The following is a 68,909-nucleotide window of genomic DNA, read 5'->3' as shown; positions in this document are numbered from 1 at the left end:
GAGAAACTCTCGCGGTTAGTGAAAAAACCGATCCGACAAAACGCGTATTCGGTCTAGCGAATCAGTGTTTTTTAGATCCGAGTTTACCCGGCCAGAACAGAATCTGAAAACACCCGAAAACGAGGTATTCGGTATTTGTTTTGCTCGAAGCCGGGCCAAACCGTATACTCAATCCGTAGATTAAGCCAAACCAAAATTAAGTAACAAATCCAATCCACGGATCAACACTTTGGACTATCAATTTCACCACCAAATCCGACCAAATTAACAAGTATACACGGTCCTAACACAAAATCGATGCACAAAATCGACATGAGCTGCTGCGGGCAGCAAGCGAGCAGCAGCGGTCGGCGAGTAAACAGCCGCGGGCGGCTGGCGTCGCGGGCAGACGAGAGCAGCAGCCAGCAGGGGCGGCGGGTGGCACGAGCAGCGGGCTGGCGGCGGCGTCCTGAGGAGGTTGCGTCAGCGGCGGCGTCCTGAGGAAGAAGGCTCTTCCAGACGAGCGCGGGTGAAACCAACCGTTTACAGGAGATCGGGTCGCCTGTTTTCGGTAAACTTGGGACGCTGAAGATATTGGGTTTTCTGCTCCGCAAATTCGGATCCCCGAAAAGACGGCCCTTAAAGTAGCGGTTATTTTTCAGATCGAGTCTCTTTTGGGTTTCTGACAGAGATACCCTTACGGCTCCCAAGAAGCTGAGCGGTAGCCGGGCGGTGCTACCGGAATACCGGACTGCTGATGTCGATTTTCTGTACGGTGCTGTACTACTTTAAAGATGTAAAGATAGAAACAAGAGTATAATAGCTACACAATACTTATTCAATCATTCTGCATTCAGGTATGATTGATTATATTGAATAGTCCCACAGTTGCGCCATCACATAAATAAGGAGGTCAAGATTACAACTGTGTATGCTTGCCTATAATACGAAATTTATGTGTGTTCAGGTACTAATCTTCCAGGTCCTATCACATGCACATTTCTTTTTCGTCAACATCAGCCGGTGCGTCTGCGGTAGCGGATGAATGCTCAGATATCTGTTTTTCCATCATCTCGAGGAAACCGGACATGACTTCCAGACTTTTGTCATCTGCACAAAACAACAATCACGGTTTTACTTTGGCAGTTTGGCGTTCATATCAAAGTCTATGAGACCTTCTAAAGTTCTTTCCTTCAGAAATATGTTTAGCAAGGACGAATATCAGACCCTAAATAACAGAGCAATACTGAAATTTTCTTAGAGCATGTACAATGCAAGGTGCTTAGATAGAGTGCTTACTGCTGTGATGTCATTAGGTACCGGTGTAAAATTTGTTTTCCCCAATGCTATTAAGTCTAGCAGGTGCTTAGGACAAGCTCACTCCTCTCTACACTCGAGCACTAGGGAGGCATCAAAGCAAATATTGGCACCTGTTTCCCTCCACCAAGCACCGGTTTTTTTTTTCTCTAAGCACCTGCTCTGTACACGCTTATCCAGCAAGTTTACGTCGACTCACTCAGGTTGCCTCCAATGACGAATAGCTCATGTTTACTGTTTACCTACTAGTTCCTTCTTAATTAACCAATCTATATATATTAAAGATTTGAGTTGGTGCTGAGTTCACTCCTCCTTTCCATTCATACTGACATGTGGGAGCATAAGTCTTGCAAAAGATGAGAACAAACAAATTTGGGAGGAGATTGGATTCAAAACCTTAGGTTCCATGATGTCTCGTAGCATAGGTGAGTAAACTGTTTAACTTATTATAATCTTACCTATTATGAGCCAATCCTGTCGTCCTGCTGTCTTTCTTCCCCATTTAACTATCATCTCGTTGTTGTATCGGATGCTCAATGTTTTTTTTGGCATACAGCCGACGATCAAACCCAAAATAAATGCACTCGGTTGACAAATTATGCCCTTGCTCTTTATTTTGGGTTTCGTAGTAACTCATGAGCATGATACCAGTGTGATATCAAATTTTGTACAAGTGGATCCAATTACGGCCTAAACTTAGACAGTTCTGTAGAGTTGGCAAATGGAAACATGAACTTACCGACAAGCCGTGGAACCGTGTGTCCCTTTGGGTGACGTATGATTAATGGATCCACAAATGACTCTATGAGCTGTTCACCATGAGGTTTAAGGAAGTCATTGTCACCTGCACATCAAATACACAGGCGTTTCATGTTCCTTTCCTGCTAGCTAACCACTCGGCTAACCTACAAGGGCTTTGTCCATCAAGCTAAGTAGCTAAAGTAAATGATGCTATGTCAAAATAAACCCAGAAATGATGTCATCAAATAATATTTCAAACTTTATCTCGCGCAATAAGATTGTTAAATTATTTCTGAAATGATCTCACAATATATTGTTCATTCGTAAATTATGAGCTATTAATCTGCTGCTATTTACCACCATGATCAAGCTTGTGGAAGTTTTTCATCATTAGATTACTTGTCCATCTGTATATTTGCATCTATTCAGCTGCTAATTATTATCATTAGAATGCATAGACCCCGGAAAAAAAATTAGAATGCATAGAGCTTTCTAATAATCTATTAATGAACGTATGACAGGAAGAAGCACACAGTTGGTGTGAGTACTTTGAGCACGTTGCCTAAAATGCAAAAACACTAGAACAAAACTACACATGAAGTAGACATGTTGGGTCGAAAATAAAAAAAGACGAGACAACCATACACAAAGCACCGCCTTAAAAGCAACTGAGAAGACACGGTAGCTACAACCAACCAACATTGCAATCGTAGTTGACTAATCTGTGAAGAAGAGGTTGAAGTACCGAGGAAGTGAAGCGAGGGGATTTTGATCTTGTTGTCATACGCCTTCTCGACTATTGCCGGTGAGCGGAACTTGGCGCCACCTATGATTATGAGGTACTTAATCTTAGGAACTCTAGTCAGAGCCAATCCCTGCCAACAAAACATAAGAGCAATGAGCTAATCTGTATCACCATATCTAAGAACTACTTCCCGGACTGTGGGATTGGGGCTGATCTGGTTAACTTAGTAGAATCAATCGGCTTACTTGCTCTTGGAGACCCGGAAGCGCACCAGATAAAATCGAACCCTGATATTAAGATGATAAATTGCAGTCGTTAATGGAAAATTTGGTCACCCTACATGCATGAAGGAGAATTGATCCCAGTCCTATTAGTCTATTACCTGGGAGAAACCCATCAATCCATCAAAGGGCCCTTCTTTGATCATCAGTTCCTCAATGTAAGCCAGACATTTATCGAAATTCCTGTACTCCGTGAAGTCCTGTCGACAGAGAAAAAAAAATACATGAAAGTCAGATCCGCACGGCATGGCCAACAACCTACGGGTGAGGCAAAACGACGAAAAGCGCTCCAGATTCCGCCCAAATTGACGCAGGACAAAAAAAAAACGGATCATGCGATGGGAGCAATGAGATGACGTGAGGGAGAGGGGGAGCGGACCTTGTCGAATTGGAACCACTCGTAGTAGGGCGGGTCGAAGATGCCCTCGACTTCGGACTTGCCCTCGGCGGGGAAAGGCGCGTCGGCGAAGACAAGGTCGAGGCGCGCCGTGACCTCGGCGGGCCACTTCCCCACCACCTGCTTCCGCATGATCTCGCCGCTGGTCCGGAACCCGTGCAGGCAGAGGAACCGCGGCCGCCTGGCCCCTACCCCACCGCCGCCGCCGCCGCCGCCGCCGAGGCTGCCCATTACGCCGGAACGAAGCGAGAGAGGGAGGGCGACGCAGCCAAATGGAAACCCCCGCTTGGCGTTCTTCTGCGCGCACGCGTCAGCTGGAGGCCGGTTCGCTGGTGTTTTGCCCGGTGGGGCCGTGCCCGAGATCGTGTTTTTATTGTGGTCGTTGGAAGCGCGGACCGCGTGGACGCTCAACGGGACGACGCCGTGGGGGGTCCGTGCCGGTGCGGGGGTTGGCGGAGCGAGTGGTGAGCGCGTGCCGCACGTCGCGAGGAAGCTCGGGGGACCCGGACTGGATGCGTCCGTGCAGCCGTGTACGTGTACGGTGACGCACTGAGCTTTCCCCGGTGCGAAGGAACCTTGCGGGGCATTATTCTCGCAAACAAAAACACTTGCGGGGCTTTGTCCTCGCAGATACGTGAACAGGAACGGAGGATTTTGGTTCGGAAAAAAAAAAACAGGAACGGAGTACAGTATTTGACTTTTCTGCGGTCAGCGCCCAAATGGGCTCCCCCGTCCACATCAGCTGGGCCGGCTTAGCTACGGTGAACCGAACCGAGAAGCTCCATTGCCCGTTCGCACGCTTCTGCTTCGAGGAGTCCTATAGAGATAAATATGGCTCGATCTATACTTAATTTAAGTCGATTGAATATTGTTTTTCTTCTAGCTTAGGGATTTGCTAAGTAGAAGTCGCATGTTTAATTAAGTCGATCTTGTGCAGCTAAATTAGCACTGATTGGTTCTAGCGCAAAAAAAAGCACTGATTGGTCGAGACGTTATGTACTTATGTGGTGGGTGTTTCTGTTATGTTTGGTAGTTAGCGGTTGGAACTTGTGGTGTACTGGTGGTGGTTGTCGCAGAAACCTATTCAGTCCCTGCATATGACCGTCACCATTACTCCATTGCCCCTCCGACCAATCTCGATGTAGGTTCCTCTCCACTAATTATGCTGCTAAGTGCTAACTCTTACAGGATCCGAAAGTGATTGTTCAGTTGCTTCCGATGGGAGTCATCCAATTTTTTGAATACGAGGTGTTTATTTTTTGAGGGGTTTGAATACGAGGCGGATTTGGGCCCCAGCCAGCCCAGCCACGGCCTAGGCCATGAGAATTTTTCAAGTCTATATCATACCATGTCTGGGCCTTGGCGTAGTGCACAGCCCACTTCCGACCTAGCTAGGCTCTTTTGCATGCCGGCCCAGCCTGGCCACAACCCCGAGCCTTCTTGCATCCTCCCAGACTCCCGGTCCGCTGTTCATTTCTAACAATTCCTGCATGGATTGAGAGAGATTAGAAAAAAAAAACTGAACTTAAATTTAACCATTCTTTATCATGCTTACTTCGAATGGCATAACCGATCTAGCCCTCAGACGGATCGGGACAGAAACGGGAACGAGGGGAAAGTCGAGAGAGTCAGAGAAGAGGGGAGAGCGCATCGCCGATGGCCACCACAAATCTGCTCAGCCGCAACTTGATGCCACAGTGCCGTCCGCTGGCTGATATGAATTCACAGAACAAAAGACAAATTTTGTGCTCAAAATCAAACCAAACTACTTCTACCTATCATCCAGTCACGACTTTGATCCAATTTTCGTGAAGAGAGCAATGGAGGTTAGGTTAGGGTTGAGAATCGGTCAGGTTAGGCTTTTACTCACAGTACAGAGGTTGCACGGCGCCAGGCTCCCGCCAGACTGGGGCCATCTTGGCGGTGTGGCCCGCTTCGTCCGCGACCCCGCCAATGTGGGTTTCCTCGCCGTCACCATCCGGTCGCCTTTGCGTCGCGAAGAGAGGAGAAGAGAAGAAGAAAGAGGTGGGCTCGTAGGGGAGAAGACAGAAGGAGGCAGGGGGTTATTTGCAAAAACCGTCCGCATTGGCATCTGACGAGTGAGGCACGCACGTGCTGAAGCCAGTATAGGACCTGGGATGAAGCACTTAAAAAAACTAAAACGTGCAGTTTTAAAGATTTATGACTAACTTGGGACATTTGTGAAAAAATTAGGATCTCCGATGCATTTTACTCATAATATATCATACATTTTCGGTTATGTGTTTTCAATTTTCGTTGCTACTTAATGTCACTCATGTTAACTGAAAACATTACTACAGAAAGGCTTATCAGTAACGGTCGAAAAACAAACATCAGTAATGGTTAGGGCCGCCGTTACTAACTTCCTGTTACTGATGATGGGTATCATCAGTAACGGTCGTTCTGACCGTTACTGATGTACCTATCATCAGTAACGGCGCTGCGACCATTACTGATGTACCATCATCAGTGGTGGGCGGCCCGACCCGAACGTTACTGATGAAGACCATCATCAGTGACGATCACGTTTCCGCGCCCGTCACTGATGATATGTACATCAGTAACGGTCACTTTGCCACATCAGTGTCGGGCGAGCGACCGACACTGATACATTTTCAGTAATTAAAAAAATAATTAAAACCACAGAAAATACACAGAAAAATATATATTTGAATACACAGCACAGCACATCACAGAAAAATACACAATCACATCATTTAAAGAATAAAAATGTATATAAAGCCGCATCATTTAAAGAATATAAAGAATACAAATATATCTCACTTCACGACATTGATTACAAAGTGTCAAAATTTCATAGCAAAACCAAGTTTGAAGCTATTGTTGTGGGTGAACCCTAGTCACCAATTGTTCCACGCGTTCGTAGAAGTCCCCACTAGGCTTGATAACCTCATTGTTGATGAGATGGGCGAACTCCCTTTGAATGTTATACACGACCCATTTAGGTCGGTGTCCCATTGTCATTCGTGGCCGCCAGTACTTTTCCATCGCCACGACTGACCCCTTCCACTCAGGCTTGAACATGCTGGCATTATCCATAAGGATGTGACAGCAGTAGTAGCCACAAAACACACTGCCGGGCGGCTGTTGCTGGCAAGGAAACCTATGGTTGTGGTGAGGCTCGTCTTTATAGCCTTTACCAGCTAGTTTTCCCTTGGTCGCAACTTTTCAGCGTGTTAATGAGTGATTTGATGGGTTTCCAGTACCGACCTCGAACACCATTCTTCAGAAGTAGTGAATCTAAGTAGTACACCGCGGACCAAGACAAACAAATGAGTAGTGTCACCCAATGGTCTCTGTTTTCAAAAGAAACAAACTTTAGTATCTAAGGGTCTATAAGAAAGACTGAATTAGAAAAAACAAACGGTTCCATATATAAAATTCAACTCACTCCAAATTAAGGAAGAAGAGGATAAAGTCGTGGTCCGCATATTTCTCCAAAAATGCCACCAAGTATTTAGACGCCAGGGTTCTTCAGGGATCCTTTTCTGGCTGAAGACCGATGTCACCGTAGTTGAACACCGCGGGGTCTAGATTTTTTGACCTCCATTCGCCGCATTTCCCTTATTTGGTAGGCAGACCACAGCCTTAAGAGGTTGATATCAACCTTTTGGCGGTTGAAGAGGTGGAACAATTCGTTGAACTCCACACCAAAGGTGATAGGACGTTCCTGAATGTTCCTAGTTTCTTGGTCAAAGAAGCCATAGTCTCGTGGGATTCGAACATTGATTTGTTGGGCATGCTGTTGAGAACCAGCTGATGCTTGCATATAGAACTGATGAAGCTCTTGCATCTCTCTGGACACGGCACGCAGGGAATCTTCGGTGAGCATCGGTCTTCCAGGATAGTAAATAAGCACCCGGTCAAACTCCCTAGCCACGAAATAGGATCCGTCTTCTAATCCCTGGCCTTGACGGGGGTTCTTCATGAGAATGTCAGGCCTATTGTCTTCTCAGACTCTAGTTATGTCAGGCACATAGTGCATCTCATCTTGATTGACATTGGAGGAGTCCTTGATGGTCATGCCGCCGCGCCCCCTCTTTTTATGCCTCCTCTTATTGTCCCATGCCTTTTGCTCCTCTGCCTTGTACTTGTCATCGATCTTGCGGCCACCCATGAACTCAGCGGCACCCAAGAGAGAGAAGGTAGGAGGGACGCTTCTAGCCTGTGCCGACCCTGTGGTCTAGCTATCTTTGAGCTATGGAGGCATCGACATTGCCCGCTCTTCATCTCCGTCGGCATCGACAGGAGGAAGTATCCTAGGGGAAAGACCGAGCGGCGATTGAGAAGTACCTTTGTGGGCGGAGGGAGATGGAGTAATAGAGGGCCAGCGTTGGTTGTAGAGAGATACCAAGCTCCTAGACCACATAATGCGGTAGTTTGGACAACCGCCTAGGATATCCACGCCTTTCTTCGGAGGCAGGGGGATAGCATAATCACGATGCTCCTCGACGACGGAGTCCACCATCACAGTCACTTGTGTGTCGTTCATAAGAATGCCGTGCACCAGTGGCGGTGATTGTCTGGGCATCAGGCGGCCAATGGCGCCTACAGGCTTCCTAGGCTTGTCTACGTGGATACGACACTTCACCGGTGCCTGCACGTAACAAGAAGAAGGCATATGTGTGTAAGATCTTTATTCATGAAGGTTAGGAGTGAAAAAGAGTTTGAAAAGTATGCTTACAAGGATGTTGTCGCTCGGACCCGGATCGTTATCCCGGATGCCCTCGCTTGGGTCCGGTTGGCTAGCGGGAGGGTTGTCCATGCTAGGAGCCGGGTTGTAACCTGGGGTGTATGTGTCATCGTCTTCCATACGTGTGTCGGAGGCGGCGCTGCTCTTCAATGGGGTGCTCTTTCGCAGGGGAAGAGGAGGAAGGAGGTTCCTCAAACCTTCCACTCCTCCCCTGAGTATGGCGTCAAGGGTGGGGTGGTCTTTGGCCAATGCCGACACCAAATGATAGACGGCTTGCACTGCATATTCTCTTGACACCTCTTGACACACCATAGATGCCTGCTCTCGCGCCTCCGTCTTAGCTTGTTCTATTATTTCAGCAAAAGCGGGAAGCTTTTTCTGGACCCTGCTTCGCTTCACAGCAGGCGGGAAATAATCATCCTAGCAGGCCCCTTCGCCTTCCCCTAGAACACAGCCCGTGTGCTCCACCTTTTGCAAGCCGGCGGTCACAGCCGACTCCCACCTCTTGCTCTGCACAGAGTCGGTGTATGTTTCTGACCTCTTGCTCTCCTCCCATTTGTGGGCATTTTCCTGTTATCATATAAGACAAGACGTGAGTCTATATGGATCGTGAGTGTCATAATTAACGCCGAAAACAAATTAATGCACGTGAACCCTTACCGTAAAAATTTTAACGGGCGGCTGCATTGGCTCAATGCCCGCCCACTCCTCTGGTGTCATGTGCTGACGTGCATATTCTCTAGCACATTTATCCTTCGGCATGTTATGCACTGGAGGAATTCTGCCTGCCGCCTCGAGAATTTGGTTCTGCTTGCGCCAGACCTTCTTCTTCCCCTCTTTCCATGCACTCCCTAGCCTGTGGTTTAAGGACTTCCTCGCGCGCAACGCCCTCATACGTTCACTCTTCCCAATGAAGGCAGGGTCAGACGATTACTTCTTGAATATATCCCATTCGGCCTCATCAATTATCGACGGCCATTTCTTCTTGATGATCTCATAGGGTTTGTCCATCCACTTTCTAGCGGTACATTTTCAATTAGCAAGACCATTCCGCACTGCTATGTTGATGGACGCTAGGAATCACTCGTGCCACTCGTCAGTGACTTGGAACCTCCTTGCAACGTCCACGATGCAGGTGTTTCTAATGACTTTGGAGATGTCACTCCACTCGTCGGTGATCTTGCAATATTTACGTGCAACGGCTCCACAGGTGATTGCGAAGGCCTTCTGTGCCCTATCAGGCGACTCCGGGTGGCCTCTGTCAGAGTGCCGGGTGACCACGTAGCAAAACTCCTTCAAGTTGTGGCTCCCCCTCAGCGTCTTCTTCCTTGGCTTCTTAGCCATAGAAGCAGGTTGCTGTGGGTTACTCTCTTTCACCCGTCGCTCGTTGTCTTGCTCTTCTGAACGAGAGCTACCTTCGCCAGAGCTCGGATCGCCGCCAGAGCTGGCAGTTTGTGCTCCCCATGAAGACTCTTCATCGACACGATGTACCTCCTCAGGAGCTACGTCCTCAAGAACTGATTTCTGGCAACTCTTGCCCATTTCGTACCTATGCCATCAAAATCATCAAATATATATTGGCCAAAAAAATTCGGCATCACCTATCCTAAAAAACTAGCAAATTTTTGCAACTAGGAGCTCGAAACCTGCATAAAACCCCACCCGCATGTACACCCTCGGCACGATGGCCAACCCCTTCTCCAATGACCCAACACGATGGTCGGGCCCACAATTCACATAAATGAAGCACTTTCCAAAGCAAAAATTCATATACAGCATGTATATAGCATATAAACAACATTTCTTTCTACTTGGAACAAACTGGTCAGCAAGCTTAAGCCAAAAATTGGAGAACACTTTGTCTACATATTGTCTACAAACTGGTCAACAAGCTTAAGCCAAAAATTCATATACAGCATGTATATAGCATATAAACATTTGTTTCTACATATTCGAAGTAGTAGTCCAGATAGGCTGGTGATTCTAGCTCAAATTCCTTCACCGTTGTATTGGAAAAGTAATTGAATTTCAGATTGTTCTTCATCAGCCCAAAGTTGTTATAGCCAAACATTTGAAGTTTTTCAACATGTAGATGGAGTTTTGTCTCATTGTTCGCTTGAACAAATATAATTTGATAGCAACACCTAAAATCAAAACCTAATTAAACAAATATAAAAAGCATGCATATCAAATTCCAGCTAATTTGATATAAACAGCATGTATATCAAATATAAACACCTAAAATCCTAACCCTAACCCTAACAGCGGAGGCAGAGGGGAGCAAGCGCACCTGGGGTCGGAGGAAGACGGCGCGGGGTTGGGTCGTCGCGGAGGAAGACACTGGCGCGGGGTCGCGTCGTCGCGGAGGAAGACGCCAGCACAGGGTCGGACAGCGCAGAGGAAGACGGCGCGGGCTCGGGGACGTCGTGGCTCGGCAGCGGCGGGCTCGGGGCAGCGAGGAAGACGCAAGCGCGGGGTCGGGCCGCGCGGAGGACGACGGCGTGGGCTCGGGGACGTCGCGGCTCGGCGGTGTCGGGCTCGGGGCAGCGGAGGAGGTCGACGGCGCGGAGGAGAAGGACGGCAGCGGAGATCCGGCAGGGCTTCGCCCGAGGGAGGAGAGAGCCCACTACTGGTCGGCTGTGAAAGCGACGCGCAGGCGAGAGGAATAACGGGCTAGGGTTTCAGCCGTTCCTTTTATATGCCCAAGCACATCAGTGGCGGTCGCCTTCCCACGCGACCGTTACTGATGTGCATCTATAAATCAGTAACGGTCCAGTAAGTTCGCGACCATTACTGATGATGTATAGTTACTGATGTATAGATGCACATCAGTAACGGGCAATTAACCAGCCGATCGTTACTGATGTGCATCTATACCTGTTGGGCTTTGTATCAATTTAAATTACAGGAACGTTTCAAAAATTTAAAACCTGTCCTTTTGAAGGTTTTAGGACATGGACTTGTCACATTCAATAGATGAAACAAAAAAGTGAAAGTTTGATGAATAAATTCATGCATTTTGTCTAGTATTTGTGCTAAATTTAATTTAAAAAATTCATCACATAATACCTATAATTTTGGATTGACTTTTTAGGAGTGACAAAGCCATGTACTAACATGCACACACAAAAGTACATCGATCACACATAATTTCACTTAGTACAAAGTTTGCATTCAAATTCAGTACGAGTACATTACAATGTGACTACTAGTGCTTCTCCTTCCTTCAGTAAGTCATAACTTGACTCCTCGTAGTAGTGCTTCTGAGGTAGGGTTTTGTGGTATTTTCTCGCTCTCGCTCCCATCACTTCTTCTTTTCCCTCTCCTTTTCCTTGTTAATATCGTGCGTTCCGCTTCATCGTCATCTGCGGTGGTCGTCGGATCATGGAAACCTTCGTAGTCTTCTTGTGAAGTAACCCTGTCCACTCCAACAATGCTTCTTTTCCCTCTTCTTACTACGACGTGGCCTTTATTTGCCGGGTCGTCTATGTAGAATACCTACATGCATTGTTTAGCAAAGACCCATGGTTCCTCTTTTGCCGGGATTTTTCTCACGTCAACTTGTTCAGAAGGGATATCAGGAGGTAGCACCATCGTCGTGAACCTGTGACTTTCTTCTTTGTCACCTTTGCTCCATCTTACACGGAACATTGGGATCTTTGTAATTGTGTACTCCAATTCCCAGATCTCCTTGATAACGCTGAAGAACGCTTTGGTTTTGCTGTTGTCGTCGGTCGCGGTCTCAGAAGTCAAGACTACACCACTATTTTGATACGTGCTTTTACGGTCCTAAGACGCAGTGTAGAAGTTATAGCCGTTGATTGCATATGATTGCCAAGTAGAGACGTGGTAAGCAGGTTCCCGTGACAAACATGCAACCGTCTATTCAGATTCATTGGTCGTCTCCCTACCTTACCAATAATTCTTCAGCCACGCTGCGAATGTTTTATTGTGCTCCAAGTGGATCCAGAATTCTCCTCTTTTAGGGTTTTCATTTCGCAGTTGTTCCATGTTCATTTTCTGATAAGGCCGGCAGCAGTCGACAGTTTGCAACACAACCAAATGTGCTTTTTCAAAGTCAGCTTCCCTTTCTCTTCCATAGACATTAAGGAATGTATGTCCAAGGCCACCTTCGCCTTCGAGCTTGCCCTTGTGCCGTGATTCGGGAACACCTATTGATTTCTGATCGACCAACCAATCCATGCAGAACTCGATGCACTCTTCTGCCCTAAAGCCTTCGACGATGCTACCTTCCGGACGCGATCTGTTACGAACGTAGCGCTTCAGAACCCCGTTGTATCGTTCAGGGCCATACATGTTATGCAGGAACGAGGGCCCTAGGGACAAGATCTCATCGCATATGTGGATCATTAGATGGACCATGATATCGAAGAATGATGGAAGGAAGAACATCTCGAGTTCGCACAGAATCTGTATCATACTATCCTGCAGTATCTGGCATCATCTAACGGTGATTGACTTCTGCGAGATGCTGTCAAAGAAGTCAGAAGGCTTCATGATTGTCTCTCTTACGTGCAGCTCCATGATACCTCTTATTGCGACTGGAAGTAACTGAGTGAGTATGACATGGTTGTCGTGAGACTTCATGCCAGATAGCATGTGACTCTTCATGTCAACTAGATGCTTGATGCTCGACGAGTAGTTCGATGGGACTTTAATGCCCTGCAGGCACTGGCACATTCTATGCAACTCGCCTTTGTACAGGTTGTAACATGCAAGACGACACCGCGTGGTCACCGTCATGAAAACATTCTTGTCGGCTGCCGACACTTGATCTTTGCCCCACAACTCTTTTCTGATAGACATGAGTTCCAGGTCCTTCCGTGCACTGGGTCCACCTTTCGTCTTCTCTGGAATGTTCATCAGCAACCCCAGCACGCTGTCGCATACATTTTTTCTCCACGTGCATGACATCTATGCTGTGGCAGCATTCTAAATGTGCCCAGTACTCCAGGTCCCAGAATACGGACCTTCTTTTTCACACGACGCCTTCAGGTTCTTTATATTTCTTCGCAGTAATCTTTCCAGGGACAACTTCAAGATCGTTCACAATTTCAAGGATTTGCATACCAGACTTCTCCTTCGGCGCTGTCTCGTGCTCCGTCTTCCCATTGAACCTTTCCTTGTCATTCCTCCAAGGATCTTTAGCATCCAACCGCTTTCGGTGGCCCATGTAAACAATTTTGGATGAAGCGGGCAACTTCTCCGATGTCGTGTTTTCCCCGCACTTTGTATAGACCTTGTAGCCATGTGTCACCTGGCATGAAGTATTTCGATTCGTGGGGTAGTCATGCACGCAGGTCAGAAGCGCTGCTCTCATCGTGAAGTACTCCCTCCTGTTTGCGTCCCAAACCACTCTACCAGGGTTCCAAAGCTGCTTCAGCTCATCCTTCACTAGCTGCAAATACACATTTAGGTCAACTCCCGGCTGCTTTGAACCCTGTATGAGCATGCACATGTGGATGTACTTTCTCTTCATGATTAACCAAGGAGGAAGGTTGTAGACAAACAAGATCACTGGCCATGTGCTGTGCTTGTTGTTCATGTTTCCGGAAGGATTTATCCCGTCAGTGCTGAGACCGAGCCTCAGGTTTCTGAGTTCTTCCCCGAAATCTAGAAATGCCGTGTCGAAGTTCCTCCACTGAGTCCCGTCGGCAGGGCGTCTTAGGACCCCAGCTTCCTCCACATGGTAGTGCCCGTCAGGATCGAATGCTGCCTGCGCCGGATCGTGATGGACGAGATACCTCGCGTCCTTAACGTTCTGCATCCAACGCTCAACTCAGCCACCTGCCGAAAGATACCATACGGTCTTTGCCGGCCTGCCCTTCATCACTTCTTCCCCATCGTCTTCGCCAGCTCTGGCGTTTTTCTTCTTGTATCTTGATGCACCGCATATATGGCAGCTCTTATGGTTCTCATACTCTCCAATGTATACCATGCAGTCATTTGGACATGAATGATGTTTCACGCAATCTAATCCAAGCAGGCATGTAATCTTCTTCGCCTCGTATGTGCTCTTGGGAAACTTGTTTGGCTGTGCAAAAACCGAAGCAAGGTAACTCAACAAGTCCGTGAAGCCCTTGTCCGACCAGCTTGATGCTGCCTTCAGCCTCAAAAGTTCGAGCGTTACTTCAAGCATGTTGTTTTCTTCGCCAGCTCCATCATACAAGGGTGTGTTTGCGTCCTCTAACAATTTTTTGAACCTGCCTCATCTTCGGGGTCCTTCGGCTGGTCCCGTAGGTACGGGTCATCTAGCATTTCGGCAATCCTGCCACGTGGAGCTCTTTCACCTTTCACACTAGCCTCCTCATCGACCCTTGTTTCTTCCTCGGAATCATTCGCCAGATCATACCGCAGGACATCATCATATTCGCTACCGCTACCGACATCAACCGCATCCTCCATGTGACAAGTCTAGCGCGAATAACCTTCCACAAAGCCCGATGCCAGCACATGCATCTAAACATCTTCAGGCTTCATCACGCATGTGTTTCTACATTTGCGACATGGACAACACATCATCCCAAGTCCTTTTCATTCCATATCACCTTTCGCGACTCCAAAAAAGACCGTCCATTCGGTTATCCATCGAGCATTGATTCTTTCCGTGGCGTAGATCCAAGAACGGTCATTCGATCTACAACACAATACACAAGAAAACACAAAGCAAAATAGTTAACCTAATCATTGACTAGGGGATTAAGGTGTTAATTAACCGGGGCTAACTAAAAATTTGAAAATAGAGACATTTGGAGAGAAATTGGAGGCCGACGAGAAAGATCGGGAGGAGAGAGAGCTCGCAAGGGAGAGGGAAGCTCCGGGCGACGACGAGGAGGCCGCATTTTGGCCGGCGGCCGGAGCTCAAAAATTTGAAATTGGAGAACTTCGGAGAGAAATTGGAGGCCGGCGAGATAGATCGGGAGGGAGAGAGAGCTCGCAAGGGAGAGGGAAGCTTCGGGCTCGAAGATCGGAGCTCGCCGGCCATGGAGATGGTGGCCGCCGGCGCGCGCGGGGGGTGGGGGGGGAGAGGAGGAAGGGAGAGGGAGGAGGGGCTACCTGCAAGGCTCGCCGCCGGCCATGGCGGCCGATTTGGGCATGGCTTCGCCGTCGCCGGGGAAGAAAGGTCGCAGCTGGTCCGTTACGACGCGCAATGCCACCAGCTGCGGCTCTGTTCTGCGTATTTAAACCGCGACCCTCATCAGTGGCGGTCGGGACTTGGGCGACCGTTACTGATAATAGGGGGTACATCAGTAACGGTCGCTTTAACACGGCCCGTTACTGATGTACCACACATCAGTAACAGTCGGGCCGAGAGCGACCGTTACTGATATGTACCACCCATCAGCGGCGGTCGCGTTAGGGCGACCGTTACTGATGCGTGGTTCATCAGTAACGGTCGTCTCTTAACCGACCGCCCTGATGTCTCTCGCGAGAAATGATGGTACATCAGTGGCGGTCCGCCACTGATGTATGGCTGGGCGGGGACGGGCAGACTCCGTTCTGTTCATCAGTAACGGTCGCGGTCGCGACCGACACTGATGTTGTTCATCAGTAACGGTCGCACCAGACCCATTACTGATGTGCCGTGACATATAGACCGTTTTGTAGTAGTGAAATTTCCGCGAGAACGTGCGAGACATTATCTAGTTATATCCAGCGGTCGAGGAATCAACTTGTCTCTAATATCCGACAATTTAGATATAGCAAAACCGTTAAAAAATAATATAACGACGTCTTCGTGCATGCACCAATCTTTCAGATCTTGCTACTCAGTAAAATCTCATGCACCAATCTCAGATATTTTTGCGTCTCCATGGATAGGAAGCAAGTGGAAGCGCACGCCGATCCCCGGCCCGTTCCGATCAGACAGTTACTTCTCCAGCTCCCCACTTTGGCCATGCATGCATCCACGGCGCATGCAACATCTCTTACCGCTAGGAGGGTGTCCACCACCTACTAGTGGTGATCAGCAGAGCAGAAGAAGATCGAAGAAGAATATACGGAGACCAGCCGGCCGCCGGATATGAATCCACCCAGGTTGTATATCTCTTGCGTATAAATAGGAGCACATGCGGCATACCAGTTACTCCCACTTAGCTCAGCCGTGAACAAATAAGCCATGGCGTGGATTCCCAGCTCGCGCCGGCTCTACTGGGCGCTGCTAGTGGTCGCGGCCACTGCAGCCGTGGTTCACGCCGCTGCGGCGCGAGGTGGAGCGCGGCTAATTACCATGGCGTCTCGGCACGAGCGGTGGATGGCCAGGTTCGGGCGGTCCTACACGGACGCGGGGGAGAAGGCGCGGCGGCAGGAGGTGTTCGGGGCAAACGCACGGCACGTGGACGCCGTGAACCGGGCGGGCAACCGCACCTACACGCTCGGGCTCAACCAGTTCTCCGACCTCACCGACCACGAGTTCCTGCAGCAGCACCTCGGCTACGGCCGGCACCACGGCCAGCGCGGGCTTCTTCTTCCCGAGGAAGAGGTTATGCCCAAGGCTACCGCTCTGGGTTACGGCCAGGACATGCCGTACAGCGTGGACTGGAGGGCCAAGGGCGCCGTCACCGAGATCAAGAACCAGCGCTCCTGTGGTACTCCACATACGTAAATTAAATTCTGCACCTGTATGCATAGCATTATATGTCAAGCAGGTTGGTGAACGTTTACGCGTGCGTGCTTGCGGGGCGGCAGGGAGTTGCTGGGCGTTTGCGGCGGTGGCGGCGACGGAGGGCCTCGTCAAGATCGCGACGGGCAACCTGATCTCCATGTCGGAGCAGCAGGTGCTGGACTGCACGGGCGACAGGAGCAGCTGCGACAGCGGCTACATCAGCGACGCGCTCCGCTACGTGGTCACCAGCGGCGGGCTGCAGCGGGAGGCGGCCTACGCGTACACCGGGCAGAAGGGCGCGTGCGGCAGCAGACGCTTCGCCAGGCCCAACTCGGCCGCCTCCGTGGGCGGGGTCCATATGGCGACCCTGAACGGCGACGAGGGCGCGCTGCAGGGGCTCGCGGCGCGCCAGCCTGTGGCGGTGATCGTGGAGGCATCGGAGCCGGACTTCAGGCACTACAGCAGCGGCGTGTACGCTGGGAGCGCGTCTTGCGGGCGTGAGCTCAACCACGCATTGACGGTGGTGGGGTACGGGACGGAGAACGGTGCGGGTGAGTACTGGTTGGTGAAGAACCAGTGGGGGACCTGGTGGGGCGAGAACGGATACATGCGCGTGGCGCGCCGAAACGGCGCCGGCGCCAACTGCGGCATCGCCTCCGTCGCCTTCTACCCGACTATGTATTACAGCTGAACACTACTACGTCGCCTCCGTCGCTTTCTGCCATTGATTGAATAAGTCGAAAAAGAGTTGGACAGTTCGTCCGAAAACCATACATTAAAGAACGCACCCCGCCGGCCCAGAGGCTGCGCCGCCACACGGCCACACGGGTCAAAGACCAAGTCACCCTAGCGACCAAAGCCGACACCTAGAATAACTCAATGCTACACAGCGGAGGCGAAAACCCGGAACCACCGTTCTGACATCCACGCTGGCCCCAGGGCCAAGCACCTCCTAGCCGAAGACGAAAACGGACAGCGCCTACCAGACGAGAAAACCAGACACCGACGCGGGTGGTGAGGGGCTCCATGACGAAGCCTCCAAGGAGGGGAGCGACGACCTTGGATGCCGCCATCGCCGGCAACAACAAAGGCTGGAGCAAAGCTTTCACCCGGAGCTCACCAAACCCGAAGATATGCTAGCCCGATCATCGAAGCAGAAGCTGCCCAATAATTCGTCACCACCAACCACCGACGCCCACCACTGGTCCCTTCGGCCGGCAGAACATCCAAAGCGAGGCCCCAAGAGGTAAGCGACGCCGCAAACGCCGCCCTCGCCTGATCCCACGAGGGATCTGGGATTTCCCCCAGAGAAAAGCCGCCCGAACTGCCATTGCCAACCCGCACACAGAACACCAGCCACAATCACCCGACAGTCTGAGGCCACGAACGAAACTAGGCGCCGGTGTCTACATCCACCTCCCGCGGAGCACCCCATAATTAAGGTCGGCGAGAGAGAACCGCCTATCCGGGACCGCCGGGCCGTCATCCGGACACCACGTCAAGTCGTAGCAACGGGTGGCTCCAAAGCTCAGACGACAAACGACACGAAGATTGCGACGTCCGTCGTCAAAGCCACAGGAATCGGGCAGCCAGACCCCGCCTCCATCGCACCAGCATGCTTAAGCTCCCCCGGCTATATATAAGATCACTTTTTCCAAGCAAGTTACTTAAGCTCCCCCGGCTATATATAAGATCACTTTTTCCAAGCAAGTTACGGTGAAGTGGGCTAGGAACAATGGGTTGGATGGCATTCAATTCAGAAGAGCGTTGCTTGGAGAGACAGCTCGGCAGTGGAGAGATCTATATGGCAGTTAACAACTTTCAGGTCACTGATGACATTGATATGGTTCGCTGGACGATTGGAAATACTGGGCAGTTCTTGGTGAAATCTTTATATTTACATTTGAGATCCTAGGCAGTAAATTATAAATTGAAAATCCCTCTAAACATTAAGATCTTTTCTTGGCTGGTGAAAAGGAATACTATACTGAGGGCATCTCCAACAAGGGATACATAGAACGTACTTATATTATCTCTCTTACTTTTTGGTATCGGTAAAAATTGACAAATTTAGAGAAGGTTGTTTGAACGCCTTTATATAAGTATGTCAAAAACAAAACCCATAAATGTATTTTAATAATTATTGCACATTTGCTCAAAACAAGTTGCACAAAAGATAGTAAGTGCCAGCTTGAGTGTTTTGAAACGTGCAAACCTAAGTTGCAATTCTAGGTACAAAAGAACAAAAGTACACTTGTACTCAAAATTACAGTTGACTGCTAATTGGAGATAGTAAGTGCTAGCTTGAGTAGTTACTAAAACTATGTTGCAGTTGTAAAAGTTAGCATGCAAAATTACACTTGTATTATTCTGAAAACACAAAATTGTAACTGCAAGAAAAGAAGCACAAAAAAAATAACAAAAACATACAGAACAAAATTGCACTTGTAATTATTGAAAAAGCAAAAAATTCACTTGTAATTATTAAATTGATAGATGGACTCGCTGTTTAGCTGGCTCATCCGACAATATTTAATTTTATTTTGGCACCACGCCGCATGGCCGGATTGGGTTAGCGTTGAAAGGCACAAAAAACCTACACGGTGCTGCTTCAGATAGAGAAAACGAGGCATGTATCAATGGATCTTAGCATATTCCACAGAGGGTTAACAGATAGACTAAGAAATGAGAATTTCTCGGGCGACTATTCCCTAGCCAGTCTATTTTTAATAACAATTTAGTGTTACGGCTTCCAAAAAGAAAGATCAATAACACAATACAACCGAAACGAACATAAAAACCGGAGGTTCTCAATAAAACTAGAAGCACCAGCATAGTACTTTGAAACCAACGCATTTAGACGTGCATCATTTGTATCTTGATGTTCCTCCCTGTATTCGGTGAGAAATTGTAGAACACTAACCTCATAGGCTTGGAGATCAGAGATCGGAAGCAGGAATGCAGTGACCGGCACGATTTGGAAAGCAGGAACAACACCGGCAACCGCGCGTGCGGGCGATCGGAAAAAAAACCACGTGGTCAGAAAGAGTTGGGTGCGCCGTGCGAGGCTTTCTCATCTATATAGAGTGCGCCCGATCGAGGAAAAAATACAGCCTAACGTTTAGGTTAAAAAAAAACTCATTTGGCATCAAAACAAAAGTTCGTCTTTGGGAATTTTAAACCGGCCGCATCCATTGTTTTGGACTCTGCGTCGCAGGAATAGTGCGGATGAATTTGTACTCCTCAACCTCAGCAGCTCCAAGCTCGTCATGAGTCATGACATCTTACCCGTAACAAAAAAAAAAAAAGAGTCATGCCATCATGTGCCAGCGGATGCACCGGCGAATCAACATGCGCGCCTACCTTGTTCGTCGTTACCTTTTCGAAAATGTTCTTTGTTACCTGTCTGGTACCTGCGATCGCTGAGTGGCAACTGGACGTGCTGTTCGCCTGTTTGTCTGTGTTAACCTGGTGGCCCCTGTACGTGCACGTGTCACGAAGACCTGGACCGATCGACATGTCATTCTCATGATCGCCGTGCTCCGGAGATACTAAAAAGGATCAACACGTACTTACGCCGAACCACCGATCGATGCGGAGACGGCCGGCATATGATTTGCTCGATCGAAATGATTGGAGAAGCGCCTCGTCACACCTCCTCAGCTTCCAGCGCGTTCCTTCTGCCGTGTGGGCCATCAGGACACGTCTATGGGCATTTCCGTCCGGTAGCTCAGTCTTCAGACGGACACGCGCATGCAATCCGCCTTCATCCATCGCAAATGCACACTGCTGCCATACCACACCAGATAATCTAGTACAGCACCTAGCTACTACTCCTAGCTAACTCGGCATCGGATCCCCCAGTCTGATCGCATAATAGGCGCCTAGCTACGGAAAGAAGAACCATATCATAGATGATAGATGGATGGTTAATTTGGACCCAGTCCGTTTGGTTTACCTGCGATTCGCGAGTATTATGAACCTATATGACGATAGTGGTACTCCGGTGTCCGGTCGATGCGCCGCGTGAGTGCAAAGCCCTGAGCTCGATCTGTGCTACCCATCCACGTCGTAAACTCAAGCATAGAACGATCACCATCCCCGGCCTTCGCTCTATCATCTATAGACTATGCCCGTCCCGGAGTCCCGCTGGGTCATGGCAAATCATCCGTTTCCTTATTTTCCTCTCGCTAGTGCAAGGTGCCGCACCAACTGAGGATAGGATTCGAGGACCGACGGCAGCAAAGGAGGCGACGTATCAGTATCACGTATGTAAGAGTTTTGATGTAACCGTCGGTAGAGAATTAGCGCGTGTCGACGTGTTCTTCTTCCCTAGCTAGTAACGGCAACCAATTATTTCTGGTAAGAAAAAATATATTTTGGAACCGTGTGAGGTTTTGGCTTTTTCAATGGTTGACAATTTCGACATACACATGAGTCATGGCCTTTGCCACTTTGATTCCCTTATTAGGAAAGATAGGTCCATTCGATACTCTATGGTTCCATTTACATAATTATCACATATGTACATATTATCTTCAAACAAAAATATAATTCAAATTTGATTAGTCCGTCGGGTAAATGGCAGGATTTTCCGATTACTGCAGCTACTACAAATCATTTGATGTGATATTACAAATTTACAATCCCTCGTTTTTCCTATGCGACATTTTTGAAACCCCTTGACCATGAATAAAGAGGCTCTAAGAATATACCCTCTTTCGACCCAATGACCTCAAAGAGGTACATCGTCCACTCACATGTGAGACGTTGGGAATTATTTGCACCAATATAAAGAGCACAAAGTTAGGGTTTTACACATTAAATCCTGGCCATCCATCCGTTCATGTCAAGGTCCACATATTAAGTTGATTACTGAAATGTACCTCTTGATTAGAAAAGCTGGTTACTGAAAATTGCCACTTAATTACAAGGTGCAGTACGTTGCTCCCTAATCATCCCCTCTTAACTCCGATGGCTGACTACTCTCCCTCCTAATTAGCAGTATCTCTTCTATCTTTGTCTCTCATATGTTAGTTTAGATATTATACACATGACATGAAATATATTCCACTACTTATATAGTATATAGGTGTAACAAATTATATCTGTTAAAGTAAATGTATGGTACTCCCTCCAATTCTAAATTGTTGTCGAGATATTATATGTATCTAGACGCTTTCTAAGAGTAGATCATATTTGGACAAATTTGAGTCAAGAATTTATGATCAGAAGAGTATATTTTACGGCAACATATATACGGCTCCTGCATTGCACGCATACAATTACTCGTAGGCTTCAAGTCGGAGCGGTTGCCAAAAAAAAAAAGTCGGAGCGGCCATGTATTGGGATTTTGTCCGCGACATCGTATAGTAACATGGTGCATCACAGATATGACAGAAGGGCCTACAGTCGTTTGTACTAGCAAGATTTTATTACCTCAAGAAGAATGCCAGTGGGGTGTGGCCCGGGTGGATTATATGCACAACAATCTCGCCGGCCGGCGGCCAGCAGCTGCGTCCGTCAGAAAATAGCATTGCGCAAGTGCGTGATAAAACGACCAAAATGACTGAAACTCTATGTACAAACATCGTCGACGCCAATGTCGATGGAGGCTTAGCTACTGCCCCCTTTACTACTTGAGTTCAGATTCCGCGTTACCTCTTGCTAGCTGCTAGCAGCTAATCACCTCTGCCAGGAGCTTGTACCTCCTCACCTTGACCCTCCCACCCGGCCGGGTCAACTTCCCCGCCTGCATCGGCTTCTTGCTTCCGCTGTTCCCCTTCGCCGCCGCCGCTGCCGCGCCCGGCGACCTCTCGCCATCGATAGACTTCTGCTTCTTGACCGGCAGCCCGACCTCCGCGGCGCCCAGCGACCTCTCGTCGTAGGGCTTCTGCTTCTTGACCGGCAGCCCGATCTCCCCGGCCGGCCTCCTCGACCTCGTGGCGGCGCATCCGGCCGCCTCGTGCCGCTGTCGCTCCTCCACTTGGGAAGTGGAGGCGTCCTCCGCCGCCGCCTTCCGTTTCTCCGTCGTCGGCTTGCTAGCCACCGCGTGGGCTTGGGCTTGGGCTTGGGCTTGGACCGCCGGCTCCCTCAGGCACCAGTTGCACCTCCTGTACGCCGTCGCCCTCGGGTATAGCTCGCTGCAGTATCTGCAGCACACATACATATACGCCCAGATCGATCAGGTCCCAACTCCAAGAACGTCTTATATATCGGTCGATCGATGCAAGAACGGGAGTGAAGTACTACGTACCTGTGCTGCAGCCGGACGCGGCAGAGCTTGCAGCGGAACAGCTCGTGCGGCAGCCCGCGGTCGCCGCACATGCAGCACGTCACGCCGGCGCCGGCGCCGATGTCGCCGCGCGGAGGAGGTTCCGCCGCCGCCGCCGCCATGGAAAAATTAGCTGGTACTAGCACTGAAGATGGCAGGGAGGGAGCGAGACTCAGGCCGGCCGGGAGAGTGTGCATCAGTTGGGCAGCGCGTTAAACGCATTCACATCTTCTCTGGCTCTGGGACTGGGACTGACCGTGGCGCGCGTTTATGGTTTGCAGGTGTACCGGGGCAGCTAGCTTATTGCGCGAGGTACGGGAGGGGGGCAGGAAAAAGGAAGCGAGCCAGGCTATTTATATAGACCCAAATGACTCTCTCCGGAAAGAGATGTGAATGTACAAGACTGAAATTAAGGGCTGTGGTTACTTTAATTCCAGAGCCAGGGGGGGACCCATGCACGCATACCTCGTCCTCTGTCTCTGTAGTCCTCGTCCTGCCGTGTGATCCCGATGGCGCGTCGTCGCTCCGGCCACCACCATTGGTTAGAGACGCCCATCTACATCGACAATTAGTAGCAGTCCGGTGGAGTACTTAGAATGATGCATACGCATGATGAATCGACGATTAATTGCTGATTAGATCGCCGGCAGTTGTTGTATCACAAAAAAAAAATAACCTGCTTTATTTATATATTGTACGTGGAAGCTAGCAGCGACGGATCCATCCGTCGATCCCCAAATTCCTGACTTGCGTTCCGTTGGATCCGCTGGCGCTGAGATGATAGGATAGGATATTTGGTTCCCGAATAAAATCGCAGGCGGAATATAAAACCTCTCCTCGCTAGCTAGGTCGAGGGCTCGTTCATTGGTGGAAATATTCTGGGATGAGTGCGCATTGCAAAGCTGGCACGCACAACGCCCACCCTCCGACTTCGATCGGCTTCCTTTTTTTTGTTCGTGTTAAGAGAAAGAAGCATTCCTTCGATTACCATTAATAGAAGCAAAGTGTACAAGGTTTCGGTACAACTGTCTGGTACCGAAGCCACTTAATGAAGGATAATTATGTGCTTCCACTTATAATGACTAAAGAAAATTGGATTTGGACGAAACTATCCCACAATTGCAACCTCCTTCTTTTCTTAAGCATAGGCATGCGGTCTAGCAGCAGCTAATTAACAAGGCTAGGAAAATTTCTCTTCTTCTGTCCTCTTGTACTTTAAGCAGAATCTCTATGCTAGCTATCACTGGTGTGGAAAAATTCTACTACCTGTTCTCTGTATGCGCGTGTTTGATGATGTGCCGTACAAGACATGACAACAAAAGGCACACACACGGCCAAAGACTCATGACCCGGACTTTGTTTACTTGTCCAGGTCTTCCTTGGGCACTAAGGGACGTCTTGGAGATGGTTATCTTTGTTACTGGTAGCAGGCTCTTACCTAGTCGGTGTCATCTTATCAAAGTGATCAGCGGTGTCAACTGGCTAATTGCTTGATCTGATCCGCCTTGGGAGGCGAACTCGTGATGTCACGTTTAGTCCAAGTCTACGTGCCCCTCGCAAGAGTGTGTACACGTACGAGCTGTCGAATTCTACTCGCTTCCAAACATGCCAACTAGGGTGCAAATTAGTCGCGTTTGAGAGATCTAGATTAAGCTCGGCTCAGTTCTTGTTATAAAACAGATTGAGCGGTCTAGATTAAGCTCGGCTCAGTTCTTGTTATAAAACAAGCGAGCTCAATCTGACTCGAGCAGAAAAGTCAAGCTGCAAACTTGGCTTGTAACGATCTCTGAGTCTCTGAGACATTTTAAGCTAGAAATTATAAGGGTGTGTTTGGCGCAACTTCAACTCCATCGATTTGGTGGAGTTGGATATTCATAACTTCATTTTTTTTCATGAAATTGGGGCTGTGTTTACTTCAAAAATGCAACAAGATAATAAAAATACTAAAAATACTAAACATCTTCCGAGCCCCGTTGGATGGTGAACGAAAAGCTGGTATTCAATATCCACGCGAGTCCCAGCCTCAGGTAGACTATCCAGGAACTCATAACCCTATAAGTCCTAACATAGTATAAATGATGCGGAAACTCGCTGACAAACATGCAAAATCCAACTTCTCTACATGATGGGGGGTGACGACGAAAAACACGAGGGAGGTAAAATGGGAGCGCAAACAACATAGGTTTTAAACTTATTACCAAGTCAAAATTTCTTGAAAGAATCACACATGACTCTCGGTGTCCACAAGCCTAGAGTTCTAGTTCTTGCAACACATACACAACAGACACTACAGAGTACAGACACCATCTCATTTTTCACCTGTCTCACCCCACTTTTAGGACGATCTATAACACCTCTTCTGATACTGCTATCCTCTCTCATCAGATCAAAACCTTGTTTCCCATCGGAGGGAAAGGAGCGAACGGAGCTCTCTAGCTCACTAGCTGCTGATTGCCATAGAAAGGGTAGGCTCCATAAGCAGCAGCAGCAGCGTACATGTTGGGGTGCGGGACAGGGGAGGCGTAGCCGTAGCCGCCATAGAATGGGGTCCCGTAGTACATGTTGTTCCTTCGGTTACCAGAATCACCCCTTGGCTGCAAAGAGAACAGCAATGATCGTCATGAAGGAAAGGAAAGACTAATTTCCAATTACACATAACTATGAAATAAAAATCTATGAACTAATAAGAATATGAGTGATGTATCAAAGGAAACCACGTTAGCTACTTAGCTGCTAATTTATAGGATAGATTAAAATGCAAGGGCCAGTACAAATAGGGAAACTAAGGACAATATTAATGTTTACTGATGTTACCCACGAGTGTGTAAAATGAGAAACTTTTTCAAAAAACAGAAATGGTAGTTTTAAAATTCTAGTCATTTAAAGTTCTCTATGTTCAGGTCATTTAAAGTTCTCTATGTTCAGGACACCCAATCAAGTTTATAGTCCTGTCCAAAGCAGCCAGTTTTAAGATTTGGGAAGATAAAAGAGCTTGGATCACGAGTTCACAACATGGAATATAACATGTCAGATAAACACAGTTGATAATCAACAGGATGACAATTCATACGCTGGTAAGTGAAACCTAGTGCGAGGTTTGGATGCAAACCTCTGGAAGTCCGGTTTGGATGCAAACCTCTGGAAGTCCAGATTTCAAGAGCCAATGGCACGGAGACCACAATTTTACTTACGTATAATTACCATGATGTTCATCTATCTGATAGTGATAGGACATTAACCCCACACTCGTGGTGGACTTAGTTTATCTGGAAATAAACCAATTATGACCAGGACATGTCGGCCAAGCTAAACCCTTCCGGGTTTGAAGGCTTAGAAAGAAACAATGGTAGACTTGGGCTACTGGTTGTTAGTGGACCATTATAGCATTGTCTTCTTTGCATGGCCACATGACGGGCGAGGTATATGGACACGACACTTACAGGCTAAGTGAGAGGTAAGACGCATGGTTGCTTCCAGTTGGAGCAAAGCTACATTTGGAGTCTGGAGTGCACTTAACAAAATAAAGCTTACACCAGATAAACAGCATGCATGTTGAAGCTTATTTATTTGGTGCAGACCAGAAACAATTAGCAAAATTAATACCGGAACAAAAAAATCTTGTTGAAAATAATGCTCTGATACAAGCGCAGATCCAACTGAAGCAGGAACGCATCAAGCACCACATGAGCAATATCAGTCGTAAATCAATTAGAAAGACACAACCAACTAACTACCATTTCAAGGGAAATATCATATCACATGATTAGATTATATTGTCCATGAGAAAGCTAATTTCTCATACATCCAAACTCATGATCGTCCTAACTTGTTATTGAGATTTTCAAACATAAATTTAGAGAATTTGAGACATGGTGTTCATTACATTTTTGACAAGATGGTTGGTGCAATGCAAACTGATACTATAGCAAGGAATGACTAAAAATTGAGATATCAACGTGGCACATGACTAACCTGTTTATGTGATGGGCTGCGGCCCCATGAAAGGCGAACTGCCTGCTTTCCAATGACTGATCCATTCAATCCCTGTAGTGCTTCTTCCGCATCAGTTCTACAAAAAAAACACATATAAATTATCACTTCCAGCAAGTTACAGAAAAATTACTAGTCAAAACAAAAAGAGCTTCAGTTCTGTCCCGTCCGTACCTGTTGACATATTGAACAAAGCCACACTGCTTCCCTTGAGGAATTTTTACAGAGGCAACATCGCCATATTTGGCAAATGATTTCCTGAGCTCATCTTCACTAACATTAGGGTCGAGCCCACCAACATAAACCTAAAGCAGGTCGATACTGACAGATTAGAAACTATCAATCTACAAGGTCAACAAACACCAGGGAAAACCAGTACCACACACCGTTCTGTTAGTAGAATCACCATCTGAATGTCCAGGTGTTGAGGAGCCAGAATCACCTGGAGTTAATAGTCAAGGGATTAAACCTAAACTAATTTCACATGAGAACCAATACCATATTGCCTTCTACAAAGAAATAGTAGCCTAGTGGGAACATAGAATGCTCCGCTTTCAAAGATAAGGACCTATAGAATTGAAGTAGTACTTGTAATAGAACTAGCGCCACTACTATAGTAGGAACACAGCTCCAGGCCTCCATATGGGGATTCCCTTGAAGTAGGTTTTGCATGTCAGGTACAATTCTTTAATTTTCTAATAATTTACATATCTGGTACTCAGGTGCAAAGAGCATAGATAGATGACAAATAACAAAAGAAAGCACCATTTATTGAAACTTCTGGATGAGTTCCTAAAACCTAATTGGATGAACGGAACACTACAGGAAAATCAGAATCATACAAGGTGTGGAACAGAGTAGACTTTTCAGAAACAGAGTAGAATTTTCAGAAACGTATAATTACAGTAATGCTACACTGTGGCCATATAAGACTAAAAGTGGAAGCACTCGCATGGAAAAAATATCAGACAGTCTATGGGCTAACAAAAAGGAGGCTGCACATTTCAGGCTGCAGAACAATCACGAAATAGGGACATACCAGCGGTTCTTCTAGGTGTTGCAGGTCCTATACGAATTGGCCTAGTAGAGCAATACACACCATTCATTTCTGTCATTGCACGAGATTTATCACTATCCTCTCCAAACCTAACAAAGCCATAACCCCTAGAACGGCCTGTGTTTGCATCAATAATAACTTTAGCTCCTTTCACGGAGCGGTACTTGCTAGCAAAAAGCTCCATCAACATTTCATCGGTAACATCAGCAGCTAAATCACCAACAAATATTGAGTGGTCCGAGACAACTTCAGATCGCTTTTCGCCCATGCTATAGGATGCCCAGTTTAATTTAAACGGTCGATCAGTGTTAGGCATCGCATGACCAGTAAAATTCTGAAGTGCTTTATCTGCTGATGCATGGGAATAGAATTCTACAAAACCATATCCCTCTGTTTGTCCAGTTTGCCTATTGCGGATAACTTTTATTGTTACCACCTACAAAATAGAGGAGTAGCAAAAGGTGAGAAAATTAGACAAGAGAACAGATAGACAATAACAAAATGAAAAGAGAACAAGAAATGATGAGTTGTTAACATCCATTCTTTATATTAATAAACCTATTACAGTTGCTATTAGTAGGTCTAGAACATTCGATCCTTGCAAATTGCACAAAAAATGAGAGCGCGCAACTTGCGTTGTCTGCTAACCATCTTCCTGACGAAGCACCTTATAGGTTGCCATCTTTTTCCCATCCTGTCAACATCAGTGAGCACACTGCCTCCAAAAGAAAGATAATCGGCCAAGGCTGTCATTATGGCTCCCTTTCGCCCCTCTCAACTGTTTTTTACTTATTCCATAATCACCAAATTGCAATAGCTAGCTTGCCACATCCAACATGATTACTAAATTATCACGCGCCAAGACCAGTTCCTCCAAACTGCTCGCCAAACAAGTTCTATACACAAATCACACCACAAAGTCGGCAACTTTGGCTGCTCGAAGAGCAAACAATATTTCTAATAGAAATCATCCCTTATTTACAATTTACAAACAACAAACGAGAAAAGAAAAAAAAAAGAAATATCTTGCAGTTACGGCACTAATTAATGAGTCGAGGGATATAAATGACCAAACGGGCAAGCGCACCCATCCGTACTGCATTGAATGACCTCAAAGTTGGCGGCTTAAGCTACTTTACACGGCTAATTCTACAAATAACGGACATTTGTTCGCATCAAGCAACAACTAGGCACGAATTTATACTTTTATGGCAATTTGACGACAATCAAAACATAGAAATGAGACAAATCTAAATGTATTCGTGAGATCTGGTACAGATAAGTCCGGATCGGGGAGGGAACGCGAACCTCTCCGCTTGGACCGAAGCAGCTGTGGAGGTAGTTCTCGTCCATCCAGTACTGGAGGTCGCCGACCCAGATCGTCTTATTCTCCTCGCAAGCGTTCCCGCCGGATCCGGCCGCGGGTGGGGTCGGCGTGCGTCGCCCGGCCGCGGCGGGGGGTGGAGGCGGCCCCGGTGCATAGTGCTTGGCAAACTGCGGCGGAGGCGGGGGAGGTGCAGCCACCATGGTCGGCGGCGGAGGCGGGTAGGGGAGGACGACCCACCGGGGCTGCGGCATGTGGTGGTGCGGGTGCGCGTGTTGCGGAGGAGGGTGGGGGTGGGGATGGGGGTGAGAGTGCGGGTGGTGAGGCGGCACGGCCACCTGAGAGTCGGTTGTGGTCGCTGCCATCTGCATCACCGCTGCGCCGCCGCCGCCGCCGAGGAGGAGAGGGTCGCCTTGGGGGGTGGCTCGCGAGGTATGGAGGGCGCAAAGAGAGGGAGCGTGGGTGGGGTGAGACAGAGATATATAGCGGGCTAAAGACGGATCCAGACCGTCAGATCTAGAAGCTCGTTATTGTCCCGGCCGTCCGATTTTTGGGGACACGGGTTGCGACGCGTAGGGCCGGTGTAATGCGAGCGCGTGGTAGCTGGTGACCTGGTGTCATAGGGTCACCAGTTTGGGCTTGTGGCTTTCGAGTGCGATTCGACAGTACGGTATAGCCAAGATAGTTTTAGAATTGCTACTACTCAAAATCAATCAATCACGGCACGTACTATAGTTTTAGAATTGGTACAATGGCAGTCTCATCATCCAAGACAACCTTGCCGACGCCAAATCCGGGCACAACGGCGCGAGACAAGCCAACCCTATAACCCTATAGTAGGTGCCAAGTCGGTGAAAACCAATCCCTTCGAAGAGGTTGGGTTCCGTAGAAAACGTGCCTTCACATCAAATCGAGCCCATGGGAACGGGTTTCAATTAAGCCAATAACATTTGGAGCGGGCTAAATATGGCTAGTTAAAAACAATACTTCTTCCGTAACATATTAAGTGTCGCTGATTGAGATCAATATAGAAGTCAACAAAATAAAAATATGATTAAATAATAAAAAATGGTGTGTCGTATAGCTTGCGTGGTTTTGAAAATTCATCAGTGATAGTAGGACTAGTGGGGCAGATACAACGATGGACTTGGATGTGAGCGCCTCGGCACCTAGGAGATGACACATGTTCAACGGTAAATGTACTTTCGTAATGCCATGTATTGTATTTCTTGTTCATTTATTTTCAAAAATGCAGATCTGGCGATAAGATCATCTATTTAACGCATTGTTCCCTCTCATGCAATTTAAATTCTGTCACTTTATTATCTTTCTCGCTGTCTTAAGAGTGTGCATGGGTATCGTAGCTGGCTTTTCATAATTTATAGTGGTATTAGTGGTGGACCGCTCGGGATATATTTTTAAGTGTAGTGACATTAATTTTCTTTCCTTTAATTTTAGAAATGCATATATGACAAACGCACCGTTCGATCATATCCCATTTTTAATTAACCACAAATGAAAGTTTTCTGTTAAGCCAATAACATTTGGGGTACAATGAATATGGATAGTTAATAATAGTATAATTTAGAAGTCAACAAAATAGGAATATGATAAAAGATACTAAAAAATCCGCGTGTCCTAGCTTCATATCGAACACATATAACGAGGATTGGTTCGCTCGTGTTGTCTAAAAATTTATTAATAGTGACAATAAGAGTGGTGGGGTTGGATACTGCGGCGGACTTAGGTGTCAGCACCCAAGCACCTAGGAGATGACACGTGTTGAACAGTAGATGTATTAATGACATGTATTGTATTCATCTTTCCTTTATTTTCAAATATATATTTGACAAATGTACCCCTCCAATTATATCATCTGTTTAATGCATTGTTACCTCTCGGGCAATTCGAACTTTGCAGTATCTTCGATTTCGCCTCATTGATTTTCATTAGCATGCATGACTATCGTAGCTCATTATACGCAGAATTTCTGAATTTATATATCATCACATTGGTGGATGCCAGCATCCCTTCATCAAAGAGATGCTACATGTTTAGCAAAAACCGAGTTTTTTTCGTGGAGATGTGCCAACAAAGTGAAACAAACAAAACGAAAAGTTACATCAAAAGTCAAATCCAAAATTGAAGGGTATGTTCTTCTCATCTTGATATTTTCCCAAGTCATAAGTGATGAAACTGCATGGGACCAAACTTATGCAGAGATCAGACCAACATTATAGGTTAAGAATAAACACTCGAGTCACCGATCCCAAAATGTAGCCGGAGACTCACCCATTCCAAAGCAGGTTGCAAGACTGCTACCTTGTCACTGTATGTGTGATTAAGAAGCTCAAAACTATAAAGCGCACGATTCGCCAGCTTCATAAAGCTGATTGTGATGACTACCAAGACGGAGATGGAACTAAGAGATTTTATTCTACATGTCATTGTGTCCACCGTCCAGAACACACAAATCTCATAACAAGGATATAAGACCTATCTACGAGATGTCGATCTATTGTTACTCGTCTCATCTGAATGTTGATTAAGATATACTCCGTCCTTTTCTAAATATAGAAGCCCTAATTTTATCCTAAGTCAAAAATTTAAACTATGACCAAATTTATATAAAAATATTACTAACACCTACACATCAAATTAGTTTTATTAAATCAATCATGATATATTTTTATATTATACATATTTGACATTGTAGTTGTTAGTAACTTAATACGTTTTTCTATAAACTTATAAAAGTTTAGGAAAAGAGGGTGTAGAATCTACTTACTAGATATAGACCCATGGTTACTCGGATGTACTAACATATACGCAGTCATGCAGACACAACCAGTTCATGCTTAATCGTGGTCGAATTGTGTGAAAACTTTGGATGGTTGACCATGCAGGCACCAACTCGTGCACAAACGGTAATCTAACCATCTGCTACCTGCCGTTGCAAAATGTAGAACGTATAACTTTCGTTGATTGTCAAACCTCTTTGAAGTCTGACTAAGCTTCATAGAAAAAAATATCAATATTTACAGATATTATGTAAATATATTCACAAATGATATAGAGGGACTAGTTGACTCGGCGTGGCAAAACGAGACGCCATTAACGCGGCCCATCGAGGAGCGGCAGGACTTTACTCTCATATCGAGTCGGGTGTGACATGATGTCCAGTTAGATGGGTATCAAATTTAGGGCTCCGAAGTTTCCGGTCTGGCTAACGTGCTTGCCTGTACAGCTTCTCCACGCATGAGTCCTGGACAAGTACCTTTTTGTGAGGTGATACCATTGCTTCGAGTCAGGGCAGCAGGCAGGCAGAATATCTTCTCAGATTCAGTGCGAGGTGGAGTACTAGCCTGCTGCCTGCACGATGGATGGCCCACGGCCGGTGCGACGCCGTGGCAATCTGGAATCCTCTCACCAATTAATTGATCTCTGTCGCGGTCACCAAATTGTTGCTACTTGCAACTTGCATTTTTCTCGTTTCTTGACATCTTCCGGTTTCAGCATGGTACGCTAGAGGCCCATTTGTCTGATTTGGCGTGGCACAGTGTGTTATTTGTTTTGGTTGTACTCCGTAGGCCTCAGGACGACTGGCCCGTTTATCTTCACCTGGACCGGACCGCGGCAAGCCTATTTGTCCCGTGCTCATGTACTGTACCAATCGGCGGCCTACCTCAAAAAAAAAATGTACTGTACCAATGGTTGCATCGTAACGCCGCATTCCACGAGTGGAGTACTTCGAAAGCTGCTCGTGGGGCTTGGCAGAGTTGGGAGTGGCGCGATGAGGTGCATTCCTGGCAACCAGCGACTTTCAGCTAAAAACGTTGTTCAAATCTCGTTCGTCCCTTTCTTAATCAAACCTCAAACGACAAAAGACAGAGCCAACGCTTTTTTTTTTTTTTGCGCTGGAGAGCCAACGCTTTTCGAATCATCGTTTTATTACTCGTCTCCACGGATTGATCACTCCGCTCTGACGAACGCCGCGATCTTCCCGAGCAGCTCGGCGGCCTTCTCCGCCGCGGGCTCGTACAGGTAGAACACGTGGCCGACGCCCTCGGACTCGAACAGCTCCACGGCCCTGTCAGGCCCCCTCGCCCGCGCCGCCGCCTCCGCGTACGCCCTCCCGCGCCACCGGAGGAAGTCCCCTTCGGCCACGCACACCAGCACCTTCTCGCACGCCAGCGTCTCCAGCCCCGGCGCGCCCGGCGCCGTCGGGTTCATCCGCGGGTCGTCCGCGCCGTCCGCCGCGCCGGGGCACACGAACTCCCACAGCCCCTTCTCGTCCCGCTGCCGGGCCTCCTCGCCCGCGATCGGCTCCTTGCCCCAGAACCACGGGTGGATCAGGACGATGCCCTTGATAAGCTTTGAGGTGAAGTCCCGGTGCATGGCGAGGTGGTGGCAGATGTTTCCCCCGGCGCTGTCGCCCGCGAGGAAGAGTCGGGCGGGGTCGCCGTGGTCCGCGAGCCATGGATCGGCCGCGGAGAGCACCCAGGTGAGCGCCGCGACGGAGTCGTCGTAGGCGGCCGGGAGCGGGTGCTCCGGGGCCAGGCGGTAGTCGACGGAGACGGCCACGGCGGGGCACGCCGCGGCGAGGTCGTTGAGGCAGCGGTGGTACGCGCCCGACGCGGCCGACCCGATCACGTACCCGCCGCCGTGGAAGTACACGAGGATCGGGAGCTTCTTGCCGCCCGCGGTGGCGCCGGCACAGGGCGGGAGGTAGAGGCGCGCGAAGGAGGAAGGGGAGAGCGAGACGTCCCTGGACAGGACGCCCGTGGACGCGTCGTGGCCCGGCGGGACGGGCGGCATGGCCAGGGGCCGCTCGAGGCGGCCGCTCTTGTAGACCAGGAGCAGCGGGGAGAAGTCGTGCAGCACGACCTCGTCGTCGCCGGCGCCGGACGACATTGTTGTGGTCGATCGTCTGCTGCTGCTATTCGGTGCGCGGGCGTGCAGCAGCTGCTTGCATCGTGGGGCTTTGCGATAGTTTCGCCGTATTTGTACCTTGTGATGATGCGTGGGGAGTGGCAGAGCAGAGAAGCTTGTGCGGGACCGTACGTTGGTGTTTAGTTGAGTCACGAACATTGTCACTTTTCTTCAGGTTGGGTAGGAGTAGGAGTGACACGAGTTTTGTGGTTGTGGTAGCCGGCCGGTGTGTTTCAGTGGCTTTCGCGTGCACGGATCATGGCTTGAGCCCGTATATACGTGCCCGCGTCCGGGCTGGAGGGTCGCTACTCGCTACCTCTTGATTCGAAAATTGACAATGGTCTCCCCGCAATTTTTTTTCTTTTAAAAAAATGACCATGGATGTGGACGTGAGGTTGTGGCCTTGTGGGCCGGCCGTTGGAGCTTGGAAGGCCAGCATGACAAGAAAATGATCCAAGCGATAAATCCGCATCTCCTCATCCAATCGATCGTCTTCATGGGCCGGGTTCATCGAATCTATGCTCTGATTTCAGTGACGACGGAACAATCTCAGCCCATGGGCCACAAAACTGAGGATTTTTTTTTGACGAACTGTCACGAAATGAAGATGGACACGAAGCAATCTTGTGTTAAGCGTCTCTTTCATTTTGGGCTCTATTTGACTTGCCACAGTTGTTTTCCAGCTACCCAACGCTCTCGCAATCAATTGCCGCGGGCCGTCCAGTGCGAAAACCATCCACACGTGGGAGAAACGCTTGCAGAGTGATCGAGACACGAGAATGCTCGTGGTAGCAAAGAATGCGCGCGCAGAATCTGAAGTGTTAAAGACTAAAGACCACGTAGTACGTCGAGAAACCTGTCCAATACGGAGTACCTTTCTTGCATAGAAGCACTTCCCTCGATCGATTCTTTTCCACGGCGCTGACTGCGTCTAGAAGCAATTAAAAACAGGAAACGGACGTGGATACATTAGCATTCATTTGACTTGGCACGTACGTACACGCATTCAGCTCTTCGTACCAAACGACTTTTACATCTTCACGTTACGTCTTATACGTGTGACACGTAAATTTCCTTGCGACAAAGACAGAGAGAGTCCTCTGAAGTCTGAACCCTTTTCTGTCTAGCTGTGTCAGAAGGAAATTACCAACGCATCTCATCCATTCATCATGCATAGCTAGCCGCCTTGCCTGTGAGGCTGTGAGGAAAAAGGAAGGCGGACCCATTTTGTACAGCGAGGTCACTCCCCTACGATAATTCAATCGCCTGTATCTTTCAGCAAAGGCATCATCCGGACATTGCTGCACTTTCCAGGATTCACTGGCTCTGCACTCTGCTTTATCTGCTTGCATCAAAATATTGGTTTTGGTATAAAGAAGTCGACTCATTAGTTAGAAATAAGTCGATGTGCTGGGGGAGATGGGAAAGTGGGTTTGAATTTTAATCCAACGACTCTAGTGCGTCGACTGAGATTTAACTTATTTTTTCTTAAAAATCAAGGTATAGCCATACCTTAAAAGAAAATATTTATGATAGTGAATGGCTCTGTATGTATGCACTTTTGTTTGGTGTGGAGATGGAGAAAATTGATCACTAGGAACTTCTGGCTGCTGTTGTTTTGAGCCTGGCTCCGTTCTCTTTTTTAGTCCCTGAGAAGGATGTTCTCTGTTGGAATTGCTAGGTATGATGTACTGTAGTTGTTTTTGTTTGGTTGTTGGCTTTTCCTTTTTACTATTGAACCCTTAGAGTGCTGGTTTAAGAAATCATGGGCCAAGCTGTCTTCGTAAAAAATAAGAATGCATATGCTTCTTTAGAGGGAATCGTGTGAGTGGCCAACAATATATCACTGTCTTTCCGGAAGGGAAATCCGATCTTTTACGTCTGTGTGTGCATGTCTAATATCTTGCACCGGCATGGCAAGAATGACTTCTTGTCATTGCTGTCAACGCATGCACTGGCGCGACATTTTATATAGATCGACTCTATGGAATGGCCACTCCATGGCACAATTCCAGCGAGACGATGTGGACATGCGCAAAGGCAACATGGGAGAAAAGGGCAAAAGATAGGGTCACCCATGGCGCCCCAAAAGCGCCCCAGGTCCGGGCTAGAACCTCCTGTTCCCCGCCCTACACCTGCGCCCCAAAATCATGGCACTTTCTCTACCGTAGTACCGTGCGGCCCCTCCCATCTTCTCCTCCCTGCTGCGGCAGAACCCTATGTTTCGTGTTGTGTTTCTGCATCTTGACTCTTGTTTTCCAAGCCAGGATCTCCTCAGTCTCCTGCTGTACGAAGAGTTGTCCTAACTCCCGCTCAAAAAAGAAAAAAACGATTTGTCCTAACTCCCAAGGAAAGCATGTGAGTCCGGTTAATTAGGAGGAGCACCACCCCTAGGCTAGCATCGCAAGCAATTCTCCTCCGTAATCAGCAGGTAGGCAGCTAGCAGCGATGGCTCTGATAGAACGGGGTTTGGCAGCCCGTCTCTATCCTGGTAGCAGTCTGTCCACGGATCACTAGTTAACTCTGTCCCTACGTACTCCCTGCTCTCTCAAACCCTGACGATTCCATTTTTATGTCCTGTCTGTTTTGGTTACGCGTTGGTGTACCAGATGTGTCCCAAGCTGACATGGTCTGTTCATTCTCCCAAGCTGCTTTCTGTTTCAGTCATTCAGAGTCTCGTCACTAACTGATAGGGATCAGATGTTCTCGTCATTATGTCAACGTACTCCACCTTACATACTTATTTGGGATGGCAATAGCTAATTTCCTACTAATTCGCTACTCCCTCCGTTCATAAATAATTGTACTTCTAGGCTTTGTGTTAAGTCAAAAAATAATAAAGTTTGACCGAACTTTTTAAAAAATGTATGACAATAAATTAGTATCATTAGATTTGTTTTGAAATGTAGTTTCATAATATTTCGATTTGATGTCATATGTTGCTACTTTTTTTCTTTTAAAAGTCGGTCAAATTTAGAAAAGTTTGACTCAGAACAAAACGTAAAAGTATACGGTACTTATTTGTTAATGGATGGAGTATGCCGGTGTGCGTCTATGACCAACTCCGCAAATGTTGTGCATCATCGATTTTTGTGTCGTAGTGTTATCCGTAGTCATCCTAGTCGCCAGGGGAAGCGTTCTTGCGAATTGAGTTCTTTCGCCCGATGGCGAAAGGTTCATAAATCGGCCTGCGGATGGATCCATCTTTGTTGTTAATTTTGGAAGATCTTTATTACGATGACAGTGGTACATGGACTTGCAAGTCTTTTCCGCCCTGCCGTTACGCAACGAACACCTGGTTTGGTATACAACCCAAGACACGACACTTCCTTCCTCCCTGCCTCGCCGGGTTCTTCTGCACAGGATAGGCAACGAAACGGACGTGAGTCGGTGAGTACGTGACCGTTCCTGACCTGCTGCAAATCTCATGGCCGATCTCCGCGCTACTAGAACCAAATTCGACCCATCAAATCTCGTCTCTGCAAAGCCCCTGAACCTGGAGTGCGCGGCAAGCTAGCGTGTCTCGTAAGCCACCTATTGTACGTTTCTTCCATGGGGTCTGACTCCCGTAACGCGCGTCAACCAAAACGCAAAGACAAGTCGTATCAAAGAATTTTTCCTCGGCAGAGTCAGCGGCTGGAGGCAGGCTGCGGCTCTAACAGCCTTAAAAATCGATCGTCGTCCCGTCTCAAGTTTCTAGCTCCGAGCACACGCTACGCTGTTTGGGTTGTTTCCCAAGAAACTTCTCTGACACATGGAGACGTGACCCGTGGGTTGTGACAGAAGGAGACGGAGAAAATTCAGTAAGGCGCGAGTATCATTTGGTTGCCTTTTAAGCGCATTGACATTCTTTTCTATAATCATTTATGTTGATGACTTGAGGTTGCCGGCTGCTTGGTTTATCTGGAACAATTTATTTTTTGCGGTTATCTTCAAATTGCAATCTTCCTCTTCTAGAACTCAAAAACTTCCAACATGTTCTTTGACTTATTGGAGGAAATGCCGCCGTCACACGAAAATAATAAATGTTCTCAGCAAAAAGGATGACCTGACGACAGACAGAGCGCAGGGTAACACCATTGGGGCTGCAATGTGATCATTATTATTTTTCCCTAAATGGTCGTTAATCATCTTTGGATGATTCTATTCCGTCCCCAACCACAACCAGCGCGCTGCTAATTACCCAAGCCCACACGGCAAATCTCGTCCTTTCAACCCGGCGATTTGTCTCGATATCTGCGCCCGAATGAGCTGCAATGCAATTTCACCAATTGTCGATACCAAGGCATGACACGCGTCAGCTTTGTGCGGTTCCGTAGCTGTAAGCTGCCATGGCGCCTTGTTGTAGCCTTGTAGGGCACCCCTCTCTGCCTGGCCGGGGGAGCCCGAGCCTGAGACGATGAACGATGCAGACAGCACAGAGAGATCGAAGCGAACAAGGAAGCGTGCGAGGCAGAAAGCAAAAAGGAAAGCAGCCAATAGCTAGTATAGCAGCAGCGACGAGACCCCGGACTCTCCAAGGATGTGGGGGCGCGCGGCAGGACGTACGGACCGATGACATAACGGCTCAGATCAGTTGACGCCGTCACCGGCTCAACCAATCGATCTCTGGCTGCAGCTCCACATAGTACTGACAGTAACCGCTGTGGCTAAACAAAACAAATGCATTAGTCCAAACGAAGTGGCTGCTAATTAAGTCAGCGTGTGGTTCGCAAGGAACCGGGCATAATTGGCTACGTAGCCAATTGGCATCATTGCATGCGAGAAGAAGAAGGTACAAAGAAGTCGGTAAAAGGAAGCGATCCGGTGACGCGGGCTTTAGATATATCCGTGGAAGTATGATTGGATAACAGACTATGGATGTCTAAAATAACGCAGTAATATTTCGTGAAACTATTTGAGAGCCGGTGAAGCAGAGGCTTTTATCAAAGTGGAAACGTAGTCGGTTCCATTGAGCACTGGAGCTAAGTATCAGAGCTACATAATTCGATCTCATAGCCGTATGCGCACGTAACGAAGGAGTGATTGGCCATATGGATCGAAAAGTGGACTTGTGCCACATAGCTGGAACCTTTTCAATTTATTTAAACCTATACCTGGATTTGTCGAGGACCTATTTTCGATTGTAGTTCAAACTCACGTACCGAAATCAGTGTGTATAAGGTCATCTTCAATAGCAAGCTGGTACTAATATTCATCTCTCTCCTCTTTTGTTTTTTTATTCTCTTCTCTTACCCAATGAACCAACATGTTGAGTTCTATTTATTCTTGATATCTGTGCACAAGCTGTTACTTCTGCAAGTGACTGGTATCTCTCCTCCGAGTAGGACTAGTACCTGCTTAGTACCTCCTGTTAGAGACGCCCTAGGTGTACTTATTAATGGACGGAGAGAGTATAGGAATCCATGCACAAAGATCGGAGAAGATCATCTCTTCTTTGTCTCAAGAAACTGCACCAGCTATTTGTGTTTCCGTTTTATACACCATCACGGTGATAAACACTTGGATTCACATACTCAATTCCAATGTAGAGTATGGTTGTGTTTTTTCTTACGATATTATTTTTGGTGTCAATATTCCTACTTCCGCGGCATACGGATTCTACGGTTTAGGGAGTTCTAGTCATTTAGATTATCCAACCGACTTGCACGGCAATGAACCGAGGGTGTTTTCCCATCAGATTTGCTGCTTTTGATCACATCATGTGATAGCCTGCTTGTTGCTGATGTTCTAGGCAACGACAAGTAACGTTTAGCGTGGGGAGGGGACACCCCCACTACGGGCATATCGTCGCCTAAGGCCAAGTGGGCGTCATCCGCCCGTTCCACTTCATGCCCTCACTTCACTGTGCTCAGACATAAGTCTGCCTTTCCTTTAGAACAACAACTCATCGCCTTTGTCTACATCAACCAATACCATGATCCAATCTGCAACCTCGCTCTGATACCACTTGCTAGGAATATAAACGATTAGGTCATTGCAAAAACTAGATGGAAGACAAAGCTTGTTAACGAGATTCATCATCAACGCCTACATCCCTGGTGCATAATTAAGAGACTCTCCTCCCCATGTACTAATCAACATAGTACAGTCAGCACCAAACCCGGTGAGGCCACCAGACACATCATGATCACCACGTCACGCAGTCCGGTAACCTGAAAAGACCTCGATGTCGCCTAGAGGGGGGGGGGTGAATAGGCGTTTTAAAACTTTTACGGATTTGATTCTATATATCCTAAATGCGGAATTAAACTAGTCGGATATTTTCAAGCACAAATCTTAAATATGCTAGGCTCAACTATAGTGCACCAACAATTTAAGCTATAACAAGATGAGCACCAAAATTAAACAACAACCTAGCACAAGATATATAAGATAGCACAAAGCACATATAAAATAATATATGACTTCAAGCATGATGGCTATCACAAATTTAAGCACAATTGAATGAACTCGGTTTAGGAATACCCGAGGCACGCGGAGACGATGATTTATCCCGATGCTCACTTGCGAAGAAGCTAATCACCATTGGAGAGGTGCGGGCACCACAAGAGGTAACCCGAATAGCCGTGAAAGGCCACACCCAACTCCTTGAGCCTCCCACACCAAAGTAGGAGCTCAATCACTAAGATGGGTAGCTTCTTCCTCCACTCCGGAGATGGCAAGCTTCACAACCACTTCACAAAGCACCACAAAGGAGAACTTCGGTCCTCTTCACAATCTTCGCGAAGAGGTCATCGGGGCAACAACCACTAAGCCGTCTAGGAGGAGAACCTCCAAGAGTAACAAGCTCACGGCCTCACTCGAACTAATCAAGGTGGAGAGCTCAAACCAATGCATCAAATGCAAAGAAAGAACACAAGAAATGCTCAAATCACTCTCTCCCAAATCTCACCCAAATCAACAAATGGAATGGAGAAATTGGAGAGGAGGAACAAAGGAGAAGATCAACAAATGATCCCTCCAGATAGATCTACAAACTTCCTTCAATTTGATGGGGGATTTGGGGCTTGGGGGAGGTGGAAAAAGCTCAAAGGAATGGGGATTTTTCGGGTCTAGGAGCTTACCTTCCTGTTGGGGAAGGGCTTATATAGGGGTTCCCCCGAATCTGCCCGTTGGGGCCAGATTCCACAGCCCGGAGGGTCCGAACGAAATCTGGACCAAAAAATCGAACAGGAAAAACGCTACTGGACTCACCCGGAGGTTTGCCTGGAAGTTCCGGCCTACAAAAGGCTGCAGAACCACTCACACAAAAACGGCAATAATTTTTGCATAAGAACTCTGATTTCGATGAACTTGGTCTCGTTTCGAAGAAGACAACGAGCTCTACAAACTCACACGGAAATTCAAAGAAGATCAACCAAAAGAGATGATGCAAAATATGCAAAGGTTTGAGCACTCTACGCACGACGTGTTCAAGTTATCGTCCGAAAGCCCCTCTTGATAGAATGGCTATCGAACCTATAAACCGGTCTCTCACCAAACTCCTTGAGACCGGTAAAACTAGAAAAACCTAGCTAGAATATACCTTTGCCTTGAGCAATCCACTTTAGGTTGATGTTGATGTTCATGTTTGTCTCACGTTGGAATACTTCTTTTGATTACGGTCACTTGGTGAAGATTGTCAATTTGCGCCCCCATACTCCAATGTGGGAGATCATTACTTTAAGCAAATATTCACATGTACATTACCACCAAATAGACGGCAAGGTTCAAGCATGTACTCTCTTTGTATGCTCATCTTAAACTTGCACAATTCAACCTTGATGACCGTCTTCATATGAGCTATAAAAGGTTGTTCCTTCAAAGCTCTCACATATGTATGACCTAACCCTCAACCAAGTAACATATACATAGTATGGGTTAGTCCACAAGTTCAATATATGATTGCTTACCATATGCTTCATGCATATAATCCTCGAGGTGCTTTTCTTGAACTTGCTCTTCTCAACCTTCATGAATCATCACCACTTGATGTCATCTCTCATGGGTTATATGAAATCTTCCTTTTTGATCCAAACCCATGAGTTTCACCTAACCCACATATAGATATACCAAATACATAGTTTATGGGTTAGTTCACAAAGCGCAGTTGACACATGCTTACCATACCACTAGATCACACGCGGTACATCATTTATGCTTGTGTGTTGACCAATAACTTGAATCCACTCTTTGCACTTCATTTCGGTCAACCTTCGTATTTGCTTCACTTTCCATCTTTATGATATCTTGAAGCCAATAATGAACTCTTCACTTAACCTTCATTACTTCAAGACTTAATCACCAAATGCACTCTCACGACCATACATGGGATTCACCATGAATATCACTTTGGTCTTCTTTATTCTCTATTACAAAATCTTGAGACACCAAATGGATTCTTCACTCGATTATTTGCTCCATGACTTGGTTAACCATGACTCAGCTCATGAGCTCAACATAACATTATCATGAAACCATATGTTGAATCCTTATATTATAATCATTATCTCAAGATATTAATCCTTCATGGGAACTTCACATAGATCGTCCCCTTCCAATCTCGTGTCTAATCTATTAGCCCCGTCTAGTCTATTGTGGCTACCCATGGTTTATATGTCAGGTGCAGGTTGCAAGTGTTCGACTCCAACACCTAACCTGTCCCGTAATCCAAGTCCAAATGTAGCCTATACATATATTCACCATTATACACCATTAAATTTTTAGAAGAATTATTTTTCTTTTCTTCTAACTTTTTTTTATGAGTTGGATCTTTTCTTCAACCTTTATCATTCCTTGGCATTAGCAAATTTAAATAAGAAGAGCCAGTTAAAAACCAAAATTTGCATATCAGCCAAACAATATTCTGGATTAATTGGTGAACTGAACCTAACTCAGGTGGCATGGTTCCTTGTGGTGGAACCAGTCCATTCAGGTTCAAATCCTAAACTTGACATATGGGTGTCACATTTCTCTGGATTATTCCAGTACGTGCGTGTTGTTTGCGTCTGCGTTTGTAATGTGTTCCTCAAAAAATATTCTAGATTAATCGGGCTACAAGTCAAACATAAAGTAGAGTTAAGCTAATCTATCCAGATTAAAGTTAACCATCCTAGTTAACCCTGAACCAAACGGGGCCTCATCGGTTAAACACTGCCACGGGCAAGAACAGATGTCATCCTGGCCGTTAACTTTGACCATAACGCCGGTAAGTCAGCACGTCACTGTGCGCGCACCAATCGAAACTACCCAGACAAGGAACAAAACGAAAGGCTGCTTGCTTCGTCTCGGCCCGGCAGTTATGCAAAAATAAATGAATATACAAATTTGAAAAAAAAAAAATGCAAACCCCGAAACTTCTCCCCGTCCCCTTCTCCCGTCTTCTTTCTCCTGGCGACATCACGACCCGCGAGCGCGAACAAGAACGCAGCCGCCGTCTTGACCCAACCCAGCCAGCCAGCCGATCAAGAACCTAAGTTATAAGCACTTTTCTTCCCCCATACGGCTTGTCACGCAAGCCGCTGCCGAGTTTTCTGTCTCGCCGGCACTGGTCGCAGATTCCCCCGCGAAAGCAAGGACGAGCGCTTTCTTTGCTTCTTTTCTTGCTCTGTCCTCTGGCCTTGTGCTCTCCGTCCGCCCTGCAAAAGCAGCAGAAAGTTCCCGTCCCGGCAGCTGTTCTTGATTCTTGCGGGGGTCACAGGTCCAGTTCGCTGTTCTTGACCCGCGGCGTGGGCGGGCCAGTACTGGGCCGCGGCGGGGCGACCCTCGGCGGCGGCGGCGACGGCCGATCGATGGGCACGGTGAAGGCGTGGGTGGCGGACAACTACGCGGAGGCCATGGCGTCGATGCAGAACTCGCTGCGCGTCGCGTACGTGGTCTTCTCCTTCTGCGCCGCCTTCTTCCTCGGTGGCATCAAAGGCATGTATTTCTTTCTTCCTTTTTAATCGCGTCTCGGCTCGCCCGTGAGGTTTATCGTCCCGAGTTCTCGGTGTGCTTACTTTCTTGGTTTGGGGAAATGGCTGTGCAGCGATGGTGGTCGGCCCGGTTGCCGCGGCGCTGATGATACTGGGCAACGTCGGAGTGATACTCGTCCTCTTCCCGGCGCACGTTTGGTGGACCATCTACTCGCTCATCAAGTAAGCCACGAAGAAATTCGTCCTTTTGTTCTTCTAATCTTCTTGTGTTCATGCTTAAGCCAAGTAAATGCTCCATTCTATTTGGTTTTTTTGTTTGTTTGTGCGTGTGCTGTGAACAGAACATTCAGTAAACCCTCCGCCTGAATGTTCAGGGCCAAGTCTTGACTTTGCTTTCCCCATGGTCTTCACAGTCCAATTCTGCGGTCAATTTTCCAATTTGTGTCGCGTCAAATTACAAAATGATCCGCGCGAGCAAAAATTGCCCCCATTGATCACTGTTCCGAATTTCCCCTGCATTCTGAATCCAGGACGGACCGCATCAACGCGGGCCTGAAGCTGGCGGGGCTCATCGCGCTGCCGGTGCTGCTGGGGCTCTGGCTGGGCCTGGGCATCTTTGGGAGCGCGCTGGTGGCTCTCGGCTACGGCTTCTTCACCCCGTGGATCTCCACCTTCGAGGCGTTCCGGCAGGAGAGCGACGCCAAGAAGTTTGTCCATGGCATTGTGGTAAGGCAAAAACAGAGTCACAGACGACGACGAGGCGTCAATGTTGGGAATGTCTCTGATTCGTTCGTGTTTTGCAGGACGGGACGTGGGGGACGATCAAGGGCAGCTGCACGGTGGTGAGGGACTTCGCGGACATTTGCTTCCATTCCTACCCGGTTTACCTCAAGGAGTTCCGCCAGTGCTCCCACAACCGGCAGCCCCACTCCATAAGGTATTTCTCGTTTTGAGACCCTACTAGATTGCCTGTCTAAAGCTGTTTAGGAATGATTATATATGCTGCCATGGTTTAATCCGTGTGACAAGGATGGCATCCCCACGAGAAGGACGTGCTTATCTGGCACACACGTTTCTCATAGAAAAACTCTGTTCTGGCAGCACGTCATTTTGGACTGTCAATACATCTGTCTGGTTCTGGACGATCGCGCTATCATATCATGACCACTGCACATTACATTACAGTTGCTTCAATATTAACATCGCAATCAAATTAGTAGTACAGTAGTATTTTTCTTTCTGAACGAGAAAAATAAAAGCTGAACTGAAGATGTTTCGTGGTTTAATTTGTGCAGGCTGTTGGATGTGCCGTCATGTATAGCCGTCGGCCTCCTGGGGCTGGCCGTGGACATACCGCTGTACACGGTGATAGCGCTGGTGAAGAGCCCCTACATGCTCTTCAAGGGCTGGCAGAGGCTGCTGCACGACCTCATCAGCCGTGAGGGCCCGTTCCTCGAGACCGTCTGCGTGCCCATCGCGGGCCTTGCCATCCTCTTCTGGCCCCTCGTGGTCGTGGGGAGCGTCCTCATGGCCGTCGTCTCCAGCATCTTTGTCGGGCTCTACGGTGCAGTCATCGTCTACCAGGTTGCCCCATCTTGCCATCTTGTTACTGTATTGTGCATTTGCCATTTCTTGCCCATATATGTCCTTCACTATGGGGGGAAGATATTTGTCTGACGTGCTTGAGATCATTGCGTGTCGCATCACAGGAGAAGTCGTTCCGGAGGGGGATTTCCTATGTGGTGACCATGGTCGCGGAGTTTGATGAGTACACGAACGACTGGCTTTACCTTCGCGAAGGGACAGTTCTTCCAAAGTAAAGTGCTTCCACTGCTTCCTTTGATGCTGAAAACTCTTTTGATGTACTCTGTCATGTCATATTCTACTTAGTACTTCATTCCTCACAATGTAAATTTTCTTCCACCAGGCCTTCCTATCGGAAGAGAAAATTACCCGATTCTGCGGAGTTCTCTCTCCGAGCAACTGTTTCTGTCAAGGGAGGTGAGCATCCTGCTGCTTCCGGTGAAGCACCGGCAATGCTGGTTCCAGCGTTGGTTCCAGCGCGGTCAGTCAGGGAGGCCATACAAGAGGTCAAAATGGTCCAGGTCCGTTTATCACCTATGTTAAAGTCTTAACATTCTCTGTCCTATTTTTTGCACAAAAAGGACCAAGACACACCACTATATCCAGTCCCCACTTTGAGCAAAATTTCTTGAAGATACCGGGACTTAGTAATATGTGCATTCATTGTTTGCAGTACCATCAATGTTTTTCCATGTCCGGAAAGATAAGGCAACGCATAAACTTCAATTCAATCCATGCTCCCTATTCCCTGGCTATACATTTTCATGCCTGCATACATTCTGTGATAAATGTGAAGTGATGCGATAAATGCAATGTTTTGCTGTTGGGTTCATGATCTCTTATGTTAGGTGAGATAGTTCTAATTTAGGAAATGGTGTAAATACAATAGAATCCATAACAGAAAGAATAGTTGCACCCTGTAATTTCTGAATCTATGATGCCTTAGAATTGGTGAACTCGCTTTAAATGAGGCAATGTTTTCATGTGTCATTCAGTCAGTGAAAGGAATCACATAATAGAAGCAATGTTGGCCTTTGAACTTACATGACTGTATGGAAGCAACTGACCTGGCAGGGGACACTATTAGAATATATACTTTGATTATTTTCAAATGAGAACTTTGTCTTTCCTTTGCCTTTAAAAGACATAACCCTAACATAACCTTCACCTGTTGTTTTATAAGCTTCCAAGGATACCTGAGTCCATCTAAAAAAAGGATACCTGAGTCTGATTGTCCAGTTTAGTTGCCTTTTTATGGTAGTATTTAAATATACATTTAACAAGGGGAGCATATAGGTTTCTGAATATTATGATATCACGTCGGCTTATCTCTGAAAATAGACCTGTATGTGTTACTATACAATATGTACTGACCAAAATAAGCGGCATTGGTCATTGGTCTCCCTAATGTTGGAATTATTTAGCCTCTTAAAGTGAAGAGAGAATGTAGAAGCTGGTCTCCCAGTAACTCGGTATTTGGTCACTTGGACTTTATTAAATAAATGTCTTCCATCTAAAAAATGTGGAAACTTTCTTTTAACATAAATGTAGTAGATAGATGACTCTGCAGTCTGAACATAAAGTTTACTTGCATGTCACAAGAGGCATATGGAAGAAAGAGAAGAGATAGAATTACAAGGATTTCAAGGCTACCCTGCTTTAAGTGCAAGGCAATGGATTTCAAGGATAATGCCAGATTTTGTACATCATGTTTATGTTTCAGAATGTATAGACGGTGCCACCAATTTGGAGCAATGGATATAGATGTTACAATCCACATCCCAGCGTACTTGGTGCTTCATTTTGATTATCTACCTGAGTTTCTAATATATAGCTCCTTGATTTCAGATATGGGAAAACATCATGAAGTCATGTGAGCTGAGGGGCAGGGATCTTCTAAATCTAAACGTCATAACAACCGTTGATCTGACCGAGTGGTTAAGAACAAAGGACGGTAACAATGACACAATAGACCTGGGCCTACCTTCCTATGCTCTGCTGTGCACCGTCCTCCAATCAATCAAGGCTGGTTCTGGAGGGCTACTACTAGGCAACGGCGTGGAGGTCGATCAACAGAACCGGCCCCAAGACCTGTTGCTAGATTGGTTCTTCCACCCTGTGCTAGTGCTGAAAGACCAAATACAGGTGCTGAAAATGCGGGAGGAGGAGGTGAGGTTCTTGGAGAAATCGACTCTTTTCGTTGGTAATTTTGCAAGCGCAAATGCGTGGGATAATGGTGCCGAAATCCCCAAAGATCCTGTAAGGACAGCACAGATTCAGGCAATCAGTAGAAGGATGGTCGGGATCGTGAGGAGCATGTCAAAGTTCCCCACGTACAGGAGGAGATACAGGCACGTGGTGAAGCTGCTCGTGGCATACTCCGTGGAGCGGGAAGGGTCCTTCGGCTCATCCGATTCAGCCCAGTCGATCTCCTTCGAGATAACACGCCTCGATGTATGAGTTAGGAGGATCAGAGATAGTCCTACTCTTTTGTTGCATATTTTTCTTCAGTAGATACCGCACGCCGTTTTTGTCTGTGCGTCTCTGTTTCAAGTCTTGGGAGCTTCTGTAATTTTGTATAGCTGTTGTGAAAAATGGGGTTCAGGTCGATCCAATGCACATACTGTGAGATGACCGGGATTTCAGACATGAGTCTTCCATGGTGCTGTAAATTTTTGTGTATACTTCTTTTACGGAGTTCTGTATATGCAGAAGCCAGAAGTAATTGGTTCGTTAGTTCTTGTATTGTTTAACCCTGTTCTTTTTTACAGCATACGGTCTTCTTTATTAACTCTTTTTTTTTCCGAAAATGAGGAATATCTCCGGCCTCTGCATCAATCGATGCACACAGCCATATATTATTAAAATCATCCAACATCCAAAAACATCCAAAGTACAAGTAGCCGGTTATCAAAGAAAAATTACACAGAGTGAAAGGAAAACATCAAAATCCTTCCAGCTTAAGACCTGTGCGCCATCCAAACCGGCTGAATAACTCCCATGCGACCATCTCCAAACGATTGCACCCAGAATCCATACATTCCTGAGCATCCGTCCGAAACAGTAGGGACCACATACGGAGCCAATGGGACGTCCGAAGAACGACCTGCAAGAAGTTAGCCACTCTCAAGTTATGAAAAACCAAACCATTTCTGTAATTGCATATAGACCAACATATCGCACAAGTCCCTACAAGGATGAGCGAGGCAAAAAATTTTAAAACACCCCTAAGCCACCGCCCAAACATATTAGTAACACAAGATGGCGGTGGTAAATTAAATGTCACAAAGACGGTTCGCCACACCAAACGCGCCATCGGACACTGAAAAAAAAGATGTTGAATGGTCTCATTTTGATCATAGAAAACACACTTCTTCCTACCACCCCAATTCCTTTTCGCCAAATTATCCTTAGTAAGCACCACCCCCTCACATAAGTACCAAGCAAAAAAAATTATTTTAAGAGGAACTTTAAGTTTCCAAATAACCTTATGTCGAAATTGGCAATCATTATCAATAAGCGAATTGTACAACGACTTCACCGAATATGACCCAGAAGAATTCAGTCTTCAGGTAAAAGAATCTGCTTGATCCACAAGATTTACAGACTCGAGCTTATGACACAACTCCAACCAAGTCACCAGACAATCCCCAACAATTGCTCTACGAAATGCAATATTAGGACGATCCGCCCCCAACACTTCAGCAACCGAAGCCTTATGGTTAAGAGCAATCCTATAAAGAGATGGAAACTGCCGTCTAAGAGGAGAGTCACCAATCCATGTGTCTTCCCAAAAACAAACATCGGCTCCACAATTAACCGAAAAAGAAATATGAGGAAAGAAAAACTGACGAATCCGCAGTAATCCCTTCCAAAAGGGAGAATCATAAGCCCTCATTCGAACTTGGGACAAAGAGCTTGCGTAGAGATATTTATTCCGCAATAACTCCACCCACAACCCCTCACCCGAAAGAATCTTAAATAGCCACTTACGAAGCAAACAAATATTTTTAATCTCGAAATTCTCAATCCCCAAACCTCCTTGATCACGAGGCCGGCATAGGATATCCCACTTAGCCAATCTGTATTTTCTTTTTTGTTCATCGCATTGCCAAAAGAATCTCGAACGATAGAAATCCAATCTTTTAACGACCCCTTTTGGAATTTCAAAGAAGGACATCATAAACATAGGCAAACTAGTTAAGACCGAAGTAATAAGCGTAAGACGGCCACCACTAGACAAAAGCTTTCCTTTCCAACAGCTCAGTTTCTTCTCAAAACGATCCTCGACACCTTTCCATTCTTTATTCATCAACTTACGGTAATGGATCGGAATTCCTAGATAACGAAAAGGAAAAGAACCCACCCCGCATCCAAATAATTGAGTATACTGGTCTTCACACTCCTTCGCTTGGCCAAAACAAAATAATTCGCTTTTATGAAAATTAATCTTAAGCCCCGACAGCTGCTCAAAAACACATAAGAGCAGTTTTAAAAATTTAGCTTGTTGGAGATCATGCTCAAGAAAGATCACCGTATCATCAGCGTACTGGAGTATCGACACACCTCCATCTACAAGATGCGGAATAACCCCATTTAAACGACCAATACCCTTAGCCCTCTCTACCAGCACTGCCAACATATCAGCCACAATGTTAAAAAGCACTGGGAACAACGGATCCCCCTGCCTAACACCCTTCATAGTCTGAAAATAATGCCCAATCTTGTCATTCACTTTGACACCAACACTCCCTCCCTTCACAAAATCATCAATCTAAGCACACCACTGCTCATCAAAACCTTTCATCCTAAGAGCCTGTTGAAGAAAAGACCATCTAACCTTATCGTAAGCCTTTTCAAAATCAATTTTTAAAATCAGCCCATCTAATTTTTTGGTATGCAACTCATGAACCGTTTCATGTAAAACGACCACACCCTCCAAGATATGCCGCTCAGACATGAAGGCGGACTGCGAAAGTTTAATAACCGAGCTAGCCACAGCATTAATTCGGTTAGTACAAACTTTCGTGAAAATTTTATAGCAAACATTCAACAGACGGATAGCCCTATATTGCTGAATCTGAGAAGCATCCTCTTTCTTAGGCAACAAAGTGATTATCCCAAAATTTAAACGAAAAATTGGGAGAGATCCAGCATGAAAATCAACAAAAAGAGCCATCAAATCATCCTTAATCACCGCCCAAAACTTTTGATAAAACTCAGCCGGGAGACCATCAGGACCCGGAGCCTTGTTGGGCTTCATCTGAAAGACCGCCTCACGCACTTCCTCCTCCGAAAACGGCGCAGTAAGAATGGTATTTTCCTCCGGACAAACATGCTCAAGGTCATCCAACATTGCTTCTATCCATAGAAACTGTACTAGCCTCTGATGGACCAAACAATTGCTTGTAATAATTGGTGATATACAGTCTCAGCTGATCATCACCAACAATCGTACCTTCCGACTGCTCAAGCTGAAAAATTTGCTTCTTACAATGCTTCCCATGAGCAACCAAATGAAAGTAACGCGTATTATTATCACCATTACGGACACTATTAACTTTCGCCCTCTGTGACCATTTAGACTCATCATCACGGTACAAAGCCGCTAACTGATCATCAGCGAGGCGCTTAGCCGCCCAATCATCACAGGACAGGGGACCAAACTCAGCCCGCACATCTAATTCCTCAACTAATCGCAAAGGAGATCCCTCTCAAGCTTAAAAACACCGCTAAGATTTTTAGCCCAACCCCTTAAAAATTGTCTAATATGTCGAATATGATTTTACCAACGTTCAATAGCGGACCGCCCCCGAGAAACCTTCCTCCACTCAGCTGCAATAGTCTCGAAAAGCCTTCTTTCGACAAACAAGATAATTCGAAACTAAAACTAGCCTGATTACCAAGATGAGCAGCATCCCCAGAATCTAACAACAAGGGACAATGATCAGAAAGAGACCGCTGCAAAGCATGCACCGAGACAAGCAGAAATTTAGCCTCCCATTCCGTACTCATTAAAACCCAATCCAATTTTTCGTAAGTCGGGATGGGAAGGTTATTAGCCCAAGTAAACTGCCTACCAGAAAGTTCAATCTCACGGAGGTCCAAACTCTCAATGATCGCATTGAAAAGAAAGGGCCATCGTTCCTGAAAGGCATCGGAGCTCTTCTCTTCCTGTCTACGGATAATATTAAAATCACCACCGACCAACAAAGGAAGAGTCTCAGTAGAGTAGAACTGGACCAACTCCGTCAAAAAATTAGCTTTAAACTGAGGTTGAGCAGCCCCATAGACCGCCACCAACACCCATCTAAAACCGTCAGACTTAGATTTGAGGCTAAACTTAACACAGAAGTCGCCCGCATCGACAGACAACACATCCAGGGAATTTGCATTTAAACCCAACAACATACCTGATATGGACATGCTAACCATGGATACGACCTTTGGTACCCTCAATTCTATAATATTTGACAAGATTTATAATCAGGTGAATTCAAGTAGTAATTGTTTTCATTGTCATATTTATGAAGAGGCGGAGCTACTACTATCTTGTCTCGTTTTATTATGTAGGCATCTTGTCGAGTTTTTCAAGTCCAAGGTCAAGACGAGATACGATGGAGGCGAACGAGAGGGCCAACAAGAATCAAGCATTCTTACAGCTGAGAGGGAAGGATTTCAAGTCTACTTTCCAACAAATCAAACGGCATATGATTCGGAGCTTGCTAGAGAAATATATCACGAATTAAAGTTGAATCCGATTCGGGTCCGAACTGCCAGGAGACCCGAATTTGTTTGAATCACCCAGGCCGCATCCGGAGTCCAAATCAAGAAAACAAGTAATTGTTGGAAAGGTAATTACAAGACCTTTCCAATGGATCTGGCCCCATCAAGAGATTTGACTCGTGCTGACCGTGACGGACAAAACAAGCTGACGGATCTGTTTTTCTGTTTCCTAAAGAGTTGTAGTTTGTTAGGAAAGTTAGAGATAGGGTTGGATTTCGGCCTCCTTACTCAAGGTGGACGAAAATATCTCTCCCTCCTCCTTTATATACCCCATGAGCCCCCCTAAGGAGCCTGGGGTTTTGATTAGATAAAGTTTAGCCATCTTTGCTACTTTCGTGTAATCGCGTGTGTCGGTTAGACCACCTGTTTTACCGTCGTCAAGACTCCAACTTATCGTCTCGTTGAGACATTGGTTTGATTAGTATACTCGCAATTTTAGATTGCATCCGCTATTTATCTTGTTCTTGCTTGTTCTTCGATTGCTTGCAGGAACAAAGACCTTCGTGGTCAGGTTGATCGTGCCCCCGCGTGATCAATAACCCTTTAGAGTTGGTGTATCGATTGCTAAGGCGCTGCCTCCTAGGCCGTAGTCGGATCGTCAACGTCACCTCCTACCCAAATCGAGAGTTATCAATCTCATCGAAAGATTGGGCCACCCCGACCCATATCAATACCTCCAGAACGACCCTTCGGTGGGAGACAGTGCCAAATAAAATCTAAACCACCCCCGATATGATTAAGAAATCCAGTTGAGAAGTATGATCGTCCCGTTTCCATGAGGACAATAAAATCAAGATTATGCTCTCGAGCAACACCCGCCAAAAAACCGTGCTTAGCCAAGTCCTGAAGACCTCTGCTATTCCAGAACATTCCTTTCATTAGGTAACAACTTGTTTTTTAATTTTTAAAGCACGACCACGTGGACGCCCCACCTTGGTCTGCTTTTTTCTAACAACAACACCTCGAGAGCGAAAAGGAAGAGACTCACACAGGACCTCTTCCTCCTCCTCATCAGACAAATCATGACATAAATGTTCTGCCGAATCTAACAAAAGACAATTAGAAGTGTCTGGAAACCTCTCAATTTTCTTGGCACGTAGAACACGTAAATTAGACTCTATCCAATCAATTTCATTATTTTTAATCAAATGAATAGTCCTAGAAATTTCTTTAGCACCCCTACCTAAATTTCGTCGGTGGGAGACGGCGACCGACGAACCGGCGCCTCGACCCGCGGACACACGATCTCACCCTTGGCCACCCGCACCTGCACATCAATAACACCAAAATCCGAAGCAGCAGGCAAAGGTGCTGCCTGCACCTCCACCGCCGCCAACGAGCACGCCGCAGCGCTGCGGCGCCACAGCAGTGGGGGGTGGCGCCTCCTGCACCACCAGCTCCGCCTCGCGGGCAGAAGGCCACAGCCGATGGAGCCTCCTGCACCATCCCGACCGCCGGCACAGCAGCAGCATCCAATGGTGCCTCTTGCACCACCAACGCTGCCGGCGAGATAGCTGAGCTCTCAAATTCGAAAAGAAAAAAGTTTGACCAAGTTTATAAAAATATCTGCTAACATAACTCTAAAATTAGTTTTATATATCATCCTAATATACTTATTTGATGTTCTAAATGTTACCACATTTTTTTATACACTTAAGTACACTACAAGAGAAATAGCCCGTAGAGACACTATTTTTGGTTCGTAGAGACACTATAATTGTCTCTACATAACTCTAGACACACTTGGTACAGTGTCACAATACTGCCACTACGGACAGTGTCGTTATGTGTGATGAGATACTAATAAAACGTCTCTACTGTTTTAGACATTTCATAAAGACACTATAATGTCTCTATGTTCAATACGACATTTCGAAAGACATTGCATTGTGTCTTTATACTTTTTAGACATGTCATAAAAACGCTATATTGTCTCAACATTCAATGCGACATTTTGTAAATACGTTACATTGTGTCTCTATACTCATGTGCTAGAAAATATACATTGAAAAAATCATGTTGAGACCAATCCTCGAACTCAAGACCTTAAGAAAAAGTCCACACTCACCTAACCATCTCAACTTAATACCAATTTTTGCTTATACTCCTAATGAAATTATTATGAGTAGACTGGTACATGTCTTAAACTTGTTAAAAATGTCTCTACACAACATAAAATGTGTCTCAAATAGTGTCTCTAACCATACCATAAGGTCATTTCATCAAGTATCTCAAAACCATGTCTCTACAGATTTTTGTGACAATATATTAAATGCCTCAAAAAATGTCTCTACACCATAATGTCTCAACTAATGTCTTTATATTTAAGACATTTTCCATATCGCCTCACAGATTGTCTCTGCGTGAAACTCTGCCTCAAAATTGTCTCTAGGTAGAGACAAAGACTATATTGCCTCAACAAAAATGTCCGTAGTGGTAGAACATCTTATACGAGGAACGATAGCACATCGTTAACAAGAGGGGAATTGAGCAGGGGTGGGGTATCTACCCAGGAGCTCGGACACGAGCTGATGACAGTCTTCCACAATGGCAACACGATTGTTGTATCAGCACAAGAACTCAACTGCTTAGGAGTTGTCCGAATTGACGACCGCTCAGTCCATACCAATTGCAAACTCTAGGCCAAGCTTTCGCTGCCGACATTTCCGCAGTGAGAACATCCGGAACCAGATCGATTCTGTATGAGTAACGGTGGGGAGCTGGCATGATGTTTACTTGTGTCTTTATGAGCGAGAAGCCGAGAATTTCGTCCAGTTTGACGGGGCCAAAACCTGACGAAATCTTCAGGAAATTCACATGCAAGCACGAAGCAGCACAGCTGCCATCCAATATACATCGACCGACCACTGTCCTGGCTATAAGCATCTCTGTCCCCTTTGGCCTTTGCTTCTCCGCCGTGTCAATCCCGGCGAGATTCACGGGAACTAATAAGCCAAATTTCATCTACAGCCCTTTTTCTTTGCCTACATTCGAGTTTTGTCTCTTGTTTCGCACCATGTCTGACATTTTTTTTTCCAGGGAAAACAGGATTCATATCTGGCATTTGAATTGAGTTAAGTAGTATGCCAACAAGGGGAGCTTGGTCGAAAACTGGTGCCAACGGTGAGTTATTTTTCGTTGGTTTAGCCAGTACACACCGGTGGGTAGCTGGGCGCCTGGGCCTCAAACTCCACAATTGTATGATCACACTTAAATTGGACTCGTGCACTTGCCAATTTACACACCCGTGGTCGTGACATGTATGATCACACCTTTGTGACCCCATCAGACGACCGGACCAGCACGAGCAGAGTGCCAGGACTTCCTACTACCGGCAAATTTAAGAATCTTTCCGCGCATGCCTGTCAGCGGCCGGCCTACCATAATTCACACAACCCTAACCACTATAGTATCTAGAAAGAAAAACGACCAGCTAGCATGCCGATACGGTGGTTATTATGTCCTGCATTTTATTTATTTTTCTATACAAGAGTTTTTTTTTCAGGTCCTGGCAAAAAAAGAAAAAGAAAACAATGGCAACTCTCGTTTCGAAGAACAGAAAACGAGACTCATTTTCAAGAGAAGATCGATTCCTAACTCGAAAACGACAAAGGCCGACACTACTACGCAGAAATTAGCCTGGCCAATGTGGCATGTGCTATGCTTAAACGACCTGAGGGCCAGGGTGATGGTTTAGTTTTACGACTGCTACATCTTTCTCTTTCGCAAGGCCGGTCGAAATTGATTGCGTACATCCACGATGTGGAGGCCAGGAGCCGATTGTTTTTTTGGGATAGTACCCACTTACTTTCTCCGTTTTTAAATACTTGTCGCTGTTTTATGCTAAAACAACGATAATTATTTAGGAACGGAGGGAGTAGCTTATTACTGCGATACAAGGAATCGATAAAACTTCATTTTTGTAATAAAGGACATCTTAAGCTCGCATCGGTCGGTCCGAGTGGACGCCAAAGGTGAAACAAGAAAGTGCCAGCGAAATGAAACAAGAAAGACGCATTAACAAATGAGCGGAACCGCAATGTCTCTTTCACACAAAAAGAAAAAGGAAAAAAACTGTAATGTCAATACAGCCACTTCCCTTGGTTGCATCCATGTGAGCACTTGAAAGAAAACAGAGAGAAAGCTCCCCTTAATTACATCCACTTTCAGCCTAGCTTCCAACTGGCAAAACTCTATAAGGCGCGCCGAGCCACCTAGCTGTTGCTTTTCCACGTCGTTTCTTGTGGGTGACACACTGATAGTCCAGTACGGAGTGTCGGAGTAGTTTATTTTCCTAGTGTAGGTCGTAATATAACTCGTAGCATACGTATGTGTGTATGGAGATGCATCGTCAGAATCCAAATCATTGGAGGATCCATCGAGATAAAATAAGCCCCCGACCAGTTCTTCCTTCCATCTATCCATACTAACGGAAAAATCTACGCGCCAGACTAGTGGTTGGCAAATAATACTCACGGGACTTGTTGGAAAAGGGCGACCTCGTCCAAGGCCACCTGTGGGTGCAGAGTGGGGGTTTTACCTGCAGCGGCGGGGGCCGTTAAAAACGCACGGTTTTCGGTTGTGGGATTTGATTGAACATCGATTGGTTGATTTAATTTTAGCCGGCTGGGGACGGCGCGCGTGGGAGCGGGGCTGGATTTGCGCGTCGTGTAGCCGCGCGGCGCGCCCCATGTGAGGCCCGGGCCCCGCCTCCCTACCTCGCTCACCCCGCAAAGCAAACGGCGCGCCCAGGGAAAAAGCCAGAGAGAAAAAAGGTTCCTTCGTTCGGGGCCGCCTGCTGCGCCTGCCCGACCAGACCACGGCCAGCGCGAGTGCTGCTCGGCCTCGGCCAGCCAGGGATGCGCCCCCGATCCGCGGCTGGGATCTGAGGATGGCAGCTGCGGTGGCGGAGGCGACGACGCCGAGGCGGCGCCGCGAGAGCGTGGCGCTCGGGGACCTGCTGCAGCGCGAGGCGTCGGCGGAGCGGGCCGAGGCGGCGGGGGGCGAGCGGCCGGGCGTCGCGGCGGGGCAGGCCGGCCGGGCCAGGAAGGGCGAGGACTACGCGCTGCTCAAGCTCAGCTGCGAGCGTTACCCGGGCGCTTCCTTCTCCGCATTCGCCGTAAGCCGCGCTCTCTCTCGCCTCCCTCCCTCAGCCGGCACCCACCGCGTCGTCGGTTGTGCGTATTTACGTCGCGTGGTGTCGCTCCGCTGTGGCCGGTGGTTTCTGAGGGGTGTCTCGTTTGCCTTTGGTCGCAGATGTTCGATGGCCACAACGGGGCCGCCGCCGCGGTCTACGCTAAGGAGCACCTCCTCAGCAATGTGCTCGGATGCGTCCCTGCCGATCTCAGCAGGGACGAGTGGCTCGCCGCGCTGCCCAGGGCGCTGGTTGCCGGCTTCGTCAAGACAGACAAGGATTTCCAGACTAGAGGTAAAAAATTCCTCCCATACATGGAACCAATTAAGGCCCTGGATAGCTAGTACAACTAGTGCCAGTTATTCAGTTAACTACTGCCATGTCTAGTTGGAGTAGTACTCTACCACACAGCTCTATGGCCAGCCGTAGCTGGGTCACACAGTTCAAATTGTGCATGTGCATTGTTTTGGTGGTACACTAGGACAGTGCCAGAGCTGAACCTTGTTTGTCTACTCTTTCCCCGTCTTTCAGCGCACTCTTCGGGGACGACTGTGACGCTTGTCATAATCGATGGGTCCGTTGTAACTGCCGCATCTGTTGGCGATTCACGCTGTGTCCTTGAAGCTGAGGGTTCAATTTACTATCTGTCGGCTGACCATCGTTTTGATGCTAGTGGCGAGGAGTAAGATTCTTTTCTTACAAAGTTTTTCATTGGTCTCATTATTTGTATCATTGGTTCTTATCACTTGTTGTCTATTCGTAGAGTTGGCCGTGTAATGGAATGCGGAGGTGAAGTTGGAAGACTGAATGTTATTGGTGGAGCTGAGGTATCGCTCTTCGCCTTTTATGGCCAATCAACTTTTACCTCTATTTTGCATATTTGAGGGCCAATCAACTTTCTGTTGTGCAATATGTTACTGACTTCCAAAAGGTGTAGCTTCGGAGGTTCTGCTATCTGTTAGCGACTGATTTGGTGTGTAGCAAGTTTCTTTGTAATTTAAATTTGTGGGAATTTATGAATGAAATTACTTACAATTACTCTTTTGGTTCAGAACCACATTTTCCATGTTTTGTGTACTTATGAAATTTTAACGAGCGTTAACTGTACATGCTGTTGAGAACTTTGCATTGTTGGCTGATTCACAAAACATGGAACTTTTCCGTAGTTGGCTGGTTCATTTAAGAACTTTGCACATGCACATTTTTATGATTACGTGTATTGTATATCTTCCATAGGTTTTCCTTAAATTACAAAAGTAATTGTGTTTGTAGGTCTGATTTGCACCTCCTGCTTGACAATTATTTCCTCCATTGTCCATCCAGATTGGCCCCCTTAGATGTTGGCCAGGTGGTTTATGCTTATCGAGATCAATTGGTGATCAGGATGTAGGTGAATATATCATCCCTGTTCCTTTTGTGAAGCAGATCAAGGTACACTCTCCTAACATTTTATTCACATCAATTCTGTATCAAACCAAATTCAAAACTTTAATAATAATAATAATCCAAGCACAAAAAGTTCTACTGTTTTGATATTCTCATTCACTTATCATCTGTATCTTTTTTGTTGCTGTGGATGTTCCTTTTCTATGTAGATTTGATTGACATTTTGGTGTCCACACCATAACGGGAAAAAGACAACATGTACATTTTGAAACAATCCTAAAAAATCATCGTTGCACAACGTGCTATGATAACCTGTGCACCTGCAATCCTTGGTACATACATGTTTTTTGTGTGTATTATATGAAAAGACCAAGGGATTGTTCTTTGGTACGAAATTAGTGGAGAAATATGTCATTTTTGCAAATATATCAAGAGTGGTAGCAGTACATATTTGTTATTTGTTAAGATTGATGAATAGCCAACATTTTGCATGATGTTTTGCAAGTGCACATGTTATAAAATACAAGATGCATTTTACAAGAGGGTGTAGACACACCCATGTGTGGAAAATCTGTGTTCATGTCACTATAGTGTCTTGTGAGCTACCTTGATTTTCTAAATATATTTTAAAATACTAATGTCTCCTTATGTTTACTGCAGCTATCTAGTGCTGGTGGTCGACTTATTATTTCAAGTGACGGTGTCTGGGATGCCTTGACTGCAGAAATGGCTCTTAGTTGTTCACGGGGGCTTCCTCCAGAGGCTGCAGCGGATCAAATTGTCAAAGTACAGCCACCTGACTCCACCTTTACAGGCAGGCAACCTGAAATCCTCAATTTGTTTTGTTTCTTACTGTTGATTTTTTGCAGGAAGCAGTGGATTCAAAAGGATTGAGGGATGACACAACTTGCATTGTCATTGACATAATACCACCAAGAAAACCAAAATCCAGATTACGTTCTTCAAAGAAGGCACGGAACGGCTTTAGCCTTTTGAAAAATGTATTTTTCAGGAAAACAATATCAGACAAATTATCTAATGCTAACAAGGAACATACTTCTGGGCCTGACTTGGTGGAGGAAGTCTTTGAAGATGGATGCCCGTCTTTGTTAAGATGGTTTGTTCTCTTGCTTTATCTTGACAATGGACGCATAGAAGTTCACAAATAGTTATATGCTGAACTTAAAGCTTGCTGACTGGAGTAATCAATAAATTGTCACTTTGGCAGCACTCCACTACTCATTCTAAAAACACTAGCAGTCGTTCAAAGAGGTTTGTTTTTGTTGTGTTCTGCGATATGCCATTTGAGCTGCAAGATATTACCTTATAGAGTAACACCTTATCATATTTAACTGAAGGGACTCTGCAGCCTGAAATTGTATATACAAGAACACATATTATGTTAGATCTAAGGGTCAATGTCATACATCTAATATAAAATTAAAAGTTTTATTGATTACCGAGTATGTGGTCCACAGTTCTTATTCAAGGCCACAGATTATACTTCGTTCGTAGTATTGCTAAATTCTCCGTTCCAGTTCTTCCAAGATTAATTTTGCCAGAAAATATGAACGGAGAGGTGATGTGAGACACAAAACATGCCTGTCTGATGAAAACACCATATGGAGCTGAATTGCTTACCAGTAGGGTCTCCTCCAAACTTTTAAACTGTAGTGCCTATTAATTGTTGACATTATGTTTCTGGTGAATGCAGGCTAGACTCTGAGTATCCTGTTCGAAATATGTTCAAGCTCTTCATATGTGCAATTTGTCAAGTAGAGCTACAGTCTGGTCAGGGGATATCAATACATGAGGGTTTATCAAAGCCAGGAAAGCTGTGTCCGTGGGATGGTCCGTTCCTTTGTCACAGTTGCCAAGAGAAGAAAGAAGCAATGGAGGGAAAGCGTCCCTCACGAGGTACATTATCTTCGCACTCTCTACTGTATCTATCAGGTCTAATAGTCCCATTTGCAATAAATCTTCCCATACCCGCAGATTCCTCCTCAAGAAACAGCGGGTCAAGCGAGTAGTGACCAAGGCCATGAATAATCTTTGAGGCAACCACCTAACAATGTTCCAAATAGCTGATGCATAGCTGGTGTTTGGTATTGCTGCAGCTATTGGTCGGCTACATGTATTATCATGGGATTCCAATCTAAAATGAACGGCTGGATGTTAACTAGGAGGAGGTGCCTTTTTTGAAGAGCCTATAACACTACTGAAGTGGAATACCTGCCTGTTGATGTCAACATCTTCAGCTGGCCTTGCTGTTAACTGAGAATAACAATCTCTTCTAAGGTCAACCATAATGTAAATTATCCATCGTATAGAAGTGCGACCCATAGCTGCAGCATTGTATTTTTCATCTAGGATTTAGGTGTGCGATCCTTAAATTCAATTTGGGCAGATCTAAATTAAGGTCACTTGGCCCGTTCCCTGTTGGAACCATGCCCTGTTTCTGGAGATTCATCACTGTAATTAACACCCAAGGAGATTCTCAAAACGTACAAACATCTACAATTACTGGGGAAGGAAGCTTCGACACGTAGTAAATAACTTCTGTGTTACGAAAATGATTGCATTTCCTGGCTTGAGTTGCCACCGCTGAAAATCATTGCTGTCAATGTACCTGTACGCCTGTATTCAATGAATCAGGTGTGCTTTTTGGGCAAGATTGGGTGGGCTAAAGTATGTTTAGTAAGCGTTTGCCGAGTGAGCTTCTGGGCCTTGAGTGCAAGTGATCTCACGCATGTTCCCTTACATACATTCCTTGCAAACGACGGCTCACACTTCTTCTGACTGACAAATTTTAAGGTTTTTTTGCTTCTCGAGGTTTGACAATATGGACGAGATCACGAGATGGCACAAATGGCAAGAGGGTGAACTGATAAATCGATGAGATACTGAGATCTTTATGGCCTCTTTGCGAGCCTCCAAGCTGCCTAATTTCGAAGGCCATATGACCTGCAATCTTTTTACCCAAGTCGCCGGACAGCATCACCGCACAGCACTGTACTTCAGCCTGTTATCCAAGCAGCTTTTTGCCCCGACTGGTGATCGATCGGTTGTTCTAAAGATGCAAGCCGTCGCACGATACAGCTAAGCTAGGCGCTTTCGTTGACCGGCAAGCTCTTAATTACGAGCAGAGAAGCCGGAAACAGACCGGAGCACATCGCGCAAACGGCCCAACGCCACACCAGATGGAGAGCAAGAGCTGGAAGCGGCTGCCGCATTCGTCCGACGTGAAGCCGACGGTGCTGGCGATCGCGGTGAGCGTGATGGCCCTGCTGCTCATGGCCGTCCTCTTCGGCGCCCGGTGGACACCATCCAGACACGGGGACACATTCGTCTCCGCCGGAGTCCGCGTCGTCGTGACCGCCGGTACGTTACGCGCGCGCTAGCTGATCACGTATTATGTGCATATATTTTGATTTCAATTTCAAGTTTAAATTATTGAATTTTACATATATATATGCTTGAACTACGTACTTACAGTGTCCGACCAAGGCCCTGCACGGCCCACGGCGACAGTGCCGGAACCTGGCGACCGGCTCCTGGGCGGCCTCCTCTCGCCGGACTTCGACGACGGCTCCTGCCTCAGCCGCTACCGCGCCGCGCTCTACCGCCGGCAGTCGCTGCACATCCTGTCCTCGCACCTCGTCTCCAGCCTCCGGCGCTACGAGTCCTTGCACCGCCTCTGCGGCCCCGGCACCTCGGCGTACGCCCGCGCCGTCGCCCGGCTGCGGGAGTCCATGTGGCCGTCGTCCTCGTCCAACACCTCCGACTCCGCACCATCGGAATGCAAGTACCTCATCTGGAGCCCGCTGGAGGGCCTGGGCAACCGCATCCTCTCCATCGCCTCCGCCTTCCTCTACGCGCTCCTCACCGACCGCGTCCTCCTCCTCCACCCGCACGGCGACGACCTCGGCGACCTCTTCTGCGAGCCGTTCCCCGGGTCAACATGGGTGCTCCCGGAGAAAGATTTCCCCATCGGCAGCATCGACCACTTCAACGTCGTCGGCACCAAGGAGAGCCTCGGCAACACGCTGGGCCGCCGTGGCGAGCAAGGGGCGCCGGCGCCGGTGCCGTGGATGTACGTGCACCTGATGCACGACTACAAGGACCGCCTGGACCGGCGCTTCTTCTGCGACGATGGGCAGGACGCGCTGCGGGGCGTGCCCTGGCTCGTGCTCCGCTCCGACAACTACTTCGTGCCGGGCCTCTTCCTGGTCCGGCGGCTCGAGCCCGAGCTAACCCGCCTCTTCCCGCGCCGCGACGCCGCGTTCCACCACCTGGGGCGGTACCTGATCCACCCGAGCAACGCCGTGTGGGGCATGGTGAGCCGGTACCACGGTTCCTACCTCGCCGCGGCGGAGGACCGGGTCGGCATCCAGGTGCGCGACTTCTACTGGGCGCCCATCTCCCGCCACGACCGCTACGCCCAGATCGCCTCCTGCGCGCACCGCGAGAACATCCTGCCCACCGTGCTCGCTAACTCCACCGCGGCCCCGGCGAGCTCAGCTGCAGGCAGGCGCAAGGCTGTGCTCGTCGTGTCGCTGCACGGCGTGTACTACGAGAAGATCAGGGACATTTACTACGAGCACGGCGCGGCGGGCGGGGAGGCCGTGAGCGTGTTCCAGCCGACGCACCTGGGCGGGCAGTACTCGGGCGAGCGGCAGCACAACCAGAAGGCGCTCGCCGAGATCGTGCTGCTCAGCTTCTCGGACGTCGTGATCACGTCGGCCGTCTCGACGTTCGGGTACGTCAGCCAGGGGCTGGCCGGGCTGAGGCCGTGGGTGCTCATGGGCCCCGTGGGCGGGAAGACACCCGACCCGCCGTGCCGGCTTGCTGCCACCATCGAGCCGTGCTTCCATACCCCGCCCAACTACGACTGCCCGGCAAGGACGGGCGGTGACAGCGGCAGGATGGTCCGGCACGTCCGGCGGTGCGAAGACTTCCCGGAGGGCGTCCAGTTGGTGGAATACTGACAAACTTTTTATTTTACGTATTTTCTCGGAGTAGTTACTGAACATTCTTTTGAGGACACAAGTTACTGAACATTTCCAGCGCAAAAAAAAAAGTTACTGAACATTCAGAAATGCACAACTAATAAAATTACCGTTCTCTGAAATTATCTTACTCCCCGAGTTGTACATATATGTACAAATGAAACGAATCTCATGCATGAACGCTGGCATATGAAAGATGTGTAACCCCAATTTGCATGCGGCCCACTTGTATATGAAAACTCATATGCAAATGGCATGTACTTTCTCCGTCCGGAAATAAGTGACTTAAATTTGTGTAAAAATTGAATGCGATTTATGTCGATGTAGAGTGCAAAATTCTCTACCTACACCATTCAGATTTTCCGAGGATGTCATTTCAATTGCTAAGGGCGAGTTTAGACAGCGTGTTTGGCAATATTTGGGAAGACAAATGGGAGAGAGAGATTAGATGAGATTAGACATAGAAAATTAATTTTTAGTCTCAGTCACTTGTTTGGTACATGATAGGAATACACGTGAGAATTAAGCGGGAAGATCTATTCTTGTGTTTGGTTGGTGGGAGTTCATGAGAAATTAGTTTAGAGTGGATAACATAAGTTATGATTAACGGTTGAGATCATGGCCACAAAACAATTTCCTCCCAATTCCCACCCCTCCCCCTTGTTATTAAAGATTCTAGACCACATTTTCTCTCTGCCGATTAAGGAAAAGCTGAGGTGCTTTTCTTTGCTCTGGAATTGGTGGAGTACACAAAACAAGATCAATGCTAATTTTTTTTTAAGAATGCAACCCAGTGGGTGCATCATCAATATAAGAAGGAAGGGCCAGAAGGCCAATTACAACACCGCACAGGCGGTTGCAACGCCACAAGGTGGCCACAAAAATATAAAAAACCCTACGTAGTGTCTAGCAACCCACTTGCCAACATGGCAGCAAACGACGGGGCACATAAACCCGCACTCGCCCAACGCACCAACTCCTCCCAGATGTTGTGAAGAACCGTCAAGGTCGATGGCATAGCTCCATTGAAGACCACATCATTCCGATGGCACCAAATGGACCACATCACCAAGGTGATCGCCGTCCTGTAACCTTTGATCACCCCCGGCGGGCCAACAATGCCAGCCCACCAAGTCCGGAGATCAGACTCCACGGTAGGTCTCCAACCTACGCAGTTCTAGGCAACCAGGGCGGTTTCCCAGATCTGTCTCGCAGTGACACAACTCAGAAGGAGATGGGAAAGGGTCTCCTGCTCCTGCCCACAAAGAGGACAATGGGAGGGGTGAGGCAGCCCGCTCCTCTGCAACCTATCGGCCGTCCAACAACGGTCTTTGGCCGCAAGCCACGCAAAGAACTTGCACTTGCCCGGTTCCTTCGACTTCCAGACCTGAGTTGCCAGGGGGTCCATAGTCAATCCGGCGAATAGGGTCCTGTAAGCAGACTGTGCCGAATACGACCCACTGGTGGACCAGTTCCACACCAGGGAGTCCTCAGCAATGTCGTCGAACTGAACATCCCGGATCCTCGTCCAAAGGACAAGAAACTCACGGATGGCCTCTTCACCCAAATTGGGTCCCACGTCGGTAAGCCAGGCGCCCTGAATGGCCTCCCGAACCGTCCTCGAAGCCACGATACGCGGCCTAACCGCCAGCGTGAGAGATGGGAACTCATCCCGGATCCGGCTCCCCTCCAACCACCTGTCGCTCCAAGACAGGGTGCTCCGACCATTGCCCAACCTCGAAGAAGTGGCGGCCTCAAAGATTTCCCTCACATTAGGCGCGGTCTGGATAGCAAATTCTTTCCAGGGCCTCGAGTCGTCCACCCGCTCAAGCCACAGCCATCGAGCTCTCAGGGCCAAATTAAGGAGGCAGAGATTGAGAATCCCAAGGCCCCCTAGCTCTTTAGGCATGCAGACCTTATCCCAAGCCACGAGGCAGTGCCCGCCATGGGCCTCCTTACACCCCTTCCACAGGAATCCCCTGCAAACCTTCTCCAACCCCTTGAGCACCTTGGTCGGGAGGTCCAAGGACATCATGGGATAGATCGGCATGGCAGCTAGCATTGATTTAACAAGCACCAACCGGCCACCCTTGGAGAGGAGAGGAGCCTTCCACGAAGCCACTCTGTTTCCCACCTTATCCACCACCGTGCTCAACTGGTTAGTTGTGACCTTGCGGATGCCGAGCGGCAGCCCAAGGTACGAGCAAGGGAAGCCACCGACCTCACAATGGAGCAAGGAGGCCACCAAGTCCTGCTGCTCCGGGTGGTAGCGAATGAGGTGAGCCGAACATTTAGAGAAGTTAGTGCACAGCCCAGAAGCCACCCCGAAATCCTCCATGATGACCGAGCAAGCCAGAAGATCCTTCCGAAGGGGTCGCAGGAAGGTAACCACATCATCCACGAAGATGGAAGTGCGGTGATGGAAACCACGGGCCGCGAGCGGGGAAAGCACCCCTCTCATCGTCGCCTTCTCGAAGAGGCCATGCAGGACGTCCATAACAAGTATGAACAGCATGGGCGATAAGGGATCCCCTTGTCGAAGCCCCCGACGATGGTGAATAGTGTCCCCGGGGACCCCATTCAAGAGCACCCTCGTCGTGGTCGAAGAGAGGAGGCCACAGATCCACGACCGGAAGCGAGGCCCAAAGCCCCTCCGCTCCAGAGTCTCCAGCAGGAATGCCCAATCCACTGTGTCGAAAGCTTTAGGCTTTGTTTGGATGTAGACATTGAGAGGCTTGGCATTGCACTGGCTTCAATGCCAATACCACATGATATTGATATTGATATTGAGGTTGAATATCAATATTTTTGTTTGGATGTTTAGGTATTTGAAACCGGATTTGATATCGAGATTGAATGCCAAATCCTGTTTGGATGGCCAAAAATGATGAATTAGAGTTGTCTCGTATGATTATATTGTTTTATACACGTGCCATAAGAATATACACATAACCAACAAATCGGAAAAAAAGAAAACAAAGACAATTTTGAATGCTGATGCTTAGGAAAGTACTCCCTCCGTTCCATAATTCTTGTCGAAATATTACATGTATCTAGACACTTTTTAGGAATAGATACATCCACTTTTGGTCAAATTTGAGACAAGAATTATGGAAAGGGGGGAGTATTATTTTTAATCAAATGTGCATAACATCAGAATTAGAGCACAAGTTGTCATTCTTTGCATACATCATGATGAGGGAATTCACCATTGAAATGTCATCCTCAAGACCCGGGAGAGCAACAAGAGCCTACACCGGACTGAACAATCTCAGCAGCGTAACATGGTTGGGAAAGACACCATCCTCCGTGCGCTGACCACATCCCTGGCGAGTCCACATGCCTGCAGGAGTGTCGCCACCATGAACTCGATGGCGGGGACGGCGGCATCCTCGTGGTGCATCCTGATGAGCTAGCAAACATGTGCACGAAGGCTTGGGAGGCATCCAAGGGCGTGCGGAGGTTGAGGAAGAGGTGGGAGGGCGCCGCGACCTGCGCCGGCCGCCGGGTCGAGTCTCCCGTACCTGCAGTACAGAGATATGCGCCAGACAGAGGAGGGCACCGCTGCCTGCGCCAACCGCCGGGTGACGTCGGCCGCCTGCAGTGCACAGAGGAGGGGTGAGAGGGGAGGGTGCGCTACCGCCGGGGACGGTTTGAGGAGGTTGGGCACGTCGCCAGGGGCGGGTCTGCGCCGCTGCCTCGATTGCACTGCGGCAGGGACAGTCGAGGCCGGCGCTGCTCGAGGGGGTAGATGCGCCGCCGCTGCAGAAAGAAGAGAGAAATGAGAAAGGAGGGCGAGGTCGCCGGGAGCGGCTGCGGAAAGGCGGGAGAGGAACTCTAGACCATGCGCCGCCGCTGGGCTACCTCGTGCGGGGTGCTCAGGAGAGAGATCAGGAGCGGAGGAAAAAGGAAAATGTATATACTACTGTTGCGCGGAGCAAGGGTCGAACCTGTGTCTCGATCGAACGGTTCCGAATGCCAAGTGATGTCGAGCCTTACCCCTCGGAATTGGGCTATCACTGCTCTGCACTGCCAGACCCATCACTCAATATCGAGCCGGAATGTCTGGCGCGAATGTTTTGGCCAGCCAAACAGCCCAAATCGTGGTATTCGGCCCTTACTCAATACCAATGTCCAATATCAGGTCTCAATTCATACATCCAAACACATTGTTAGTGATATCAAGCTTGAGAAGCACCGCCTCAATCCCGGCCCTGTGAAGCTTTCGCACAGTACACTGGACGAGCATGAAGTTGTCATGCAGGCAGCGACCCTTCACAAAGGCACTTTGATGAGGCCCCACCAGCTCGGGCAGCCGTGGCGCCAAACGTGACGCCACCACCTTGGCGAACAACTTGGCCATACTGTGAATGAGACTCACAGGCCTAAAATCCCGGACCTCCCTCGCATCCGGTCGCTTCGGCAATAGAGTAATGAGAACCCTATTTATCGCCTCCAAGCCACGGACGTCGAGCCTGGCAAAAGCACAGAACAGGTCCAGCACGTCATCCTTAATAATATCCCAACACACCACGTAGAAGCGGCCAGTGAACCCATCGGGGCCCGGGGCTTTGTCAAGCTCCATCACCCTGACCACCGTCCAAATCTCCTCCAAAGAGAAGTCGGACTCGAGTCTGCTAAGGTCGCAGGTCGGCACGTCCAACTCCGCCAGATCAAACGTAAAATCCTGATATGTGGTGGAGCCTAAGAGTGATG

At 47.4% G+C, this 68,909-nt stretch overlaps 8 protein-coding genes across 9 annotated transcripts; 4 read left to right on the top strand and 4 right to left on the bottom strand.

Moving 5' to 3' along the window:
• Positions 1-796: 796 nt before the first annotated feature.
• Positions 797-3,812, bottom strand: LOC100839484 (esterase AGAP003155). Its single transcript, XM_003581247.4, has 6 exons — positions 3,443-3,812; positions 3,165-3,263; positions 3,028-3,069; positions 2,783-2,912; positions 2,036-2,140; positions 797-1,089 (listed from the first exon to the last, which is right to left on the bottom strand). Exons 1-6 carry the CDS (start codon positions 3,689-3,691, stop codon positions 968-970), a joined length of 747 nt encoding a protein of 248 aa, XP_003581295.1. The 5' UTR covers positions 3,692-3,812; the 3' UTR covers positions 797-967.
• A 12,404-nt stretch (positions 3,813-16,216) lies between these two features.
• On the top strand, positions 16,217-17,592 carry LOC100839174 (ervatamin-B). Its single transcript, XM_014895762.2, has 2 exons — positions 16,217-16,804; positions 16,905-17,592. Exons 1-2 carry the CDS (start codon positions 16,336-16,338, stop codon positions 17,510-17,512), a joined length of 1,077 nt encoding a protein of 358 aa, XP_014751248.1. The 5' UTR covers positions 16,217-16,335; the 3' UTR covers positions 17,513-17,592.
• Positions 17,593-22,228: 4,636 nt separating this feature from the next.
• On the bottom strand, positions 22,229-23,438 carry LOC100838869. The gene is made up of 2 exons (XM_003581245.4): positions 23,078-23,438; positions 22,229-22,973 (listed from the first exon to the last, which is right to left on the bottom strand). The coding sequence occupies exons 1-2, from the start codon at positions 23,290-23,292 to the stop codon at positions 22,496-22,498; spliced, it is 693 nt and encodes a 230-aa protein (XP_003581293.2). The 5' UTR covers positions 23,293-23,438; the 3' UTR covers positions 22,229-22,495.
• A 1,819-nt stretch (positions 23,439-25,257) lies between these two features.
• LOC100835794 (polyadenylate-binding protein RBP47) lies at positions 25,258-29,928 on the bottom strand. The gene is made up of 6 exons (XM_003579815.3): positions 29,451-29,928; positions 28,125-28,578; positions 27,472-27,527; positions 27,260-27,390; positions 27,068-27,164; positions 25,258-25,689 (listed from the first exon to the last, which is right to left on the bottom strand). Exons 1-6 carry the CDS (start codon positions 29,835-29,837, stop codon positions 25,528-25,530), a joined length of 1,287 nt encoding a protein of 428 aa, XP_003579863.1. The 5' UTR covers positions 29,838-29,928; the 3' UTR covers positions 25,258-25,527.
• A 3,359-nt stretch (positions 29,929-33,287) lies between these two features.
• LOC100838560 (probable carboxylesterase 2) lies at positions 33,288-34,618 on the bottom strand. Its single transcript, XM_003581244.4, has one exon. It carries the CDS (start codon positions 34,555-34,557, stop codon positions 33,439-33,441), a length of 1,119 nt encoding a protein of 372 aa, XP_003581292.3. The 5' UTR covers positions 34,558-34,618; the 3' UTR covers positions 33,288-33,438.
• Positions 34,619-43,755: 9,137 nt separating this feature from the next.
• LOC100835485 (uncharacterized membrane protein At3g27390) lies at positions 43,756-48,631 on the top strand. The gene is made up of 8 exons (XM_003579814.4): positions 43,756-44,298; positions 44,408-44,516; positions 44,825-45,020; positions 45,098-45,231; positions 45,590-45,878; positions 46,004-46,110; positions 46,222-46,399; positions 47,727-48,631. Exons 1-8 carry the CDS (start codon positions 44,172-44,174, stop codon positions 48,336-48,338), a joined length of 1,752 nt encoding a protein of 583 aa, XP_003579862.1. The 5' UTR covers positions 43,756-44,171; the 3' UTR covers positions 48,339-48,631.
• Positions 48,632-57,389: 8,758 nt separating this feature from the next.
• On the top strand, positions 57,390-61,737 carry LOC100838263 (probable protein phosphatase 2C 40). 2 transcript variants are annotated; one of them, XM_010241664.3, is made up of 9 exons: positions 57,390-57,783; positions 57,921-58,092; positions 58,330-58,480; positions 58,562-58,625; positions 59,122-59,229; positions 59,845-59,970; positions 60,054-60,301; positions 60,899-61,101; positions 61,302-61,715. In XM_010241664.3, exons 1-9 carry the CDS (start codon positions 57,556-57,558, stop codon positions 61,346-61,348), a joined length of 1,347 nt encoding a protein of 448 aa, XP_010239966.1. In that variant the 5' UTR covers positions 57,390-57,555; the 3' UTR covers positions 61,349-61,715. The 2 variants fall into 2 exon arrangements, with proteins under 2 accessions (XP_010239966.1, XP_003581291.1); XM_003581243.4 differs by having other exon boundaries at positions 57,395-57,783; positions 61,180-61,737.
• Positions 61,738-61,947: 210 nt separating this feature from the next.
• Positions 61,948-64,315, top strand: LOC100837961 (probable fucosyltransferase 7). The gene is made up of 2 exons (XM_003581242.4): positions 61,948-62,565; positions 62,680-64,315. The coding sequence occupies exons 1-2, from the start codon at positions 62,385-62,387 to the stop codon at positions 64,170-64,172; spliced, it is 1,674 nt and encodes a 557-aa protein (XP_003581290.1). The 5' UTR covers positions 61,948-62,384; the 3' UTR covers positions 64,173-64,315.
• The last annotated feature ends 4,594 nt before the right edge of the window (positions 64,316-68,909 follow it).

This window comes from Brachypodium distachyon, chromosome 5 (assembly GCF_000005505.3).
Source record: "Brachypodium distachyon strain Bd21 chromosome 5, Brachypodium_distachyon_v3.0, whole genome shotgun sequence".
Lineage (NCBI taxonomy): Eukaryota > Viridiplantae > Streptophyta > Magnoliopsida > Poales > Poaceae > Brachypodium > Brachypodium distachyon.
Note: the sequence above shows the minus strand (reverse complement) of the source record. Positions and strands in the feature narration are given on the sequence as shown.

Excerpts from the sequence above, each read along its gene's own strand:
- LOC100835485 (XM_003579814.4), top strand. The coding sequence starts at position 44,172 with ATGGGCACGGTGAAGGCGTGGGTGGCGGACAACTACGCGGAGGCCATG. Across the intron at positions 44,517-44,824 it reads ACCATCTACTCGCTCATCAA|GACGGACCGCATCAACGCGG; the intron begins GTAAGCCACGAA and ends TTCTGAATCCAG. Across the intron at positions 46,111-46,221 it reads GAAGGGACAGTTCTTCCAAA|GCCTTCCTATCGGAAGAGAA; the intron begins GTAAAGTGCTTC and ends TTCTTCCACCAG.
- LOC100838869 (XM_003581245.4), bottom strand. The coding sequence starts at position 23,292 with ATGCACACTCTCCCGGCCGGCCTGAGTCTCGCTCCCTCCCTGCCATCT. Across the intron at positions 22,974-23,077 it reads CGCGTCCGGCTGCAGCACAG|ATACTGCAGCGAGCTATACC; the intron begins GTACGTAGTACT and ends TGTGTGCTGCAG.
- LOC100838560 (XM_003581244.4), bottom strand. The coding sequence starts at position 34,557 with ATGTTCGTGACTCAACTAAACACCAACGTACGGTCCCGCACAAGCTTC.
- LOC100839174 (XM_014895762.2), top strand. The coding sequence starts at position 16,336 with ATGGCGTGGATTCCCAGCTCGCGCCGGCTCTACTGGGCGCTGCTAGTG. Across the intron at positions 16,805-16,904 it reads CAAGAACCAGCGCTCCTGTG|GGAGTTGCTGGGCGTTTGCG; the intron begins GTACTCCACATA and ends GCGGGGCGGCAG.
- LOC100837961 (XM_003581242.4), top strand. The coding sequence starts at position 62,385 with ATGGAGAGCAAGAGCTGGAAGCGGCTGCCGCATTCGTCCGACGTGAAG. Across the intron at positions 62,566-62,679 it reads CCGCGTCGTCGTGACCGCCG|TGTCCGACCAAGGCCCTGCA; the intron begins GTACGTTACGCG and ends ACGTACTTACAG.
- LOC100839484 (XM_003581247.4), bottom strand. The coding sequence starts at position 3,691 with ATGGGCAGCCTCGGCGGCGGCGGCGGCGGCGGCGGTGGGGTAGGGGCC. Across the intron at positions 3,070-3,164 it reads GATTGATGGGTTTCTCCCAG|GGTTCGATTTTATCTGGTGC; the intron begins GTAATAGACTAA and ends TCTTAATATCAG. Across the intron at positions 2,141-2,782 it reads CCCCTCGCTTCACTTCCTCG|GTGACAATGACTTCCTTAAA; the intron begins GTACTTCAACCT and ends TTTGATGTGCAG.
- LOC100835794 (XM_003579815.3), bottom strand. The coding sequence starts at position 29,837 with ATGCAGATGGCAGCGACCACAACCGACTCTCAGGTGGCCGTGCCGCCT. Across the intron at positions 28,579-29,450 it reads GCTTCGGTCCAAGCGGAGAG|GTGGTAACAATAAAAGTTAT; the intron begins GTTCGCGTTCCC and ends TCTATTTTGTAG. Across the intron at positions 27,528-28,124 it reads AACACCTAGAAGAACCGCTG|GTGATTCTGGCTCCTCAACA; the intron begins GTATGTCCCTAT and ends TATTAACTCCAG.
- LOC100838263 (XM_010241664.3), top strand. The coding sequence starts at position 57,556 with ATGGCAGCTGCGGTGGCGGAGGCGACGACGCCGAGGCGGCGCCGCGAG. Across the intron at positions 58,093-58,329 it reads CAAGGATTTCCAGACTAGAG|CGCACTCTTCGGGGACGACT; the intron begins GTAAAAAATTCC and ends CCCGTCTTTCAG. Across the intron at positions 60,302-60,898 it reads TGCCCGTCTTTGTTAAGATG|GCTAGACTCTGAGTATCCTG; the intron begins GTTTGTTCTCTT and ends TGGTGAATGCAG.